This window comes from Brassica napus, chromosome C2 (genome assembly GCF_020379485.1).
Source record: "Brassica napus cultivar Da-Ae chromosome C2, Da-Ae, whole genome shotgun sequence".
In the NCBI taxonomy this organism is placed as follows: domain Eukaryota; kingdom Viridiplantae; phylum Streptophyta; class Magnoliopsida; order Brassicales; family Brassicaceae; genus Brassica; species Brassica napus.
This window is the reverse complement of record NC_063445.1, coordinates 34290667-34356332: the sequence shown is the minus strand read 5'-3', so window position 1 is coordinate 34356332 and position 65666 is coordinate 34290667. Positions and strand designations below refer to the sequence as shown.

General features: G+C 36.1%; 2 protein-coding genes and 1 long non-coding RNA gene across 5 annotated transcripts; 1 reads left to right on the top strand and 2 right to left on the bottom strand.

Moving 5' to 3' along the window:
• Window positions 1-9815: 9815 nt before the first annotated feature.
• LOC106394763 (protein cornichon homolog 5) lies at window positions 9816-11112 on the bottom strand. The gene is made up of 4 exons (XM_013835318.3): window positions 10773-11112; window positions 10400-10581; window positions 10161-10283; window positions 9816-10059 (listed from the first exon to the last, which is right to left on the bottom strand). The coding sequence occupies exons 1-4, from the start codon at window positions 10842-10844 to the stop codon at window positions 10029-10031; spliced, it is 408 nt and encodes a 135-aa protein (XP_013690772.1). The 5' UTR covers window positions 10845-11112; the 3' UTR covers window positions 9816-10028.
• Window positions 11113-15839: 4727 nt separating this feature from the next.
• On the bottom strand, window positions 15840-17736 carry LOC106394684. Of its 3 annotated transcripts, none has more exons than XR_007319920.1 (7): window positions 17263-17736; window positions 17104-17185; window positions 16905-17027; window positions 16670-16827; window positions 16483-16576; window positions 16232-16403; window positions 15840-16159 (listed from the first exon to the last, which is right to left on the bottom strand). It is a non-coding gene; the product is annotated as an uncharacterized LOC106394684 (long non-coding RNA). The 3 variants fall into 3 exon arrangements; XR_007319921.1 differs by having other exon boundaries at window positions 16670-16744; window positions 17263-17733; XR_001278950.3 differs by having other exon boundaries at window positions 16670-16805; window positions 17263-17731.
• A 10355-nt stretch (window positions 17737-28091) lies between these two features.
• On the top strand, window positions 28092-29219 carry LOC106392867. Its single transcript, XM_013833643.2, has 2 exons — window positions 28092-28283; window positions 28455-29219. The coding sequence occupies exons 1-2, from the start codon at window positions 28092-28094 to the stop codon at window positions 29217-29219; spliced, it is 957 nt and encodes a 318-aa protein (XP_013689097.2).
• Window positions 29220-65666: the final 36447 nt, after the last annotated feature.

The following is a 65666-nucleotide window of genomic DNA, read 5'->3' as shown; positions in this document are numbered from 1 at the left end:
TTGGGGAGGAATGTTTACCTGCAGACCTGCAATTCTGCAACATGTAGCCAATAGACCACCAGTGTGTAGCCTGTAGCCAACGCCAGGTGCGCTCTTCATAGAAAGCTGTGAATCTTTGGGATAGTGGGAACTTTCAAAATGAGGCTCTTTAATTCAGTACACCTGGAGAATTCTTTAAACTTTGTTGCCAAGGCATAGCCACTTTTCACCGTATAAGAGCCTTTTGGAGAGTATGCCCATATATCTCCATCAGGGACATTGCTAACCTGCATATGGAGAATCCGAGTGACTTCATTCTCGGGAAATGTTGTTGAAAGTTCAATCACATCCCATTGCCCGTTAGTCCCAACAACGATGACACACACAGGTTAACATCAAGCTCTCTCTCTTTATTGATCGGTCTTCTAGGGTAGTCGTCCATGATCGAGCTCTGAGACCAGATGTACGTTGAACTTCCATTACCAATAGACCTAACAAGACCTCGGCTTAACAATTCTCTCCCAAACGAGACTGCTTCTCCAAGCATAGGAGGGTATAAAACCCTTTCAGCAGTTCATGAACCCTGAAGATGCAAAGTATCTTCCTTTGTAATCCTGGCGAGTAGACTATTTGGATCATTTTAGTATTCTCCAAGCTTGTTTGGCAAGTAAGGCTTGATTGAAATCCTCGATGTCTCGAAACTACAGTCCTCCATTCTCCTTGGAGATACACATCTTTTTCCAAGAAATCCAATGGATCTTTTTCTTCTCATCATTATCATCCCACCAAAGCTTGCCATCGCACTCATAATCTTTTGACAATGGTGCTTTGTCAGTCTGAAACATGACATTGCATAGACCAGTAGCGCCATCGCTATAAACTTCAAAATGACTTCTTTGCCTCTGAAAGAGTGTTTCCTAGCAAACCATCCTTTGAGTCTCTTGCTCATCTTCTCTCCTATGAAAGCAAGTAATTGTTGCTTAGATCCACTGAAAAACTATGGGAGTCCAAGGTACTTGCCATCACCACCTTCCTTGTCAATATTAAGAAATTCAGCCAGGAGTCGTCTCATCACCGGGTCAATAATGGCTCCAAAAGAAATGGCTGACTTTTGAAAGTTGATCATCTGACCAGAGGAATCCTCATAGAGTTTCAAGCGACGACGGAACTCTGAACATTCGGACAACACTGTGCGACAAAAGAAGAAGCTGTCGTCTGCAAATAATAAATGTTGGACTACAGGGCAACCAGGTGCCAGCTTCATTCCTGAGATGGAACCATTCTGCTGCTGCCTAACTCATTGTATGCACCAAAGCCTCAGCACACAAGAAGAAGAGGAAAGGAGAGAGCGGGTCTCCCTGCCTGATACCACGTTTCGGGATGAAATGACCATAAGATTGGCCATTGAGCAGCACTGAATAGGAGACCAATCGTACACATAGCATGATCCAAGATACACATTTAGGATGAAAACGCAGCTTGATGAAAAGAGATTCCAAGAAGTCCCATTCCACTCTATCATATGCCTTGAACATATCTGTTTTGATAGCAATGAAATCTGATTTGCACGATGGATTCGTCCTCAGGGCGTGGACCATCTCATGTGCAATCAAAAGGTTATCGGATATCAACCTTCCTTCAACAAAAGCACCTTGTGTTGGGGAGACTATGTGTGAAAGAACAAATTTCAATCGCTCACATAAGACTTTGGAGACAATCTTGTATACAACTGAGAAAAGACTGATTGGCCTTAGATCTTTCATCTGATTCGGGTTCTGAACTTTGGGCAGCAGACATAACTCAGTGAAGTTCTAGTCAGGAGAGAGATGACCGCATTCAAAAAACATTCGCACTTCCTCAGTAACTTGATGACCAACTATGTTCCAAAAATTTTGGAAGAAAAGTCCTGTCATACCTTCAACACCCAGGGTGCTATCGCTCTTGATAGCCTTTACTGCCCGCTTGATCTCTGTATCTGAAATATGTTTAATCAAGTCTCTATTCATGCGCTCTGTAACTCTTGGAATCATGCCCTCAAGCAACTCAGACGCATCTGCTGCTCCATTTGAGTGAGAGAGATGCTTAAAATAAGCAACTGCCACCTCTCCCATCGCATCTTCTATAAAATTCTCAACGCCTGCATTATCAATGAGAGAGTGGTTCTTATTCTTCATTTTTCTCAACTCCACCCAGCCATGGAACACCTTTGTGTTCTTGTCACCAACTTTCAACCATGAATTCTTACATTTTTGTTTCCAGTAGGCCTCTTCCTCATCATAAGCCTTTTCTAACTCCAACCGTAGAGATGGGAGAATAGCAAGATTAGGAGATCATTTGCTTTCTTCCCCTTCAAGTTCTCGCCTCAGCCTCTTAATGTTGACACTGGAGTTCACATTAGCGTGTATTTTCCACTTACAAAGCTCCTGTCTGCAAGCTTTAATTCTCTCCGAGACCGAACCTTGGCCAAAGGCAAAACTACTGCACCAGCCTCGACATATAACCTCTACCACCTCTAAATTATAATATATTTAATTAAAATATTTTATTTTTATTTTGAATATTTGGGCATCCGTTCGGCTCTGGTTCAATTTTGGTTTTCCGGGTTAGAAAAATAGGAACCGTTTGAGTTTCTGTAGATTTTCTTCGGTTTTGGTTTTGATTTTTGGTATGTTTTTCGGGTTTCAGATAATTTTACAACACCAGTTATGCTTCTTCATAAATCACAATATCACATCCCTTGTAAATTAATCATGGAGCATTATAACATGTTTTTGTAGCCGTGTGTCATCACTAGGATGATTCTTTGAAAACTTAGAAAAGTAAGTTGTTTCATACGAATATATATTATACTTTTTATTAAACTTACTATCTAATTGATTATTAGTGTACCAAATAATATTCTTAATTCTTTCCACAATTAAAAACTACAGAATTATCTAATATGGTTAACATATATATATGACAATTAATGATTAGGGCTTTTTGCAAAATTGACCTAGAACTCAAAGTCAAACACAAAACTAACATCCCTTTTTTTTGGAAATTAGTTTTGCCATATTCACCTCACAAGTTCATATAATTCACGAAAATACCATCAAATTATTTTATTTATTTTTTTTCGAAAATGACATTTTTACTTTCGAAAATGACATTTTTACTCTCTCACCCTCCTCGTCATCTTCAAGTAATTACAAGATTGTCATTGTCATCAATACCCCAACCACCATGAACAACCAATTTGAAGCTCTTAATGCTCCCAAAATCGATTTACCCTTCTTCTTTCTCCATTCTTATGAACTAAACACAACATCTCTCTCACTTTCTCTCCACATTCAGCTAAAAAATCCAAGATTTTGATTCTACATTTTTTATGGTTCATAGAGTCATAGAAGCTAACGATTCTGGGTGTGTCACTTTCGTTTGAGATTCTGTGTGCTTGGAGAAGCCTTATGTGTGCTAAGGAAGTTATCTCACCAATTTAAGGTATGAAATAGAGTTTTTTTCCAAATCTGTTCGTCCAGACGACTTCCCAGGTAAGTCTTCTGGCTGTAGACGACTTACCTGGAAGTCGTCTGGTCAATGCAGAGGTTATTTTTGTAATTGACTTTGAAATCTGTTTTCTGAGACGACTGAAAGTTAAGTCGTCTGCTTTTGTTTGGTTACCAAAAAATCTCCAAAGAACCTAGACGACTTACATGTAAGTCGTCATAGGTTAGTTTTGCATTTAACTGGATTTTGTAGGAATTTTTACTTTCCTTGACGACTTATTTTTCACTCGTCTAGTGGAAAATTGAAATATCAATATTTTATTAAAGCCCGACGACTTACATGTAAGTCGTCGTAGGTTAGTTTTGCCATTGAAAAAAAAACTTCAATATTTAATTATACCCAGACAACTTACAATTAAGTCGTCTACCCGACGACTTACATGTAAGTCGTCCAGAATTTTATTCCGAGATTCTGGTCAAACCTCGTAAATCCTGGACGACTTACATGTAAGTTGTCGGACGGACGACTGAATTGTAAGTCGTCTATATATAATTAAATATTGGAGTTTTTTTTTCAATTGCAAAACTAACCTATGACGACTTAATTGTAAGTCGTCGAGTTTTAATAAAATAATGATATTTCAATTTTTCACCAGGCGACTGAAATGTAAGTCGTCCAGGAAAGTCAAACTTCTGAAATAATCCAGTCAAATGCAAAACTAACCTATGACGACTGAAATGTAAGTCGTCTAGCTTTTTTGGAGTTTTTTTTTAACCAAACAAAAGTAGACGACTTATTTTTCAGTCGTCTCAGATAACAGATTTGTTTGTTTCCATCTCTTAAGTATTATTGTTATAGACACCAATGATGATTATTGTTATGAGTTGGAAGAAGGGTTAAAATGCTTCTTAAAATGTTATATCAATATGAGGCTACCAACATTCTTGTTTATTAAGATGAGAAGAAGGCCATTGGAGTTTATTATTGCATATGGGAGATCCAAAGATAAGAAAAAGCCTATTGAAGTATATTATTTCATTGATTTGTAAATATGTAAACACATTGTTAGCACATATATTACATCTTGAGAAACATTATTACTGATTTTACAAAAAATTCACAAATAAAAGAGTAGACATGCAAATCACAAAACAGACCACAAACAAAACTATTATAGATCATTCCTCTACAAAGACAAGCTTGGACTCCACTTGATATGGAAGAAGACTTCCTGGAAGTCGTCTAGCGCATTGTATTTTAGACGACTAACAGGTAAGTCGTCCCAGAAGTCTTCCAAATCTGAAAAACCTGCAAATCAAATCCAGATCTGAAAAACCTGCATATAAAAAAATGTTCAAATGGCTTAAAAACAGAGAAAATGAGTGGAAGATTAGATAAATATACATTTATAGAACACACAAAAATACATATCTAAAATTAATAGATCTACCTTTAAATGAGTGGAAGATGAGAGCCATCTGATTAAAAACCTGCAAAAAAAGATAGATTATTGAGAAAGACATGAGACAAAACTAAAAAATTCATATAAAGTTTGGTGTTTTCAAGTCAAAAAGATTAGAGTGGGTTTGAAGAGTTTTAGTTTGGAAAAAAAAATAAGAACTTTATACAACAGAAAGTTACCAAATGAAAAAAAATCAGACATAAAAACTTACCAAAACGCTCAGATCTGTTATGAAAGGGAGAGACATGGGAGAAGACTCCGTCAGACGACTTTCAGGAAGTTCAGATGACCTCCTGGAAGTCGTCTGGCGTATTATATTTTAGACGACTAACAAGCAAGTCGTCTCAGACGTCTTCCAGATCTGAAAAACCTGCATATCCAAATCCAGATCTGAAAAACCTGCATATCCAAAAACGTTCAAATGGCTTAAAACAGAGAAAATTAGTGGAATATTAGATAAATCTACCATTATAGAACACACAAAAATACATATCTAAAATTGATTGATCTACCTTTAAATGAGTAGAAGATGAGAACCATCTGATTAAAAACATAGAAAAACAAGATAAATTATTGAGAAAGACATGAGACAAAAACAATAAATTGATATAAAGCTTAGTGTTTATAAGTTTAAAGAGATTAGAGAGAGGTTGAAGAGTTTTAGAATGATGAACATTACATTTTTGTTGCAGCCATTTGAGAGAATGAAAGAGAATGTGTAATTTTTTCTTTATATAGGGAGACAAAAAAATTAATTAGGTTAAATATTTTTGATTCATACGACTTCCTAGACGACTTACTTGTAAGTCACCCAGAAGAATTTAATATTTTTAGCGGGAAACTAAAATATTTTTAGCGGGAAACTAAAATAGAAGACTTCCTAGATGACTTACAAGTAAGTCGTCTGGTTTAAATTATTTAAGCGGGAAAATAATTTTTAAAAAAAATTTAGGCGGGAATATTTGGACGACTGAAATATAAGTCGTCTGGGTAAAATTATTCACCAGACGACTGAAATATAAGTCGTCCACACCCTAAACATAATCCCTAAACTTAATTATCTAATTAAACACTTCATAAAATCAAATCAAACTTGCAAAGTGTTTACTATACACAGAAATAAACACATGTAGGTGAAAATTAATTTTTGAAAAAAGCATTTCAGCTTTCCAAAATCTAACCCTAACAATATATACAATACTACAACATATGTTTGCCAAACCCCTAAACCAAAGAATATCATGATTCACTACTTCCACTCATCTATCTTGAAAACAAATCAATTTTGTTATATCTTAATTTATATCACTTAAAACTGTTTATAATTACATGATTTTTATTTTTCAATCATCAAAATATTTTTTACAAAATTTATAAATTATTTTTAAGATAAACTGGTACCAGACGACTTACAAGTAAGCAAGTCGTCCAGACTACTTACAAGTAAGTCGTCCAGACTACTTCCAACATCTCAGACGACTTAATGAGGCTATATTCATAAAAATGGCTTCTGTTTTTTTTTTTTGGTCACAAGGGGCTGGACTGTAATTTCACAAGGCTTTTAGGTTAGTTTTGCATTTGATTCAAGTTTGGGTATAAGTTTGGGGTTAAAATCAAGTTGTGGGTTTGTTTTGGCAAATTTCCCAAATGATTATGAATAATACATATTTGATAACAAGTTTTGTATCCTTATTTTTTTTGTTTAATTTTATATTATTAAAAGAAATTAAACAATCACATTAAGGATATAATAAAAAAAATTAGATTTTTTCTTATATGTTAAATTTTTAATTTTATAAAACGACTATAAATTACGTAAAATTGTAAAAGTCACCAACTAAAAATTTTGTGATCAATGGTTTAATTTTTTTTTGTTCAAGCAATAACCAAATGATCATAAATCGTATGAATATGAAGTCTTATTAATAGTTATTAATATATATATATATATATATTAATATCATTTAAATTAAATTATATACTATATAAAAATATATAAATATGTTGATTTCAAAATTTGCACTGAAAAATTATTGAGATCTTAATATTTTAATTTTGAAATTTCTATTGATAAATCTCACATTAAAAGCTTTGTGATTAACATTTTAAATTTTTATTACAGCAAATATTCAAATGTTAATAAAATCATATGTGTATGAAATGTCAATAATAAATATTTATATATATATATATATTAACGTCAATAATAAATATATGTCAATGTCACTAAAGTTTAATTATATACCATATAAAGTAAATAAAATTATTTTTTTATTTATTTACCAAAAAATGATTGTAAATAAACAAATGTATTGGTTTTAATTTATGTGTTTACTCTAATGTATATACTTTTATGTACATAACTTATTTTTTAATTAAGTTGTTTCTAATATGTTATTTGATCCTGAGAATCCTAGAAATACACTTCTTCAAATTGAAGTGATTTTTAATATTAGAAGTACTATATATATATATATATTATTTTATTCAGATTAAACATTTTAGTCTTGATCTTTATTCCTAATTTTTTTAATGAAATATCATGAGAGGATTCCAATCACTTCTTTTTGAGTTTGTTTGAAAAATGAGAGATTTGATCATTCGTATAATATTTGCTTCTCCCTAATACCCCATCTAGCTATTATAATTGTAAGTTTTCTGGTTTACCATTTAATATCAAACAGTTCTTACTTTATACATAGTTACATATACTAGAATGGTAAAGTATTATATATTTTTTTTATCGGTATACTCTTAAGTAATTAAACCTCAAAAGCGTAGGTTCATAAAACAAGTAATTTGTTTTGTTGTTCTACTATTAAATGATTTTTAGACCGAACTGGTGAATATATAGTAGATAGACATTTATATTTCGAGTCTGCACTTATATTCTATATCAACTTGGTATATTAAACATGAACACTAACCTTTGAATAGATTTTTCCGGTGATTTTCTTCAAAATTTTGATTCTTAGTTATGTATCTGTGGAACTAATTTTTACAGATGTTCATCTTTTTAAACTGACGCTTATGTAATTCACCAAATTCACAAAAGAAGTTAAACAAAAGAAACAAAACTCATATCATTGAAACATAAACTAGGAGGAAAGCACAATTTTATAGAAGTAGAAAATGAAATCACTTATGGAGAGTCAATTGTGAACAAATCGAGAGCAGAAAACTTAATTTTATTTCGTCATTTTACGATCAATGTTGCATATCTGGCTTTTGTGATTTGTGTCAGCCGCAAAACTTAATTTTCTTTTGTGTATATGAATTCTTAAAAATAATTAAAATGAGATGTAACATGTTAACTCTCCAACAACGATGATACATTTAAGAGACCACCATTTGTATTCATCATTTTACAGTAGATAAAGATCGTAGTATTGTAAAATGTTCAAACCATTTTAATGAACAAACATCAGTATAAAAAACTTACTGCATGCACGCGGTTATCTTCTAGTAGTAGATTTTGATCTGCGCGTCCGCGCATGTGTATTTAAAAAAAAAATGATGCTATTTGTTTTTATGTCACTATTTAGGGTTGGGCAAAAAACTCCAATTCGAAGAACCGAACCGATCCCAATCCGAATAAGTAGTACCAAATCCGAACCGAAATTGATTAAATATCCGAATTATTCAAAATTTTGGTATTTGAAGAACTGAAACCTAATCCGATCTGAACCGAAATATTTTGGGTATCCAAAATTGATTTATATACTTATATATAATATTAATTATTTTTAGATTTAATATATGTAAAACATCCAGAATATATATGATACTTTTAAGTTCGTTTAAATACTTGAAAATATATACAAATAATCAAACGTAAATATCTAAAATAGTTAAAATATACTCAAAACTCCAAAAATACTTAAATAGTTATTAATTCTCTATCCAAATATTTAAACCAAACCAATTTATATGTTAAGTTAGGTACTCTGACATATGTTATTCAAATTTATATTTAATATTTTCTATTGTTTATAGATTTTTAAAAAATTAAAGCATATAATAAATTTTAAATTTTTAAAAATAATTTAAATTGGTTATCCAAATCCTCAAAGATCTGAAACCGAACACGAAATCCCAAACAGACCCGAAAACGAACCCGAACGCCACCCCTAATCACTATTATATATCCTCTATGTGTGTCATCATAGGTTACAAAAATATGTGTTATCATATAATTAATTGTATTTTATACGTACCATCAAATAAGTAATCTTATAATTAATAATATTTTATACGTACAATCTTATAAATAATCACATATATCTATCTTATATTTTAATGTGAAATATAAAAACCATAATTTAAATTGGTGTTTGAAATTGAGCTTTGTATTGTATTTTTTTTGTATATACTGATAACATCTTTATAATGGTTATTGAAAAATATGTTAGTAAAAATCAATTTTTGAATATATGTATTTTTTTTGAATGAATTTTTGTTATAAATCAATTTTAAATTATTATTTTGATTTGAATATGTATATAAAGTAATATAAGCCCATTACTTTTTAATATAATGTAATGGACTTTCAATTTTTTTAATAGCACAAACTTATTACTTTTTTTTCTAACTTTTTGTTTTATCCATGTTTCCAAACAAAGTTATATTTATTTTTTACTACTATCCATGCTTCCAAACAAAAATTTAAAGTAGAAAGATAGATTTAAATAGGAAAAAAATTGCGCTAGTTAGGACTCTTGACATAATCTACAACATGCGAATTGGACTTGTTTCACTTTTTTCTAGCGGCACAAGGTCATACATGGATAATCTTAAATCTTTTTTTTCTGGGTCAAAAGATAATCTTAATCTAGAACCTTAAATTCCAAGAGTCAAAAGTTTCTTTCCAAAAACTGTTTCAACGTTAGTTTCAAAAGTTTAAGCAATTGATCAACGTCTTTACGAGTTGTGTAATGAACTAAAAAGAAAGCCAAAAAGATAATAAAACAACAAAAAAAAACATAAAAATCAAGAACTACATACAGATTTGTCGTGGTCAACAAAATCCATCAAGAATCGGTGATTAAAACGTAAGAAAAAAAAGTTGGTCAAGTACAGTGATTTGATTTCTCAAGCCTTAGATGTCTCCCAATGCCGAGTGGATCAACCTTAAAACCAAAACGAATACAAAAAATAATTAGAATAGGAATTTAGCTTCGAAACACATGAGGATAACATGAACGTATAGTGCTTTAAGATAGAATTTTACCAATAAGATGTGATAAAAGTGCAGAGGGTGATATGACCAATCTTGTAAAGTCGTTTCTTTTGCTCCCCTTTATTTGTATTGTGCATCTCTGTAACGTCTGCCAAATGTTCCTTTTTCATGTATCTTTAACCGGCACATAGAAAAAAGACATTATTCAGTTAAACCGGATTTGTTGAATCGATTACCCTGTTGACTTCGAAAAATTGACCAATATGATGATGAGTGAATGATTTACTTACAGTCTAATGTTGTAGAAAAGGTGGGGAAGAGACAAAATCGCCATGAACCAATGTCCAGTTAAGACATAATACACACATAGAAGTCCTTGCAAACAGAATTCCGGTAGAATCACCCGGTTTATTTTGGTAGATGAATCGTAAGGGTTTATGTGATCAGCCTCTAGATCCGCCAAACATGTCAGCTACATTACAAATAAAATGATTAATTAATGACAAATTTGATCGAATTACAAAAACTTATTATCTGATTCAAACTACACTCAGAAGATCGAGGCCAAATTCAATAAAAATGTCAATATTTTTTTAATTTGTGCTCTTTAAACTACGGTATAGTTTAATTTAACCTAACAATATACTTAGGAGAAGTAAAAACCTGGTAGATCACGATGATGAGAAGGGTAACGAGGAATAAGAAGGAGATAATCCAATCGAGTAAATCGCCCATCTTTAGCGGTGGCGGGAAATTCAATATCCGTCGTTGCTACCGCCTTGCTCTGACTCTGTATTGTCGAACACGGACGCTGTTTTGGTCAAAGCTTTGGGAATTGCAGGTATCAATCTGATTTATAAACGGAATATATAAGAATTGGTTTTTAAAAAAACTATTAAAATCCCACTGGATCCGGTTGGATTATCTACTTGTATATATATATGTGATGCAAACTGATTAATACAATATTCTGATTTAGAGCATATTTGGAAGTTTGACATTAGCCACAACTCCCAATATTCTCCATTTGTATGCAAGTAGCCAGAAAAAAATGATCGTTCCTATTACGTGCTTGAGTTGCATACTAGGCAAAGAATATTAATTTTCCATCTGTAAACTAATTTTCATATATTGTTTGAATACTTTATGTTATAAACTCGAAGAGATTAATGTGAATACAACGCTCAAAAACGAATTTTTTATATTTAGAAACACTTTTTCACATTCAAATTACATTATAATTCAAATTACATTATAAGACACTTATCACTTGAGACACAAGCTCTTAAAAAGATTCTTATGACCCTAAACTAAAAAGAATCTCTCTTCTCTTCTTATTTCATTTTATTATTTTTCTTATTCTACTTTGTGTTTTTATTTACTTTTATCTCAAGTTCTAAAATATATTAAACAAAAATAATTGTCATAATAAATTATCTATCTTTTAAGATCTATTTTCATATATATATATATATTATATTAATGTGTAAACAAAACTAAATATGGACGTGTACACCAAAGCGTGAATAGTAAAATTATAAATTAGTTGTGGATATGAACATCTTAACAGAATTATAAACTAGTTGTAGACATGGACAATATTCATTCGATTCTATTCATCATCTCGGGATCTAAATTCAACTCTAATCAAATTTACATCCATCCACATCATGACAAAGTGCAAATTTCTTAGATCGAAAATCTCTGACATGCAAGATCTATTACTCTCCGACATAAGGTAAACGCTTCTTCGATTTTTCTCTCCGCTTATACTCACAATATCATCTCTTTCTCATATTGATTGAAGTTTAATTGCAGATAATTTATCAATTAGACTGAAGAAGCCAAGTGCTTATGTTGGAGATAACAGAGTCTGTGTCCATGTTTTATGGTATAATTTTAGTAACATGAGTCTATTATGTACACGTGTTATTGTATAGTTTTATGGAATCAAAACAGAGAGTTTGTCCATGTTATCTACTATAAACACATTAACATCACATGTCCACACATTACTCATCACTCATCCACACATCACCCGTCCACAAATCATCCAACCACGCATCACTCGTCCACAAATCACTCATCCACAAGCGTCGTTTCCATTAAGGTCAAAATTGTCCACAATCTGTCGCTGGCCCACAATAAAGTGTGTCACATACAAGAAGTGTCTCTAGGTGTAATAGAAATTCAAAAAGTGTCCCTTAGTGTAATCAAAACACAAAACTAAAGTAATGTGAATGGGGAAAACGGCTTATTCATGCCCGCACTATGAAGCCAGGGAAAATACATACCCAAACAATATTAACGTGCCAAAACATTCCTAAACTAAATAAGAATTTGAATTGCATACCTAAACTCATAATAAATGGCTAAAACATGCCTATAGCCGGTTATATGATGATTTGGACTATTTATTAAAAACATTTTGTAGTTTAGTCTCTATAATTCTATTTTTTGTTAATATGCCTTAAATAACTTAAATAATCAAATTTATCGTATTTATAATTTTAATTTGAAAAGTACAATTTTATTTTTTTTACCAGATTTTAATTAAATTTAAATAATAAATTTAATTATTTATCAGAAATTTAGATAGTTATCATATGTAATATATTAATTAATTAGTTATCAAAGTATGTTATCTTCCTTATTAAAACATGAGAATTAATTATAAATAATCTTACTCATATGTAATATTTACAAGAAATACCACTGGATTTATATTTATATAAAATTTTCTTTACAAATATAGTCATTCAAATTTTAATCAACATAACTAAAAATACTCTTTAGAAATTTTATTTTACAGTACAGATCTTTAATAATATTACACTTACTTAATAAAAAGAAAAGAATGGCTAGTTAACCAAAAATAGTTTCGAACGCAGCATCTCAAGAAAACAAATATCGCACAAAACCACTAGACCATATTTCTTTATTTTTATTTTGCTACAAAACTAGTATGTAATATTAATAATACACAAAAAGTTTACAAAACTAGTTCCCGATTAATTATCGTATAATATTTTATTTATATTATATATATCACACAAGCACATAATAAGATTTGCAACTAAAATAACCTAAGAAAATATAAAAAATATTTTATAAAATTTAAGAACTAGTGATATTAAATCAGGTTTTAAATTATGATACTGTTTTTATGTTGTTTTCTATTTATTTAATTTTTTTTGTATCAAATATTACAATATGAAATAATAATAAAAATAATATATTTATATTATTAAATCTATTTTATTTGATAAAAAATATTTCTATTTTATATATCACCATATATTAAAATTTATTTCCAATTTTGAAATTATAAATAAGGCCAATTTGATGATTTTAATTATTTGTGGCACTTTACAAATAAATAAAATGATAAAAAATAAAAGATAATTATTTAAAAAATAAATCAATATATTTTAAAATGGACTGACACTTATCAGTTACGAGGCATGTTTTAGCTATTTATTATGAGTTTAGGTATACAATTTAAATTTTTATTTAGTTTAAAAATGTTTTGGCACGTTAATATTATTTGGATATGTATTTTCTCTGGCTTCATGGTGCGGACATGAATAAGCCGTTTTTCCTAATGTGAATGCTATACATACTTTTTTTTTTGAACAACGCTATATTCAAATTTAAAATAACTGCGATTGTTTGTTTTTTTGTCTGCGACACTGTCCAATGGTTTCATTTAAAAAAAAATTTATTTGACTATATATAATAAAACTTTATTTGGGCGGTGGCTCTACATTAACTGAGTCAACCGACCAACAACTGGCTTTTCGAATAGAAGTTTGATATAAGAATATCCTTTATCGAAAAGCATATTCTTCCCTTAGTGTAATGTGATTTTCTTAACGTTTTAAAAATAACTAAAACCATCTCTAAAACATCAAAAATGAGAAAAAAAACTTTTCTCAGTACTGCATCACCATGATTGAGTTATTATGTCATTCTCAGTTGAATAATTTGTATCTAGCAACTAATATATAAAGAGGTTCTAGCCAGCCGTAAAGTCTTTGCATAATTTTCCAAAAGAAAAAATTTCAACTTTGGTGGAAAACTGGCAATCAAAACATTAGCTATCCAGTTGGATTGAAAATGGTGTTCCTAGGTTGGAAATGTTGTTCCCGGTGTTCATCTGTCTCATTTCTAAGTTTATTGTTGGGTGATACTCGATTTTGGTAAAATAAACTCTATTGTTTGTTAGGAACAAATATGAGTATCTCTTGAACCATTTCTTACTTGGTTTTTAACTCTTAAGCATAGGATTTCAGAGGAAGAAATACATAATTGTTTCTATGTTCCATTCAAGATCAACTACCATGATGTTTTTGTTGTCAAGATTTGTAGGACCCATTGGTAGAAATTGGTACTATTTGTATTTTCATTACCGAAATACTAAAAAATTTACATGGTTTGCAGAAATTTTAAATCTATTTATAGCGTAAACTATGTACTTATTTTACACATTTCTGTATATATTTTATTAGTCAAATATTGTTGTAAAAATTTTTCATTTTTAGTTATTTTAATTTTTAAAATTTTATTTATATAGCTTAAGAAAATATTTACAACAAAATAAATTGAAATATAATCTCTTATATGATTTCAATAACATGACAAATAATCTCTATGTTTTATGTTTTGACACATCAACACTTATCATCAATTGTCATCAAAATACTTGATTTATTTTGTTTTATATAAAATTTGATTCTCGTAATAATATATGAGAAAGTATGGGTTAGTAAGATGCATCTACGAGATAATAGTATTTATTTAGAAATATATGGTTATAACAGAATGCTGCAGGTGCGAGGTATGGATAAACACAAACACGTGTGTATTTGATTGGCGATGTGTATTTATTCGACAGTTACAGATTGAATGGCCGGGGAGCGCGAGATGTTAATCTATTTATTTTTACGTATAATACATGTATTTTGTAGTATATTATGATCTGACCGGGAAATTAAAAGAACTTGCGTGTGAATACCAAATTATGATCTGATGTATAACTATGCGACTCACATATATTACGGGTCTAGGTGGCTAAGGATTGCAGACGCTGCAGCACATGAAGAATAATCAAAAGGGAATCTATCAGGCTTGTATATTCTAACGATAATTACCTGTAACATACGGTATCCCGACATTTGTATATACTTTTTTTTTTTTTTTTTTTTGATGACCGTGGGGTTCCCAGGCGGTAAGCCCAGACCAATCCCCACGAGGCCTTCCATCCGGGCACGCACGGTTATAGGCGGGAAGGTGGCCAAGGCGGGAAGGTGGCCAAGACATTTGTATATACTTGTTCAGTACGAAATAAACTATAACACCAATCTATGTGTAATAATATAAATTACGTTTGAACTATACTCAAAAGATTAATCAATAATATTATTAAGAGGTTGAAGCTAAGAGTTGTGGTCTTGATATATATATATATATATATATATATTTATATTTATATAACACCATAACGATTTGGTATAGAAAATATGATATAACTGTACTGGAAGATTAATTCAATAATACTAAAAGATGTTATTTTGTAAGTCTATATATATTAATTGGTATATATCCCTATTCACGTTTCAAAAGTAAATGGTAGATTTGTTCAACAACAAAAAAACAAATAGTAGTTATAAAGTCTGTTGTTCATAAACTTAAAATGGAACGCTAAATAATAGATGGAAACACATATTATGAGGATTCAAAAAAGAAAGAAACTCATATCACGAAGATGGTCTGAAACATAATTAGAGTGCCCATAAAACTGGGGAAAGACAAAACAGAGAAAACCAAATACATGAAAGGTAATAACGATGCATAAGTATTATTAAAATTCGGAGTCTGATCATAAAAATTATTGTTACTCCATATCAAGCAACACCCGCCTTCTTGAACACATTCGAAGTTGAGTCGACAGTCTTCTTATGTGCATTACGACTGCCCCCTCCAGACTGAACCTCAACAGGAAGTGGCTTGGCAGCTGGCTTGTCATCATCATCATCGCCATCATCCCACTGATACATTGGGTCTGTTATACATACATGTCTATCTAAATTTCGAAACATCATAACACACAATATACTTACATCGTCAGCGACGTCAAATAATCTCATCAACGATGTGTGTTATGGTGAACGTCTTATGGTGCTCTGTGAAGTTATATGCAGTGACTCTGACCTGGAAAGTGTAGGTTTTCCCTTCCATGTCTGCAATGAACGGAGGCAAACTGGTGTCTTCAGGGTTCACTCCTTCTTCAGCCTATTTGGCAGGAAAATTTTCAAAGTGAGCTACTAATTGGTAGGTGACAAACACACAAGTAGTCAGAAGTTTATCTTACCAGCCTCACTTTCCCTGAGGTTATAATGGAGCTTAGTCATTACACCATCAAACCAAACAAATGTTCCCTCAGCAGTATCATCAGCAATAGCCATCTCAACACACCAGCAAAGTGAAGGACAACTTATTGAGATGCAGTTGTATACGTATAGATATATACATAGTTTAATAGTGAATACGTTACTTACCGAAGAGCCTCAACGGCATGAGGATTAGCGCATCAAACACATGTAAAAGCAGAGACGGTGCGCTGCAATTTCCTACTGCATTTAGAGTAAGCAACATAACACCATCACCTATCTGCGTCAACGCGAGAAACTCTCCCTGTGCATAAGAAGTCAATTTCCTACATTTTGTATACTAAGCTTATACGGAGAATTACATCATCCAGAAATCTAGAAAGGACACCGCTAGATATTTTACCTGTGTTGGAGCAGTGACGATGAAATTGTTGAGCTCAGCCATCTTCAGAGGCTCAGCTCAACCTTTGCATATCCTCTAAGCAGTGGTGCGGCAGATGGAAGACCGGTGTCTCTAGCGACCAACCTATACAGGAATTCAATGGTCAAATAATTTAAAAATGCCAATGCACACGTACACATATAATAAACGATGAACTTACTGGTAGAAGAGAACTTCCCCTGCATTCGTCTCCTTATCAAAATACATGTGCGTCCCTGACGTTGCGTTCAAGAACAAACGACCTACACAGCGCATCGAGGCTATAAGAACGTGATTGCGACAACATCATACTGTCGTAAGAATTGAAACAACTCAATACCTCCAATCAGCTTTGGGTTTATGTTTGTAGCAACAATAACCTTTGGATCACCACATAATTCTCCAAATTGTTTGTGGAAAAAAAATAGCTTGCGAGTCAAATAAGCTTAACGTGACAGTTTCATCACTGCAAGTATATAGCAGATACTTTTGCATAAAAAAATTTATACAGATTGAAAGGACTACTCACACATAATTATGAGATATAAGCGTTACGAAGATAAGATGAGATCAAAGAGAGGACTAGTCACACATATTTATACAGAAAGCACCGCTTATTAGATCAAAAGGAAGCATTGATGACGACGTAGTGGGCGAGCGAATCAATGTGATTAATCACGAAGCCTTTACCCAGGCCTTTGAAATGGTGAGAAGAATCGTAAATAGCATCAGTCGCCGTCGCAGGAAGAGGAGAGGTCACCGTCACAGGAAGAGGAGAGACGACCATCTTCGTTTCTCAACTGCGATGTATTAGGGTTAGGGTCACATCTCTTTCATCGGGCCAGAAATCTGTCGAAGTCCAAAAGCCCAATACCCGCCAACGAACAAAGCCCATTACGCTGAGAATTAATGAAACGCAGAACTTAAGTTATTGGACACGTGGCGCCGTCTCTTTCATCGACTTTTCTAGCTAGCAGGTGACGTGGATAGGCTAAGAAGGAATGAAACACTGTTTTATAATAATAGATAGATAGGTGTAGTTTTTGTAAATTTTAATTATCGTATATTACAGAGTTAATCTACATACCACATGTGATACTCACTAAATACATCCATCAAAAAGAAAAATACAAATGCTAAATACATCATAATGTGAAACTGAGTAATTAAAATATACAGAGTAGTATAACCGGATATTACATAGTTATTTCAGATTAAACTTGTAATAACCAACAGTATCATTCCGTTAACAGAGATTTTACATGTTGGTTAGCTCCAAACAAAAATCGAAATGTTTGGAGTATTTTAGATAAGGAATATACTGACATGGATATGAAGTTTTAACCCATTATTACATAGTTAATCCAGATAGCATGTGTAATAGTACACATCTTTCCAAAAGTAAAGTATAATGTTCAAATATATCATGAGATTAATTTGAGGAATTAAAGTATATGGAGTAATATTTATATGTATCTTATAACCGGATATTGCATTTTTATTTTGGACAAAACTCGTTATTACCATCACTAGAATTCAGATGCCAAAGGCCCATCGCCTTTAATCTTGAGAGGACCAAACATTCAGACGGTCATCATTCTTTCTTATCACTGGAATTTGTGTAGCTTCCAATATAACCGAAATTGAAAAGAAAAAAAGAAGAGATATATAAAAGTGAACAACTATTGATAATTGATAATCCAACAACATTACTTGAGCGGGAACTTTCATGAACACGATAGTGGAGGTGGAAGATTGAATCGCTATGCTCCAAATTTCTCTGGTCTGTAAACATTGACAAGAGAAGCATTTCCAAGATAGTTTGGTCTACTGTCTGCTTATCAAAATGCGAATGGAGTCTTAGATTGAGAAGCATCTCGGTCTAGAAATCCCTAAATCTAACAAGTGATCTACTCAGACATGAAAGCAGAAACACAAATCATCTTCGGAATAAATATCATATATATATAAAAACAGGAGTTCCAATTGATCTCTGAATGAGTTCTGATCTTCTCTCCATAACTAAAATAAAGCTTAGCTTAAACAATGACTGACAATAGTAACTATAGGATAAAACACGAGTTGAACACTTTTATATATACTAGAAACTTTTGGGAAAAGTTGCAAATCTTGAAATTTCATTCAATCACGAGTCAGTTGCTGGGATGATATATGTCGTTTAGAATCCTCCATGGTGTCGTTCAACACCAGGTAGATCAAACTGAGTTCTCGGCAGCTTCTTTCTCGCACGCCAAATGGACCACCCTTCAGCAAAATGCGCATAACATTTGCTCTAACTGATGGATTGACCTCAAAAAGGCGACACAAGAAATTTAACTCAATTCTATATATTGTATGAAAATATGAACTTCATTCATCGGTGGGAAGTACTCCATCCGTTGCTAAAATTTTTACATATCTACACAATTCTGAATCTCAAATTACCCATTTTGCATCAAAAGCGATCTAAACCATGTACAACACAAAATAACACCAAAAAGACTCCAAATATATAATATATACTCTTAAAAAAGACTTATATCATAGTTAAAACCCATAGAAACCATGATATATCAATCCTCAATTCACTGCTGAAAGTCGTAATATTTATTTAGGCTTATCAAAAGATGGATTTAAACCTCTTGGTATTATTGGTGAAGCACATTCGATTTGTGCTGTTATCGTAACTTCATATAACTTACTTTCTGGCATGTGTATGAAGAGGAATATTTCTATCAGTCGATATTAGTGACTAGACCAAAAGAACCAAAGAATTCTAGATAATTATCTTCAGCCACTGTTTGAATAATTATAAAGTGTATGAAGTGAGAGGTGGAAGCATATGATCTTCTTGTTCCGTTCATGACTCCTTCTGTAATGACCCTTACGAGCCAATAAATTTTGGTCGGGATTTTCTCGACCAGTTTGGAGTTGGTTCGATCAGAATTAATAATAAAAATCGACCCGGTAAATTAATGTCTCGACGAGTCTGTCTTGTGGTCAAAAGACCTTCCCTTGATAGTTTGGTCGAGTCTTATATTTTTTGGTCAAATTTTTATTAAGCTGAACGAGATTTTCCGAGAGCCGAAGGACAAGGAATATTTGGTCAAAATATTATTTTGCATTATCGACCAGCTTCTTTAATAATCTTGACCGTCTAATGCCATCACATCCTAAGCCAGCCTGCTTGTTCACTTATCAAGTCACATGCCATGCACCTTTTTGCCTGGTTGCTTATGTAGTAATTGGCACATGCAACTCACAAGCTGCTTGATGTGCTTTCTGTGCTTTCTGTGCTTGCTCATTAATTCAGTCACATGATTTTCACCAGCTGCTTGCAGCTTTCTTCTTGGGAGGGAAAGGACAGCAGCTTGCTGTTGGAAGTGCTGAAGCTACTCTCCACATGTCCTTTCTCAGCCTTGCTTTGTGCTGAGTGAAACCCTCACCTGAAGCAACTTCTTATGTTATAAAACACCATCTTCTCTCTTCTGGTCGTCCATAACCTGGAGCAAAACAAGAAAAAAATTCAGAGAAAATCTGAGAGAGAAAATGAGAGGAAAAATATGAGAAAAATTCTCAGGACACTGAGCCTGGACGACCGTTTCTAACCTTCTTGTGCCTTGAATCAGTGGTTGTGGTGTGTGGAAAATTTTGAGATGGTTCAAGAGATTCATGAGATCAGTCCACAACTTATCAGTCTTGAGTTTGAATCGGTAAGAATATAATTAGTTTATTTGGATCAGTTTTTAAGGAAGCTTCATGTCTGATTAAAACCTAAGCCATGTTATGTTTCTGATCTTAAACCTACCATGGAACCTTTATTCTGATCAGGTCAGTGTCAGTAAAGATTGAAGGAGAGGATCAGCTGTGTTCACCAATCAGTTTAGTATAGCCGGTAAGCCTTAGCTTCTTGCTGTTAGATCAGTTCTGAATGAAGCCGGTTATTGGTTGATGAATGACCTATCTGGATCAGTTTGATTAAGGCTTATGTGGATTGATATTAGTCCAGTTCATGGTCCGCTAGCACCTAAATCATTTAGCTGACGACTTGTCTCTGAACCGGACTGAACTGATGGACGGATCAGATTATTGTTCTGAAACTTCTCAGCTACTGATATAGTTTGAACCAAACTTAGTCTAAACTGAACCTGTTCTGAATTTCCCTTAGTAGCTGTACTAAATCATGAACTGCATAGTTGAATCAGTTATATAAAACCGGTCGATTGAAGTGTTTAGTCTTGCCCGGTTGATATCACTCAAATTACCCTAAAGAGTGAATTTACTCTCTCAAATAAGAGGTTCAATTGCAGTACTTAGGGATCGAATCCACAAGGAGCTAGGGAACCTAATAAATCTAATGGGATTTGTTAAGTTGGATGGTTTAATGATTAAAATGTAAATTTGCAGTTTTGTTGAACAAGTAATTGCTCGATTGATTGGTTGAGGTTTTGGTGCTTAAAAGGAAATAGCTAGACTTAGGGTTTTTATTCAGGAAACTTGGAATTATAATCCTACAGATGCCTAATGAGTTGCATGCATGATAATGTAGAGCTCAACTACTAAGCAATAAGTCAATCAGCTCTCGCGTTTCTGGACTTGTCTATTAACTAGATCTAATGACCCAAACAAATGTGTTCGATCAATAGCAAGTGTCGATCGATTATCCTATAGGGATATCGATCGATACACCTTTCACTCCGTCGATCGATTATCTAATATGTATATCGATCGACGCGCTTCTAGTTAAGCTTTATGCGCGGGTTGAATGATGCTCACTAGATCACCTCTCGCCTTACTCTTAGCAAGAATCTTAGCTCAATTAGAATGGTTTCAGAATGAGAATGAAGCTATCGCTTTTATCAAACAATCCTAGGGCAAGTTCTAGGTAGCTAATCTAGAATCAGGCATTAATGACAATCCTAATGATTATTATCACAACTCAGCAATCTATAGTTGGGGCTAATCCCTCATAACCTATTTAAACCCTAAAATCTAACAATGGAACTACTCAGACATGGCCAAGCAATTCCTAACAACAATTAGGTAAGAAAACTTCATTAGAATAGTAAATAGATATCAATGGAGTTCCAATCACAAATATAACTTTGGATCTTCTCTCCAATCTATCAAAATCCTAAAAACCTTTTGCTGATAATAGTAAAACTAGAAACACAAGAAAGCACACTTTGCCTCTAACATGGTGGCAAAGCTTATATAATTAGGTTAAAACTAGTCAGGGGTAATATTGTAAATTGGTGAAGACTTGGGCTTCAAGTCGACTGTGAGCAAACGGGCTTTCTGCGCGTTTCGCTGTCGATCGATGTTCTGATGTGAACATCGATCGATATTTGTTCCTCAATATCGACCGATGGTCGAGCTCGATGGTGATCTCGGGTGCTTGCTCCAAATATACCCAAAATGCTCCAAAATCATCACTTATCTCCAAATCACTTCTGATCTTATAAATATAATAAATAGACTCTATAATATAATAATTAGTAGTAAAAACACCTATAAACCATGGGTGAAAGTGGGTCAAATCCATGGTCTATCAGTTGTAAGCTTTGCTCAGATCAGTGTCTTTGCTTAGTGGTCATGATCAGTTCTGTTCAACCGTTCAAGTTAACCTAACCTTAGATTAGACTGATTAAGACTTGTGTTCCAACCGTTTGTTTTTAATTCAGATGGTCAAGGAGAGTGGTTGGATCAGCCGGACCTGTCCTTGTGATCGTTCTGAATCTGAAGTGTACTGGAAGTGGAATGTGATTAGCTTGAGCTCGTGTCTAGTCTTCGTTAGCCAATCTCATGGATTAAAAGGTGAGTCTAGATAAATGGTTGATGAGTAGTGAATGAATATTTCTGGATTTAACATACTGAATGTAGATGATTGATAGGCTTTGTCTCTTAATCAATATTGAATTTGTGAGGTGTTTACTTAGTGTAAACACTTAATAAATATTTATGAATGTTCGTAGAGGTTTATTCCGAACCTTAGTACTTGTTCTCAAGTAGTAATATATATGTATATTATTAAATATATGAGTATAAATCATGTGAAGTCTTATTGTATACTCACTCTCCTGAAATTTCCCGCATTACAGTGAATTGTTCTTGCGATACGGAACAAGATCACGAAGACACGATATTGGGGTCGCACCCTAGAGGCCGTGTAACTGCATGCAGTGTTAGATGTTCGATCTTGGAATATTTAATGGAGATTATGGTTATATTTATTTCCCCGCTAGGCTCGGTTAGTCTTGGTGGTTTTCTGGGTTTAGTATATATATATATATATATTATAAGTATGAGTGAATGGCGGGTGTCGTGGAGGTGATGTTTAAGATACGATTCACATCGATGAAATGATAGGCCTTATATATGTACTTTTATTAGCTATGGAATATATTTCCACTGCATAAAATTGGAGTTGTTGCTCAAGATATTACTAATATACATTGGGGTGTGGGACTAGGCTCACTGAGTAAACTAGTTACTCATGACTCATTTGTTATGCAAGTAACCAGTAGACGGGAGACCTTACTCTAGGACTGGAAGGAACATCATTAGCCAGCGGTAGTTTTATTATCCCTGCAAAGTCGTTTTGATATTTCTTGTGTATAAGATTTATTGACCGAAAACCTTGAGGTTAATTTATAACAAATTTTGTAAGATGCTTTTTAATAATATATAAAGAATGTTTTTAAAGTACAGGTTCCATATGATATTAGTCCTTGTCCAGACGAACTAACTATCGGATATTTCTTTTTTTTCGGGTTGAAAAGCCTAGAGTGATATTCGATAGGAGTGTTGGTGTTCTTTGGTGGTTGGTCTAAGGCGATCGGAAGTATTCTGAAAACCTCGAATCGACCATCGAGGAACATCGACCGTGTCATTTCCGGTCATCTACGATCGGGGGTGTCACACCTTCAGCATCAGCGATTATTATCAGTGGATTAACCATCTTTGCAGATTTCTTTATCTTCCGGTTAGTTCGCTCTAACTCTCTAAAATCCTGATTTGAAAGGTTCAAAATAAAATTTCCCTTGTTGCTTTTAGTAATGTGATGCATACACCTGAAACACACAAGAAGAAGAGAAAGAACTGTAACTAAACAAGAAATAAAAAGTTAGTCTAAATTCTAAACCTAATCTAATGGTGAATCAAAGAGTCTTCGGCAACGGCGCCAAAATTTTATATGCTAAAATTAGTCCCTAATGAGCTACTCTTAAAATTCAAAGATGCAGTCGGAATATTTAGGGGTCGAATCCACATAGACTCAAAATCACTCAATAGATAACAAGCTAAAACGTGAATGTAATGAAAGCAAAGAGAAACTAAACAATGTAGTTAAATTAGGAAAAGGCGCTAGACTTAGTGATGTTCTCACGTAAATCAGAATTACAAATCAAATGAATTGGTTAGGGTTTAGTTAAGAACAATTCTTGAACTCAAAGCACAATATTCAAATCATTCAACTTTCATTGAAGAGATTATCTATGTCTAGATCCTAGAGTTCTAAATTTCTTTGAAAATTCAATAATATTAAACACAAGTTTGGTACGTTCACAAAATCTATAAACCAAATATCTTTGCAGATAGATATTTTGCTCATCTAAGATTAATTTCAGACATCAATAACACTTTCATGTCTATCAATATCTAAATTCTAGGTTGTCAATTTAAAACTAGCATTAAGTTAAATCTCGATAAAGAATTATAAGATTACCCTACAAATTCTATTAATATTCAAATCATCTTTAAGCCATGAAGAATCTTAAATCTAACATGAAAATAGCCTAGATATTATCAAACTAACATAAACTATAGACTGAGTAAACTGCATTAAGAAAAGAATAAAAAATAAAGGAGTGTGAAATCTTTCTCTTTACCGGTTCTGATTTATCTCTCCCAATAGCTCTAAAACCGCCAAGTCTTATGTAAAAATAAAATATACCTAAACAATAGTTCAAAATAGTAAATGTAGATCTAAAACACGTTAGGTACTAAAATGCAAATAATTGAAATCTTTGGGCCAAACTCTAATTTGTTGAAACTTCTTTGAACTGTGTAGAAATATTTTTCGCGATGGGTGTCCACCGACAACAACGGGTGGTGTCGATATAATCCAAGACCAAATATGTAAAATCTGATTTGATATGTTCAGCTGAAATTCTCTTCATGTTCCAAAGTGCTCTAGAATATTCAATCTTGTCCAAAATTTACTTGAACATACAATGACTCATAAAGACTTTAAACATACTTAAAAGACTCTAAAACTGGACTTCTATCATGATCAAAAACCCATAAAACCAAGATATATTAGTGGATTTCCCTAGGATAAGTATAAGACAAATTCTACATTTAAACATAGATGGAACTATACTTGTACTAATATTTAGGTTGCCTATTGAAGAAAAAAATAAATTTCCCATATGGCTAAAGAATGATATAAATTTTCTATATAGATACACTTCAAAATGTAGTCACCGGATTGATGAAACCAATCTGACTTCTGAAGCTGTCAGGGTTGAAAAATCATGACTGTCACGCCATTATACAACGACTATACCAATTTGCATTTCGTGATCTCCTTTTAAAAATGGTTCATACTGCAATTGCAGGTGAAGATATTTTATAACGACAATATTGCCCCTTTGAAAGAAAATATTCTGGTGAAGCTTTGTAATTTGGAGAAGATATTTGATTGGAGAAAATATTTCCTCAATTGTTCTTTAATGTTATGGAACATATTCCCATGCACATGCCAGATGAAGCTGCTTGAGGTGGTCATGTCCAATATATATGGATATATTCCTTTGAAAGGTACATGTATTATCTGAAAAAGAAAGTATAAAACAAGGCACATATTGCGGAATCCAGTATTGTACAATGTTTGAATGAAGAGTTTTAAATGCATCAACAACTTACTATGGTCATCCATAAGTTACAGAAGAAGTTTTCCTTCTAGGAGAAATTTGATCTACTTATACTTATCAAGATGTGCCAACTTTGTTTTACGATTGTTGGGGTCAAAATCGGTTACGACGAAATCAACTTCAGAAAACTTCCCGAGCAAATCTTATCTTCCATAAAAATAGAAAGAAGTCAAAAAACGAAAAAAACTACCAAAGGTCTAATGGTCAGCTCGTCAAAACGGACGAGCTGGATCGACCGCTGGATTCAGCTAGGCCGTTTGGCGAGCTGGACCAGTCCAGCTCAGCCGTTCGCCAAGCTGGATCAACCACGGATCCAGCTCGGCCGTTCGCCAAGCTGGATCAACCACAGATTCAGCTCGGCCGTTCGCCGAGCTGGACCAGTCCAGTTCGGGAACGGCCGAGCTGAATTGACCAGAATCCATCTTCACCTCGTCCTTGTAACTCCTCTCCCGAGATTGTATCAAACTCGCTCTTGTTTCGTCCCGATCGGAGGTATCATTGGAACTTTACGGTTTAAAAACCGCAAGAACTCTTTTTCTCGAATAACATTCAGATTGATCGTATAAAAAGGCAACGGTTAGCTGAACACCTACGATTGCCTACGCTATACGAGAAATTTGATTGTTCTTCGGAATCGACGTCGTTTCGAAAGCGCTCTTTTTAAAAATCGTAAAAACGCTTAAGTCGGAAAAACGGCCCGAAAAGGCCCAGAGCGCGGCAAAGAGCCCACTTACGATTTTACGAAATCAAGCCCAGTCGCTACGACGGTTTATCATTTGTTGCCCAGAAGAAGATAAATGTCAAGTTCAAAGGATAAATGTCAAGTTTCCGAAGATAAAGATAGAGATCGAAGAAAAATGGAATATTTCAGCGGAGCGATAAATTCGACCGAGGGCAGAAAGGGAAAAGGTAAACCGCCTTAGAAGGAGTATATAAGAGGATCGAAGTTGAAGGGGCAGGGGGCGCGAATTTTCTACTCAGAGCAATACTTATCACTTAGAGCAATTTAGGCATACTTTCTGTTTTTGTTGTCGAGCTGCGACTCAACTAAGTTTTCAAGTCTTAGGTTGCTAGAACTAGGGATCTCGCTGACAGCTCTTGTGGCCGAAGGCTCTTACCTTGTTGTAACGCTCAAACGCATATTCGGAATATTAAGCTTCTTGCTCTCTTTTCGATTCATATATTTACTTTTCGTTCATACTCTCGTGTTCTGATTACCTGGCGTGTGGTTTAGCAGATATCCGAGACCTCTGGGAAATTTAGGGTTTCCTAACTTTCTTAATTTAAACGAAAATCGACAGTGCGAATCACAATTTGGCGCTAGAAGGAGGGGGGGGGGGGGAGGGGACAGATCAATCTAACTCTCAGCCACCAACGCTCAATCAGACATGTCAGCCGACGATCTCAACAACCAACAAACTCGCGACGGAGATGCCGTCGACGACAACGTTGAAAACACTCCAGCAACGAACGTCACTGCGGTTAACTTCAACACCGAAGTGTTCGAGGAGGTCTAAAAGATGTTCTTGACTTTCCAAAAGAAGTCGGAAGAACGGGACAAGGTCATGAGTTCTTTCGCTAAACAGGTCGAAAACCTAACAGAAAGAACCAGGGCCGTCCTTCCGCATGGAACAACCCGAGTCCGCGGAAGAAGACTCAATTTCACAATTCCTTCAAACCGGTCCGGTAATGCGCATGGAAAAACCTCCGGGCAAAACCCCAACGAAAACACTCCCGCGCCAACGCGGGACCCCTATCGTGGAAGACAAGGAGGAAGGAGAAATCGAACGCGTCGATGTGGATTCTAGCAGTCAGTCCGAACCTATGGACGAGGACGCAGACGTGCATCCACGTCGTACAAGGAGCCGCGCGGCCCAAGATGATTCTCAGTTCGATAATCCTATGACCGAAGAAGAAGAAGCTATCTTCTGGGACGAACATGAAGAACTGGCCGAAGAGCTGACTCGGAACACTCGCGGTAAATGCCGACAAAGTCGGAAACCTGCTAGCGAGAAATTCCAGATTCGCGATCTCCGCGATCACCTCATGAAAACAGCGGTAGAAGTCAGAGCGGTGAAATCTCAGATTCACCATGCCACTAGCACCGCGCCCGAGATTGATCTGCTGCTCGAGGAATCTCAAAACTAGGGTTTCAGATCCTGGAAAGATCAGGGTAACGCCTTACGACGGCATGACCGATTCATGGGCACACCTGCAAGCTTTCCAGATCGCAATGGGGAGAGTCAAATTTAGAGAAAGCGAAAGAGATGCCGGCGAATGCCGCCTCTTCGTCGCAAACCTCCAAGGAGCAGCACTCGAATGGTTCTCTCGCTTGAAGCGAAATTCCATCGGAAGCTTTCGCCAACTCGCCTCGGAGTTTCTCAGGCAGTACTCTACGTTCAAAGCGAAATTCCATCTGGAGCATGTCCGAGGGAGATGATGAACCTCTCTGTGACTTCATAAGATTATTTAAGATTGTCATGGCTAGAGTTAGCGGAATAAGCGGCAAGGTAGCAGTAGACGCACTCAGTAAGACACCTGGTACAAGTCGAAATTCAGGAAGTTGATAACCTTGGATAAGCTGCGTATGATTCAGGACACGCTCTATAAGGCCACATACTACATAATCATCGAAGAAGAGACGAAAGTCTTGTCGCAAAAACATAGGCTGACAAAAACATCGTCTAAGGATCCCGGGTCGGATCAGAAACCTAAAAGGAGAAACCCTCGTGACGATAAAAACGTCCATCACGGGGAGGAAGAGACCCAGGGAGAGCATAACTACGCCACCAGTTCCGGACCAGAGCAAGGCTGGACGACGGGTAATACATGGACCCGAAATCCGAATTACGACGAAAATGCCTTCTGTGACTTTCACCAGGCCCGCGGCCACTCGACCGTAAACTGCAAGGTTCTCGGTGCCAGGTTGGCCGCAAAGCTACTCGCGGGAGAACTCGCCGAAGTATCTAGCGTAAAAGACCTCGTCCGCGATTCAGACCGCCCTTCGAGAAATGATAAGGCCCCTCAAACGGATAACTCTCTCCAAGGGAACCAATCAGGAGAAAAGCGCGGGAGAAGACTGGATGAGAAGGGCAACGACAATAGTCGCCACAAGGTCAACATGATCATTGGAGGATCGCAGTACTGCAGCGACACCATCTCCGACACCTTCGATGAAGAAGAGGCCAGCAGGATCGATCAGCCCCACTGCGATCCGCTCGTGATTGACCTCGTGATAAGGGATCTCGAGGTTGCAAGATTTCTCATCGACACGGGTAGCACGGTCAATGTCATCTTCCGCGATACCCTTAAAAGGATGGACGTCGAGCTAGGAGAAATCGTTCCGCCCCCAAGCCACTAACCGGTTTCGAGGGCATGACATCTATGACTCTCGGATCGATCAAACTGCCCGTCGCGGCAAAAGAAGTCACGAAGATCGTCGATTTTGCAGTCATTGACCACCCGGCCATCTACAACGTCATCATGGGCACGCCTTGGCTAAACGCTATGAAAGCAGTCCCGTCGACTTATCACCTAGGCATCAAATTCCCGACTCATAACGAAATCGCCGCATTCTGGGGATCCCAGATACAGTCGAGACGCTGCTTCCTGGCCAAACAAAGCTACGAAAAATCACAACCATCGCGATGGTAAAGCCCAAACGGGCAAAGCTAGCCCATGCATCAACTGAAAACGATTAGGAAAAAGACGATCTGGAGTCGTCAACTTAAGCAACAGACAAGGAGCAACCAGTTTCAAAGCCTAACGCTTCTACCCAGCCGGCTGAAACAAACCCGGTAAAAGACGTCCGTCCTGCGACTAACGCGACCGATGCAGTAGTCGAGTAAACACACTCTCACAACAAACAGAACTACGAGATGGCTTGATCCCCGAAAGGGGTACGTAGGCAGCTCGTCCAAGGATGGGTTCATCTATCCCCCTCTCCAAAAAGGGGGGGGGGGAGTGGGTGCATATACGAATACTCATATATTCCCGCATTCTAAAGATACTTGCCTTGTACTCAAATTTTTTGAAACTCTTTCGGCATTAAAAAACTTCGTTAGCATCTCTCTTATTTCGGAAGAACATCTTGTTATACTTTCGGAAAACATCTGTATACGAGCAAAACGATTATTGAACGAAACCAAAAAACACAAACTCGCGAAAAATCGTCATACCTAAAAACGGATCGACTCCACACTAACTTACCCAACAAAGAACAAAATCGTCACAACGACCAAAAGCATCGCCGGAATCAACAGATTCCACCGACCACTAAAAAAAATCCTTCGAGACCATATCTCGGTCGTACCGTCAATTCCGACTCTCGACCAGAACGCGATACCCTGATCTCAGATACTTTACTAACATAAAGTGTGTTTTCAAAAAAAAAAAAATATAAGCAAGACGTCGCCTATATCTTCGAGAACACGCTCCCAATCCGTTTGAGACTAAAAATTGCAAATGCTTGTCGATTAGCCCCGCCAAGCACTTTAGCCGTCCAAAACAAACACATTTAGGCTTACGCTAAGGATAGGTCCTCTTACATCCGACCAGGATAAAATAGCGCGGCCTCTTTCCTCCTCCCTTTTCTGCTCACTCGTAAGGGTCCGGACCCCCACAAAGGGGGAGGGAGTCGACTGAAGCTAAAAATGAAATCCGAAATTTTGGTCAGCACTTTCAGGAGACTTAAAAATTTTCCTCGAAGAGATGCTCGATTCCTACCATACAAGTCAAATAAGACGAGAACATATCATGGACTTTAAAGCGGAATGGAGTCAGGTTAAAATCGAAACAGGCAAAACGAAAGCCGATTAGTCATCGCAAAAGCCTATAACCGAAAGTAAACCTAGGTCTTACCTTAAACCCAACATACTGGTCTCTAACGTCTGAAGGCATGATATCGAAAAGATACGAGATCCTGAAAGTATGTCTCTTCGTCTATACCAAAAACTCTCTCATAGCTTCAATGAGCAACGAGTTTGACGATCCACAAAAAGAGGCGAAAGACGAGATGACAACTTGGATCCTTCCCCTTACACTTAGCAAGATTCTAAACATTCTTAAAAACCTCTTTTTTATAAAAGCATGGTCAAAACACGAAAGCTAGGGATTCAAAGTCACATACGGCCAGTTCCATTACATAAAAAAAACAACAACACGACCATATTGGGCCAGCAAGCAAACAAATAACAAAAACAAATTACAAAGTCATGGGAACACTCTCCCGAACGACTCACAGCAAACCTAACAATCAATCGCCAAGGTCAAAGTTCCCACTCATCGACCTTCCGATCGAGTAGTCGTTGACATCGAGCGAAGCAACCAGCTGGTTTACCTCACCCGTCTCACCAAGGTCTCCCGTCTCGGCCTCCACCGTATCTGGAGAAACGGGAACCAGATCCCATTGCTCCCAGATTTTTTCCTCGACCTCAGGTATTGCAAAGTTTTTATCTTTCTCGGGCAAACGCACGGTCTGCCTCGCATACTCGCCATCATACGAGTAGTCAGGAAGCTGCGTAAGTTAAAAACCACCCACGGTTCCACGACACTCACGATAATCCGCGAGTGCCTTGTAACGTTCCTTGATCTCCCCAAAATTTTGCGAGAACTTATCACGGCGTTTCTTTATAACCTCGACCACCTCTCTCTTCCCTCGCCTATAGGCATGGTTGACCTCCTTCTCAAATGACTCTCCCTCACGACGACGAGAACTTTCCAACTCATCTTTCAGACGGGCGATCTCTTTATCAGCCACCTCAGCCTTGAATCGAGCCATATCAGCCTCTTGCTTGCTGGTGTTGAGGGATCGGTTTATCATAAGAAGGCCCTGTGAAAATTCTCAAAGTCAAGGAAGGTTCGGCCAAAACAAAAATCCGAGAATGTTTAAAAATGAGAACCTACCCCATTGACCATTCTTGCCGCCTTGGCAAACTCTAGCACTTCGCTGGGTCCACCTTCGGTCAGAGGAAAGTCAAATTAGAACAAACCTTCGAGATTAAACTGCTCGCTACCGCTTCCACCGGCTTGACTGTCGAGATAGTCCTTGAGTATGTTGTCAGGAGAAAGCTGCCCGTCTACCACGTCTTCGTCCACCATAGGTTGCTTATCCTTGCAAGGTTTCGAACTAGCTTTCTTCGTCCGAGGCACGTATGGAATAAACCCATCTGTGTCTGACTCCGACCCTTCTTCGGTCGGCAGGTCCGGCTGAATCGGGAACGATGGAGCACAACAGCACGGCGAACCCGCCTCGGGGTGAAGTTTGCCCAAAAGTATGGATGTCCGCGTAATAACTCTCGGACGGTGAGCAAACCTTCGGGAACCCGATAAAGAGTGGTGGACACTGTTTAAAAGAAAAAAAAAAACCTAACGAGTAAAGATCAAACGTCTTTAAAACCAAAGATAGCGAACATTCGGAATCAAGAATACCTCTTTCCCCCCCCCCCATCTAGTCCTAAAGACGGCGATGGCGCTCGCTTCCACAGAGGCATCACTAACACGAACAAAAAAGAACTGCTCTTTCCAATAATGGTATTTTGATGCGAACCCCGAGATGATCGCCATGCTTGAACGAGGCCTCACTTGGACTATGAGCGAAGAAGACCATCTCGGCTCAACCCAAGCTTCGAGATGATTAGCATCAAGGGTGATTTTCAGTTCATAACTCAACACCAAGATTCCAACAAGGTGCTGGAAACCGCATGGATTAACTTGGCTGATCGACAAGTTAAAACGGTCGAGAAGCTGTACGATGAGCTCCGGGATAGGGAACCATAGATAACACTGCATAAAGTACGCCTCGTAGCACGTAAAATAGCCTTCGGGCGGATCACATGCAACTTCCCCAGCTTCTGGGAGGCAAAACTCGATTGACTCGGGAACTCTGCAGGAACGTCTAATGGCCGCGAGCCCATTTGGACAACTCTTACTCGGACAGCCGGCCACAAGGTTGGTCTTAAAAGGAGAAGGAACCCACAGACCAGGAACAGGAGGTTTCACTTCACCCCTAGCCGCCCATTACGCATCGATCTCCTCAGGATCGATCGAGTCCGCCGAGAACTCCACCTTGGGCAAGACATCGACATGCTGCGAGCTGGAACCATCGGGAACAGAATGGTCATGATGAGACTTGGTGGATGATTTTCTCTTTGAAGACATGATCTTTCTTTCTCGAAAAGAAAAGAGGAAAAGATAGAAAATGTTTCTTTACCAAAGGGAGAGAAGAGAGCAAAGGATTTTCTTTGAAGAAAATTTGTGGAATTGAGCAAGTAAAGAATCTGAAAACTTACTCCACATACTTATAGGCGAAAGGATTCACTATTCAACTTCGGATTTTGAGACACTGGATTCCGTCTAACTTACTCGACATGTCTAAACCACTCGCGAGAACCTGAAGATTTTAAGGAGCTGGGGGGCTAACTGTTGGGGTCAAAATCGGTTACGGCAAAATCAACGTCAGAAAACTTCCCGAGCAAATCTTCTCTTCCATAAAAATAGAAATAAGTCGAAAAACGAAAAACGAAAAAAGCTACCAAAGGTCTAATGGCCAGCTCGTTAAAACGGACGAGCTGGATCGACCGTGGGATTCAGCTCGGCCGTTCGCGAAGCTGGATCAACCACGGATTCAGCTCGACCGTTCGCCCAGCTGGACTAGTCCAGTTCGGCGAACGGCCAAGCTGGATCAACCACGGATTCAGCTCGGCCGTTCGCCGAGCTGGACCAGTCCAGTTCGGCGAACGGCCGAGCTGAATTGACCAGAATCCATCTTCACCTCGTTCTTGTAACTCCTCTCCTGAGATTGTATCAAACTCACTCTTGTTTCGTCTCGATCGGAGGTATCGTTGGAACTATACATTTTAAAAACCGCAAGAACTTGTTTTCTCGAATAACATTTCAGATTGATCGTATAAAACGACAACGGTTAGCTGAACACCTAGGATTGCCTACGCTATACGAGAAATTTGAACGTTCTTCGGAATCGATGTCGTTTCGAAAGCGCTCTTTTTATAAAATCGTAAAAACGCTTAAGTCGGAAAAACGGCCCGAAAGGGCCCAGAGCTCGGCAAAAAGCCCACTTACGATTTTACAAAATCAAGCCCAGTCGCTACGACGGTTTATCATTTGTTACCCAGAAGAAGATAAATGTCAAGTTCGAAGGATAAATGTCAAGTTTCCGAAGATAAACATAGAGATCAAAGAAAAATGGAATATTTCCGCGGAGAGATAAACTCGACCGAGGGCAGAAAGGGAAAAGGTAAACCGCCTTAGAAGGAGCATATAAGAGGATCGAAGTTGGAAGGGCAGGAGGACGCGAATTTTCTACTCAAAGCAATACTTAGCACTTAGAGCAATTTAGGCATACTTTCTGTTTTTGTTATCGAGCTGCGACTCAACTAGGTTTTCAAGTCTTAGGTTGCTAGAACTAGGGATCTCGCCGACAGTCCTTGTGGCCGAAGGCTCTTGTGGCCGAAGGCTCTTACCTTGTTGTAACGCTCAAATGCAGATTTGGAATAATAAGCTTGTTGCTCTCTTTTCGATTCATATATTTACTTTTCGTTCATACTTTCGTGTTCTGATTGCTTAGCGTGTGGTTTAGCAGATATCTGGGACCTTTGGGAAATTTAGGGTTTCCTAACTTTCCTAATTTAAACGGAAATCGACAGTATGAATTTCGCTTCCCACAACGATGAAAGCGATGCCAGTGGAGAAACCCACAAAGAGATGGTTAACGGATGGTGACTTCATTGTGTTTCAGACGTTTAGGTTGCTCAACTGCGATGCGTTTGAACCCTATGAAAGGTAATATTTTAAATTTATATTTATACCAGATATTATATAATGAGAGTTGGAGTCAATATTATCTAAACATTATCGCACATGATGTTTGAAAAGTTTATGCTGGAGAGAAACCCAAATAATACCCGTAGTGATCTACATACATCCAAAGATCAACATGTTGCAAAATGAGTCAAAGACTTTGTAAGGTTAGCTGATTTTTTTTATAATTATTAAATATTTGAAAGAAATTAGCTATATTTTATAATCCATTATACTTACATTGCAGATTACATATGCTACTAAAGCATATGACTTTCTTTTATGGATGTTGGATTTCTTTCAAGGGCTGTACCACAAGTACACATCTTGGATGATATATTTTTTGCGAGGATACTGCTTCCATACACATAAAATAGTCAAGATAAAAATACCTAACACAATGGTGCGTATATATGTGGAACCACCGAGACAGAGTATTATGGGCTGAGAGAAGAAATCATGATGATCGAGTATAGTGGTGATGTTGGCTTGAAAGCTATGACTTTCATTTGGTTTGTTGTTTGAACCGAAAACGGTGTGTTTGTCGGATTCATACAATGAAGAATTTAAGAAATAAATTTATTAGATTTTTGAGGCTTAAGAGAAATCAACATAGAAATCAAATGGAAAATGAACATCAAAAAGAATTTATTGATCAAAGATTGTATTACATGTATGATTACAAGTGTAAAGTAAATCTAAGAATCCATAAACTCTTTGTAAGAAGTGTTCTAGGTCTAAAATGGAGAAGAGAAGATCCCATGCTAAAGAGAGATGTCTCTTTATTTATACAAAGAAGAAGCGAGGGCTCTATAGTAAAATGAGCCTAATTTATTGCCTAATGGGCCTTGAGGGAGGATGTAAATCCACCCCCAAGAGTAAGCCCCCCATGTTCATAGAGAGAGATAAAATCGATCTCTGTGAATTTTATGAATAGGGTTTATTAGAAAATGAATTATACACATCCATATCTATGACGATTTAGGCGAGTTTACTTTGAACTTGTGCCTAGTAAAAGGCGAGTTTGCTTTGAACTCGTGCTTAGTTAAAGACGAGTTTACTAGACTCATGCTGAGACAAAGGCGAGTTTACTGAGAACTCGTGCCTAGTAAAAGGAGAGTTTCTGTAAACTCATGCCTAGCCAAAGGTGAGTTTTTGTAAACTCATGTCTAACAATAAGCGAGTCGACCGCAAACTCGTGCCTAATAAAAAGCAAGTTCAATTTAAACTTGTGCCTAAAATACACGTTTACCGAACTATTGCAGACTCGAAGTCTCGTGTTGAGATCGTGTGTGCCGAGCAAGTTGTTGGCTTGTGTGTCTGTCAGGCTATGATGATGTGAGAAAGCGCCGGCTTGTGCTGCTTCCGACAAGCTCGTAGCTGAGAGCCATCTTTCGTAGCATGAGGACATATGGTGGTGACAACCGCTTGTTGGCTCTGTTTTTCTCTTTGGCTCTGGTTCACAAAAAGCATGATCATGATTAGACCAATATAAACCAAAAGAAACAACCAACTGTTGCATAATTAATAAGCAAGCGATCAGACTTGTTTTGCTTAATGCTCGTGAGTTGCACATGATGATATGATAATTGTCAACTTATTAATATAATAGGCCATCAACAGCAAAGCAATTATAAGAGTCATTTCATAAAAGTTATATGAGAGTGAACAGCTCACAGCTATAATGTCTATCTTGACACGTGTAATTTAAATATGAATAAAGCATGTGATGATTTAATAAGGCTTATCTTTGTCGTGAAGAAGAATTAAGAGTCCGAGGTTGCCGAGAGCTTTGTTTGTATCTTGGCAAAGGAGTTACCGCAGACGTCGTTTCGAGACCTCGTTAGATCATAACAACTCCTTTCCATCTTAAAGCTTGTAGTGAAGACGTCCCCGTTCGCAGAAAGCTCCGTGGGGGTAACAATCTTTACGTCGTCGGCAGGCTAATGTGCTCTGGGAAGTCAGGTGAACTAGCAGCTAAGAGACAAGCTCATTATGATCAACACAGGAAAATCCTTCTCAGGCTGTAGCCGAGAACAACTCCAAGCAAGTTGGATGACGAGATAGACAAACGATATCAAGTCTTGAGGCTTTTCTAGAATCGTTTCAATAATGTGTAAACTCAGCTTCTTGTGATGGGACTTGAAGACGCGGAGCCTTCTTTGCGTCTTGGTGTAGAAGTTGAAGATGCTCTGCTTATCGGAGTGTTAACAGAGCCGAGAACGAGACGTCGAGAGAGAACCAATTGAGGTTCCCTTTTGATGGTGTTTGGCATGAACGACTTGTTTCAATTCAAGCTTGTCATTAGACCCACGCCTTGTGCTTTCTTCCAGACCAAAGCCTCTCGGATTTCTCAAGCCCAAACAGATATGGACACAGCATTTTCTTCCTCGAGCTCGAAGCCAAGATGGAGACCGCAATGGAGGTATACACCGACCCTGAGATGGACCAGTGCCACGTCTCTGGGACTAGTCTCCGGGACTAGCCACGCTTGTTCACAGGAGAAGACTCGCCGTGGAGTTTGACAACGTCGTTGAGATGAACACACCACCGATCAAGCGACGCAAGAAGAAGTCAAAAGGTGTAGGAACACTTCACCATCGGCGTTATGGAGCCTGGTTGCGGAAGGGATTTTTGCAAAGCCTGTATGTAACCAGAGCTTTGCTTACAGCAGTGGCACCAAAGTGGCTGGGACTAGCCATCTCAAGCATCACATCGACAAAGGGACATGTCCTGCGCTTCTTCAACATACCCATGACAATAATGACAACGAAAATGGTGTGGAAGCAAGGGCTCTCAACGAGAGGTCCGTCGGTCTCAACACTTCCTGTTCCAAAGATCTACTCTCCCTCGAACGGGTCGTGAAGATTCTGGGCTGGTTGCTTTCGTGTCAAGAGGAGATCATGAACTTCACTGGTCGAACCCTCGTGAAGAGGTAAAGTCGTGATAAGATGATTGATTGTTCCTCACGGTCACAACCAGAAGTCTTCGAAGTTGACGAGTTCGTGATCTTTGTCGGAAAGGTCGAGGTTGAAGTCGGCAAAGAGAGGAATGGCCATTGTTGCTTCATCTTGTTACTAACTCACCAAGTGTTCGATTCAAGTCCCACAAGAGAGGTCTCCTTTCAGATAGAAAGCTTGTACCTTTGAAGTTCTGATCTGGAGATGAGGAGCTCTGGATCGGGACTTTTGCGCAGAAGCGGGTGAGACGCCGTCAACTTCAACGGCGGATCGAGACATCGTCTTCACCGGCGGATCAAGACAGAAGCTTCACCGGCGGATCGAGACGGGAGCTTCACCGGCGCGTCTATGAGGATCGAGACGACAAGCTCTACGAGGATCTTTGGTTCTTTGGTGGGTACATCCAAAGCAAAGCTTTGTCGTTGGTTGAAGAAAGCTTCGAACTTTGACCCGTTATCGTTCGTATCTCTCGCTCTCTCGAACCAAAATCATGTATGAAGAAACAAGACGACATTGTTGCTATTTTTTTTTTTTTTTAGATCTCGATTCTCCCAAGTTTGATATGCTATGAAGATTGTTCTCTTTGGCCCCCCCTCCTTCTAGCGCCAACTGTTTGAACCGAAAACGGTGTGTTTGTCGGATTCATACAATGAAGAATTTAAGAAATAAATTTCTTAGATTCTTGAGGCTTAAGAGAAATAAACATAGAAATCAAATGGAAAATGAACATAAAAAAGAATTTATTGATCAAAGATTGTATTACATGTATGATTACAAGTGTAAAATAAATCTAAGAATCCATAAACTCTTTGTCAGAAGTGTTCTAGGTCTAAAATGGAGAAGAGAAAATCTCATGCTAAAGAGAGGTGTCTCTTTATTTATACAAAGAAGAAGTTAGGGCTCCATAGTAAAATTGGTTTATTGTCTAATGAGTTTTGAGGGAGGATGTAAATCCACCCCCAACAGTTTGATACAGTAGTGGGTCGTGGAATGGGTAAACAAAATTCAGGAATTATTCATGTGCACCCCCGTGGAGAATACGAGAAATACGATCCTTTTATACTATCAAGTAATTTTGTTCGCGTATGTTTCATTTTCTTATCTGCGTGTGCGCTGTACAAATGCAATATACTGGTGTGCATGTACGCAACTTGTGCCCCGAGGTGTAAATGAAACATCTAAAGTTGCTCTAATTGCATTGCAAGGTGATACATAACGATGTTGTTTCACTGAGCGAGATGATAAAAATTGATTCATATATCGCAAAAGATGATTTTGATTCATAATACATGTGTCTCCTCCCAACGATGAATATGTATCAGAAGACGAGTTAGCAGATTCGTGTTTCGACTTTGATACAGACTCCGATTTGAATTAATGTAATATGTGTTGGTGATATGTATGTGAAATTGATAATATTATTAATAAAAATAATGGTTTAGAGTTAATTATTAATAATTAAGTTAATATGGTTATTTCAAACATTAAAGTTTTGGTGTTAGAGTTAATTATTAGCATATAGGGGTTAGAGTTTATTATTAGCATATAAAGTTTAGATTATAAGGTATAGAGTTTATTACAAACATATAAAACTTAGAGTATAGGGTTAAGATTATACTGTTTATAATTGGTTACAAGCATATAAATGTTAGTCGTTAATTTTGGGAATATGGTTTAGGGGTTATAGTTTTAAGTTTACAATTTATAGTATATGATTTATAGTTTTAGGGTTACTAATTTCAATTTAGGGTTACTATTTAGATTTAATTAATACAAATGTAAAAATCGGTTAAAAATAGTGTTAATGTTAATGGCTCATAACCAAGAGATTATGATTTGTAATCTTTCTATTTATCTATGACGGTGTAATCTCCTATATAAAGAACCTCTATGTTATGAATAAAGAGAGACTTTTCCATTACTTTTATAACACGTTATCAGCACGAAACTCTAAAATCTCTAAGCTAATACCCAAATAAAAAAACTCTAAAACCCTAACCCTAGCCGGTGATCCGACGAACCCTAAACCCCGATCGCGTCTCTTGTTCCCGCATCTGTTCCAGCTCGCGTCCCCGATCAGCTTCAGCCCAAGGCGTTCCTGATCCTAGCTCAGACGTTCGCGACCCAAGAGCAGCTCCAGCACGCGACCTCTTCCTCGTTCGCGACAGCATCAGACAGCTCGCGTCCGACGATCAAGGCGTTCCCGATCAAGCAACAAAGGACGTCCGCGACCCGATAGAAGCGACTCGATCCATTCCAACTCGCGTCTCGTTCGTGTCCAGCTTGCGGCTCAACTCCTTTGGTGGTCCGATTCACCAATCATCTAAGGTGAAAAGGTAATTCAAAACCTAAGAATCCATAATCGAACATGGATTGATTGATAAAGAATGAAACCCTAAAACCCTAATCTTTATGAATCAAAACTATAGAGTAATAGATCAAAAATTCTAATTGAGTAATTTGAAGCTCTAAAAGTTCGATACCCCAAACCCTAAATCATGTTCCTACATGATTAAAACCCCAAATCGGTTTTTACAAGTTAAAATCCGAGATACCCTAACCCTATATCTATAAACCCTAAATAATATAAGTATCAGAATTAATTATACTATAATTATCAAATCACATATTAAAACCCTAATCGAATATTTTGAAATCAAAACTGTTTTCGGTTTTGATCATTGAGGTTTTAAATCTGATTGAATCTGATGCTATGTTGCTAGAATTGTTTGACCGTTAAATTGATAGATTTATTTTCTCATCCTGCTTGGTTAATTGTTCATCTGATTTAAAATTATCTAAACCGACCAGCCTGTTAAAACATTGATTGAATCCGATAGGTTGATAGATTGATTGAGATTTACTTGTTTAAAATCCGAATGATCTGATTGCATGATTCTTGAGGTTTAATATCATATGCTAGGATTGATAGTTTTGTAATCTGATCTGTTTTAAATAGAAACCCTAAATAATCCGTATGATAGGTTATATTGATCTGATTTGGATGTTTTTGAGAATTGAGAATCCGTATGCTAGGTTGATAGATTCATGATAAAATCTAATGTCTTGAGGTTTAAGATTGTATGCTAAGTTCGATTAAATTGATTGATCTGATTATATGTTTTTGAGGTTTGATAAATTCGGATACTAGATAAATTATTTACACATGGTTTATGCTAAATACCAATCAGCCTTGAAACTGATTCATTGAAATTCATGCTTGAAATCTATATTCTAGTATTGCTAAAATCAGCCTTGAAACAGATTCATTGAAATTCATGCTTGAAATATATATTCTAGTATTGCTAAAATCAGCCTTGAAACTGATTGAGTGATTAATAAATCCTTTTACTAGTCTTGCTAAAATCCATTGATCGTTAAACCCTAATTGCATGATTAATTGAATCCGTTTTTGCTAGTCTTGATAAACCATAATATTATGAGCACATAGAAATAGTATTACTAAGACTAGATAGAAATTGACTGATTGATTAAATGCCTTTAAGATTGATAGTCTCATTGTCCTCACAAGATTAAAATCCAAATTGATTGTTTTTAAGAGTAATGCCGCATGAAAATTATACCTAAATATTGAGTGATATATGATTTGAGATGTCGAAAATCAACAAGGATTTTGCTGCCCTAAATCTCTCTGGAGATAATTATTTACGGTGGGCATTGGATACAAAGATTATCCTAAAGTCAAAAAGACTTGGTGAATGTATCATAGAAGGCAATAATGCCAATGAGAAAGATTGATACATGGCAATATTAATTATTAGCCATCATCTTATTAAGAGTCTCAAAGATCAGTATCTGACTATAGAGAATCCTCTAGACCTTTGGACAGAGTTAAAAATCGAGATATGATCACCAAAGAACGGTGTTATTACCAAAGACCATATTTGATTGGAGGAATCCCATAATCTAGGACTATAAGTCCGTGGATGAGTCTATTGCTAGCTAGGCAAAAATAATGGATTACTGATGAGAAACAGTGAATTGAGATCTCCTAGATTAACCCCATTACCTGATACCAATAAGGCCGCAGAAGAAAAAAAAAGAGGTAACCACGTCCAAAATGATAGACCACACGGTCATGGCCGTGGAGGGTGGAAAGGACGTGGCCATGGCCACTATAACAATTTGGCCGTGGGAATCACTATGGCAGAGGCCGTGGGTATCAACCCAATTTGAGCCATGGTCAAGGCAGTGGCCGTGGTATATCCTTTAAACCACAAAGCTCGACCAAATCAGTGTGCCATAGATGTGGAATGAGGAACCATTGGGCTAAGATATGAAGGACTCCCAAACATTTTGGTGACCTCTATCAAAGAGAGTTTGAAAGGGAAGAATCCTGAAACCCACTTGGTCTATAAAAATGGTGAAAATAATTCGAACATGATCAAGATGATCTTATGGAATATGAGACTTATGATTGCCTAAAAGAATCAAGTTGATAATATGATTTCGACATCAAACTTGTGTGATTGCTTTGCTTGCATGCTTTCTCTAATTTTTATCTCCTTGAATTTATTTTTATTACATTGACTGCTTAGATTAAATGAATGAATGATTTTTCTATATGAGTACACTGAAAAACGCCAATATAAGTACTAAAGCAGGTATCGCCAGTCTGAAAGAAGACTATGGCTAGGCTAATATGTTATTGCCTAAGGGTATGCATCTAGAAATCAGTGATTCCTTATATTCACCCAGCTCTAAGAGCAAGAGCAGCCTATATTTGAGTTTTAAAGATATAAGAATGAATGGTTTCCATATTGAAACAATGGGCAAAGGAAACAAAGAGTTCCTTCAGATATATGTATAAAATCGCCCAAGGCCATAATAAGTCCTAAAGTCTATACGCATCAGGCCATTTAGTGAGCATAGATATTCTCTATCACAATTATTAACAGGTCAAGAGCCAGGCATACCCCATCATAAGACATTTGGATGTGCTGTCTATGTACTAATTGCTCCACCACAGAGAACTAAGAAGGGACCTCAAAAGGAGGATGAGGATATATGTTGGATATGATTCTCCCACAATAATAAAGTACCTTGAGCCAACTATGGTGATTATATTTGAGGTCAGGTACACGGATTATTTTAAAACCAGGAAAAAAAAAATAATAAAGCTGGTAAAAGAATGGTAAAAGAAATAGAATGGAATCAACCATCAATGTCTTGGCAAGATCCTTGGACTAAAGAATGTGAAATAGACGTCCAAAGATTATACATTTACAAAGCTAGCTAATCAAATGCCAGACATATTTGTTGACCCGGAAAAGAATGACTAAGTCATATATAAACCAGCTTGTAAAGCACCAACGAATTTGATGTCCAAGAAGAGACACAGTCAAGTTGCTACAGAGTCTAGACAATGTATGAAACGTGGTAGACCAAATAGGTTCCAAAAGATAAGAATCCTCGGAAACAAAAGAAAGGTGCAGAGAATGAAAATCAAAATCTATATCTGAGGTTACTAAGGAAACCATCCCAAACATGGAGATAAGGCCGGCCGGCTCTAAGGTACAGGTACCAAACAATGTAGCTTGGGACGCCAAGCTGCAAAGTATTAAAGGTCCTGATAATAATGAATCTCAATCGATTATATCATGTCTAAAACATAATGGAACCAATAAGGAATGTCGACATATGATGATTTATTTGCATACAAGGTAGCACTTGAATTTATGAATATAAGCGAGGATCATGAACCCACGTCAATATAAGAGTGCGCACTCGTAGAACAGATTGGATTGAATGGAAACGTGGGGTTAAATAGTTCAAGAAAGAAAGGCGTATTTGGCCATATGATTAAGACACCATATGATGTTAAAACCAGTGGATATAAATGGGTCTTGTGAGGAATAGAAATCATGAGATATAATGCTGATGTTGCACAAGGATTCTCACAAAGACCAGTAATAGATTCTGAGGAGACATACTCCCATGTGGTGGATGCAACTACTTTTAGATTTCTCATAAGTCTGGCTATATAAGAGAGAAAATTAGACTTGCAGCAAGTTGATGTAGTGACTGCATATTTATATGGTCCACTGGATAATGAAAGTACTAGAGGGTATTGAGAAAGTACATCAAGTTTTCGAGAACAATATTGATAATCATCAAAGTATATGATCTGAATATCCTAGGAACCTCTGGATACAATTTCTCAAACAGTTTAATATCTCAAGAAAGAGTTTGAGATGAAAGATTTGGAAAACAAAGTTTTGTTTGGGATTACAGCTTGAGTACATTAACAATGAAATCCTTGTGCATCAAATAGTATATACAGAAAAGGGTACTCAAGAGATTTAATATGGACCAGTCTCACCCATTATCTAGTACATGAGCGTGAGATCACTTGTTTTGGACACTGATCCATTCAGTCCAAAGGTGGACGATAAAGAAGTCCATTTAGTCCTGAGATGGACGATGCAGAAGTCTTGTTTTAGACACTGATCTGATTGGTCCATAAGAAGGACGATGAAAAAGCCTTTGATTTTGGTTTATTTTATACTAACCAGCCCAAAGAGGGGTTATTAGGTTTTGTTGATTTGTTTTCAGACAGGTTATGTTTTACACATGGTGGTACACGCATATCACAACAACATCATCCAAGATTTCGTGTGTGTGTATTTGAGGTCGATGACTCAATATGTTCGATCAGATTGTGGCATGGCCGATGGTAAAGAAGAACCAACTATCATGTTCGAGGACGAAGCATATTCTGCACAAGATCTTCATCACCCACAGATTGCAGAAAATTGGAGAGGTCCAAGGGACCTTCAGTAATGTCCAAATCAGGGGGAGTAATGTGTGTTGTACTGTTTTTCCTTCACCATGGTTTTGTCCCAATTAGGTTTTCCTGATAAGGTTTTAATGAGGCAACATTAAAGCATATTACAAGCTCTAAATGGTTATGACATCCAAGGGGGAGTGTTATGAACCAGATTGTGGATGGCTCATAACCAAGAGATTATGATTTGTAATCTTTCCATTTATCTATGACGGTGTAATCTCCTATATAAGGAAATTCTATGTTATGAATAAATAGAGACTTTTACATTACTTTTCTAACAGTTAAAAATAAATGAGTAAAGTTTGCCAAAATTCATTTCCCTCGTAATTGTGTGGTTCCAATAATATCATGTCTAGAACATAATGGAACCAATAAGGAATGTCGACATAAGATGATTTATTTGCATACAAGGTAGCACTTGAATTTATGAATATAAGCGAGGATCATGAACCCACGTCAATAAAAGAGTGCGCACTCGTAGAACAGATTGGATTGAATGGAAACGTGGGGTTAAATAGTTCAAGAAAGAAAGGCGTATTTGGCCATATGATTAAGACACCATATGATGTTAAAACCAGTGGATATAAATGGGTCTTGTGAGGAATAGAAATCATGAGATATAAAGCTGATGTTGCACAAGGATTCTCACAAAGACCAGTAATAGATTCTAAGGAGACATACTCCCATGTGGTGGATGCAACTACTTTTAGATTTCTCATAAGTCTGGCTATATAAGAGAGAAAATTAGACTTGCAGCAAGTTGATGTAGTGACTGCATATTTATATGGTCCACTGGATAATGAAAGTACTAGAGGGTATTGAGCTGAAAGTACAGCAAGTTCTCGAGAACAATATTGATAATCATCAAAGTATATGATCTGAATATCCTAGGAACCTCTGGATACAATTTCTCAAACAGTTTAATATCTCAAGAAAGAGTTTGAGATGAAAGATTTGGAAAACAAAGTTTTGTTTGGGATTACAACTTGAGTACATTAACAATGAAATCCTTGTGCATCAAATAGTATATACAGAAAAGGGTACTCAAGAGATTTAATATGGACCAGTCTCACCCATTATCTAGTACATGAGAGTGAGATCACTTGTTTTGGACACTGATCCATTCAGTCCAAAGGTGGACGATAAAGAAGTCCATTTAGTCCTGAGATGGACGATGCAGAAGTCTTGTTTTAGACACTGATCTGATTGGTCCATAAGAAGGACGATGAAAAAGCCTTTGATTTTGGTTTATTTTATACTAACCAGCCCAAAGAGGGGTTATTAGGTTTTGTTGATTTGTTTTCAGACAGGTTATGTTTTACACATGGTGGTACACGCATATCACAACAACATCATCCAAGATTTCGTGTGTGTGTATTTGAGGTCGATGACTCAATATGTTCGATCAGATTGTGGCATGGCCGATGGTAAAGAAGAACCAACTATCATGTTCGAGGACGAAGCATATTCTGCACAAGATCTTCATCACCCACAGATTGCAGAAAATTGGAGAGGTCCAAGGGACCTTCAGTAATGTCCAAATCAGGGGGAGTAATGTGTGTTGTACTGTTTTTCCTTCACCATGGTTTTGTCCCAATTGGGTTTTCCTGATTAGGTTTTAATGAGGCAACATTAAAGCACATTACAAGCTCTAAATGGTTATGACATCCAAGGGGGAGTGTTATGAACCAGATTGTGGATGGCTCATAACCAAGAGATTATGATTTGTAATCTTTTCATTTATCTATGACGGTGTAATCTCCTATATAAGGAAATTCTATGTTATAAATAAATAAAGACTTTTACATTACTTTTCTAACAGTTAAAAATAAATGAGTAAAATTTGCCAAAATTCATTTCCCTCGTAATTGTGTGGTTCCAATATATGCCTCTATAAGTGTTTTCTTCCAAGATTTTCTTCTATTATTTTGTGTTTTGGCTCCATTACATTTTTTGTCCAAATTTTTAATTACAACACAAACACACTAAGCGTTACACGAATACCAACACCTAAACAAAAAATAAAATCAAAACCGAGTCGCTCGCTTGTGCTACACTCCAGGTCCTCCTTCTCAAACTCTCCTCTGGCCATAATTTTTATGGCTTCCACCGTTACTCTTTGTCGCCCAACCCAGACAAGTTAAACTTCTCATGATAGTTCTTCTTCTTCTGTTTTATGTTTGGATATGGGTTTCGATTCAGGGATTTTTAGATTTGGGTTTCGATTTGTCCCATTCTGTATGTTGTTATCCTCGATTAAGGTTAGATTCTGTTTTATTCCTAGATTATGGTTTCAATTTGGTTTCAATATTAGGTATTGCAAAAACTCCTAGCCAATTAACAGGTTTATCTCACTTGACTAATTAACCTTCGCACACTTCTTGTTGTTGTTTGAGTTTGCTAAAGACACAAAGATTTGTTTACCCGCTTCCTTTTCGGTACATCTAATGAGAGGACGACACTCTCAATGATTCACTAGAATCAAGTGGTTACCAAAGGTTCATACACAAGTTTCTCAATGTTTCTCTATTCACCTAGAGAAATCTTCCACAATAAGCTAAAGACTTAAGCTTATTGTACTTGTGTAAATAGGAGATGAAACCCACCACTCAATTAAGAATAAGCAGCTTTAGACTCTTGGCCAAATCTTCTTTCTTCTGCTCTTCAATCTTGGTGTAGATTCTTCTTCAATCTCCTCTTTTTCCCTACTTGCCTCTCTTGTTTCAATAGTGCTATGAGTGTTAGGAGGCAAGAAATTAGGTTTAGGAGTATATATAGCGACTTCCCAAACCATTGGGTTTCACCCAAACTACTTTAATTTCATTTCTGACTGATATCGCTCAAATTACCGTAGAACAACCTTCTCTCTCAAATAAGAGATCAGATTGTAGTATTTAGGGATCAGATTGGGGCTTCAATATTAATTAAGGTTTTGGTTTGGGGATTTCTTTATTGGGGTTTCGGTTTGTCCCGAGTCTGTATATATGTTTATATGTATCTTGGGCTTTTATGTGTTGTAGTTTCTTAAGCCCTGTTTCTTTGAGTTATGGTTGATGATGTGTTATGGTATCTTAGTCTCCGTCTCTATGTCTTATGTTTGTTGTGTTACAATGTATAGTATATTTCTCTTTGTGTTACGGTTTATCTTGTCTCTAACTTATCTTGTTCTGGTTGATGTGTTATGGTTCTATGTGTTACAGCTTACAGTCTCTGGTTTATCTTCTCTGTAACCACATTATATGTTTCATGTTTGCAGAGATGCAACATATAAGACCACCAAAATCTGTTGCATCTACATGGCATATCATGCCTCTAACGACTGGGTTTACCAGTCATCCCATGCCAATAGGAGCTGTAGGATCTTCAACTGAAGCTTATTTAGCTGTTAAATACTACAGCGTCTAATAGAACAAACACTGACATACATCCAAAGAAATCCAATGGTGCTTTGTGCTAAGTGTCTTATCTATCTCTCTACTTGATGCTTTTCATGTATTGCTTTATATATGCATACATTCTTCATCATTTCTATTGTTGTTTTTCCTTTCAAGTTTGGAGTTGACCCGAGCGTTCATGCCTTCATCTGAACAACTTAAAAATGGTACTTTTGCGGGCCATGATCTAGTTTAAAATTTGTTTTAGAGTAGAGGAGAACTAAGTGGTGGCACATTTTCATTGTATGTAAACTTCTACTCTTAATTTTATTTTCAACTGCTTTACACACTACAAGAAAACACAAGTTTAGCGAGGAAACTTAACGAGGAAAACTAATCCTCGTAAATTTACGTCGACTTTACGAGGAACTTACGAGGAAATATAAAATCAACGTTATTTCCTCGTAAAATAACGAAGAAATCATTTCGTCGTAAAGTCGATGTAATGTCACGTGGCTTTTACGAGGAAATTCGCTTTCCTCGTAAACTCGACGTAAATGTAGTTGTAACACGTTTTTTTTCCGTCTACTTAGCGAGGAAATTTTGAATCCACCAACTTTGTAGTTGTAACACGTTTTTTTTTCGGCAACCTAACTAAATTTCGTCGTAAATTCCTAGCAAAACTAAAACTACCAGATTCGAAAATTTCCTATAAATATGGACGTTTGAACATCATTTTAAACACACCAACAAGAAAAAAAAATGTCGGCCTCCGGGAATATTTTCGAGTTGCGGAGGTGGATGTATATGCATAGAGATGCTAACGGGAGAGTGACGAAAGAATACCTTGCGGGGCTGGAGACATTTATGCATCAAGCAGATTCCACACCGCTCGCCTAAGAAAGCGGTAAGATGTTTTGTCCTTGTCGGAAATGCAACAATTCGAAATTGGCAAATCGTGAAAATGTTTGGAAGCATTTAATAAATAGAGGTTTCACGCCAAATTACTATATCTGGTTTCAACATGGAGAAGGTTATAATTATGATCAGAATGAAGCTAGTAGTAGTAATAGCAATTTTCAGGAAGAACCGGTTGATCATCATTTGCATAATGAACATAGTTACCATCAGGAGGAGCAGATGGTAGATTATGATAAGGTTCATGATATGGTAGCTGATGCATTTGTAGCTCATGATGAAGATGAAAAACCTAACATAGATGCAAAAAAGTTTTATGAAATGTTAAATGCGGCGAATCAGCCACTTTACAGTGGTTGTAGAGAAGGTCTCTCTAAATTGTCGTTGGCTGCTAGAATGATGAATATTAAAACTGATCACAATCTACCTGAAAGTTGCATGAATGAATGGGCAGACTTGTTTAAAGAGTATTTGCCGGAAGACAATGTGTTTGCTGATTCTTATTATGAGATTCAGAAACTGGTTTATAGTCTTGGGTTGCCTTCGGAGATGATAATTGTTTGCATCGACAACTGCATGATCTACTGGGGAGATGATGAGAAGTTAGAAGAATGTCGATTCCGCAAGAAGCCACGATTTAAGCCGCAAGGACGGGGACGTAATAGGGTACCGTACCAAAGGATGTGGTACCTACAATTACAGACAGATTGAAAAGATTGTATCAATCTGAGCAGACAGCCGGAGGGATGAGATGGCATGTCGAGCATACTCAGACGGATGGTGAGATGACTCATCCATCATATGCAAGAGCCTGGAAACATTTTAACAAAGTACATCCGGAATTCGCTAGCAATAGCCGGAATGTGTATCTTGGATTATGCACAGATGGATTTAGTCCATTCGGAATGTCAGGGAGACAATATTCATTGTGGCCAGTCTTTCTTACGCCATACAATCTGCCACCGGAGATGTGCATGCAACGGTAGTTGTTATTCTTGACCATATTAATACCTGGTCCGAACCATCCAAAAAGGTCTCTGGATGTTTTCCTACAACCACTGATAAAAGAGTTGAAGGATTTGTGGTCAACAGGGGTGAGGACGTATGACTGCTCAACGAAGACGAATTTTACGATGCGAGCGATGCTTTTGTGGACCATAAGTGACTTTCCTGCCTATGGGATGTTGTCTGGATGGACTACACATGGGAGATTAGCTTGTCCATATTGTAATGGAACGACAGATGCGTTTCAACTGAAGAATGGTAGGAAGACAAGTTGGTTCGATTGTCACCGTCGATTTCTTCCCATTGGCCATCCGTACCGAAAAAACAAGAAATTGTTTAGGCATAAAAGGTTTGTGAGAGACAATCCTCCTCCATATCTAACTAGAGAACAAATTGAAGTGTAAATCGACTACTACGGAGCTAACGAAACAGTTCGTTGTGGTGGTAATTGGCATGTCCCCGGTAATAAGCCTGATTCTTACGGTGTTCATCACAACTGGCACAAGAAGAGTATATTTTGGGGGTTGCCATATTGGAAGGATCTTATTCTGCACCACAACCTCGATGTGATGCATATAGAGAAGAATTTCTCTGAGAACATCATGAATACAATATTGAGATTATAAGTTAAGGAGTTGTGGTTTTAGAATTTGGGGTTTGGAATGGATAGAATAGATTGAGGTTAAAGGGAAGATGGGTTTGGGGTTTAGAATATATGAAGTAGAAGATAAGGAAGATGGGGTTTGGGGTTTCGGATTTTAGGGATTTAAACATAATCCTCGTAATTTCCTCGTAAAATAACGACGTAATTAAAAAATAAAGAACGCGGAACTCGTTAATTCCACGTAATCTGAAATCGTCGTAAAGACCTCATAACCGGAAAACGCGGGCCTTGCTATTTCCTCGTAAAATAAAAACAAGGGCCTTGCTATTTCTTTGTAAATGAACGACCAATTAGGGACTACCGTTGTAATATTTGAAAAAAGAAGAGAAGAAAGATACTGGAATCACAGGTGGGAAGAAACAAGGCGAGACCTACGTAAGTCTAGCCTTGTCTCCGCCCACATGTGTTCCAGTATCTTCTTCTCCTTCTTTTTTTTCAAATCTTTCTAATTTGAAAAGCAAACTGGTGAGTAATTATCTCTGATTTGAGAAGCAAATTGGTGATTTTATCTTTGATTTGAGAAGCAAGCTGGTGAGTATTTATAGGAAATTTCGAAAGGTTTTACGACCAATTAGCTTCGTCTCATTCCTCGTAAATAAAAAAGCGTGTCTCGCTAATTCCTCGTAAATGAACGAGGACGTTACGAGGAAACCAAACACGGGCTTCGCGAGTTCCTCGTTAAAGGGAAGATGGGTTTGGGGTTTGGAATATATGAAGTAGAAGATAAGGAAGATGGTGTTTGGGGGTTTGGGGATTTAAACATAATCCTCGGAAGATGGGGTTTGGGGTTTCGAATTTTAGGGATTTAAACATAATCCTCGTAATTTTCTCGTAAAATAACGAGAAAATAATGACGAAATTAAAAAATAAAAAACGCGGAACTCGTTAATTCCACGTAATCCGAAATCATCGTAAAGACCTCGTAACCGGAAAACGCGGGCCTTGCTATTTCCTCGTAAAATAAAAACACGGGACTTGCTATTTCGTCGTAAAATAAAAACACGGGCCTTGCTATTTCCTCGTAATTTAACGTTGGCTTTACGAGGAAACAAAACGCGGGCCTTTGTAAATCCTCGTAAATTTACGAGGACATTACGAGGATACCTAATCTCTTATATATATTCGCGAGCGCTCACACTTTCATTTTGTCTCAACTTCCTCTCTATTTCATAGCAATGGTAACTCTCTCTAATTCCTCTCTAATTTGATTAGTTTAGGATAGATTAGGTGGTTAGTGTAGGGAATTTAGACAGGTTTACGGATCTTATGTTAATTAGTGTTGATTAGGTGGTTAATGTAGATAATTTAGCTAGATTTATAGAAATTGTTAATTATAGAATTTGTTAATACTGTTGATGTTAACTTCAAAGATTAAATTGTTTTTGCAGGGCATTCGAAAGAACATGCTTACTCCCCATTACAGAGAGTTGTTCGGTGAGCCTGGTAGTCGTTTAGACCCGCCTTCTTTGGCTCCCGGTTCTTCTTCAGCTCCCGGTTCTTCGGGTCCGGAGACTGTCCCCGAGACTCAGTCTTCTCAGAGAGTCTCTCGGTCGCCTTCTTCTAGTGCACCATTGGTTCCTATTGTGCCTCCTCCGACGAAGCCTCCTACTGTGCCTCCTCCGACGATGGCTCCTCCGATGCCCGCCGAGATTCATCCCGATTTGGTGGTGCCTCCGAGTGCTCCTTACTCGCAGTACACTGTCGAGGACCTTCTCGGTCAGCCAGGCAAAGAAGGTTTACCAGTCATAGACCCCGACCGACCGGACGGAACTTTGTGGTATGTTACATTAATTATTATTTTTAATTCTTTTAAAATTCTTTTATAACATTAATAAATAATTTATACTTTAAATTTTTTTTCAGGTTTGGGGTTGACGGATGTCTTGCATCGGACGTAACCGACACGATCAAAGGTTACTTCTCCATGCCACATCCGAACTGGAAAAAGACGCCGATCTACTTCAGAAAGACGTGGTTCAACATTTACGCTTTAAGTTACTGTTAATTAATTATATATACTTTAATTTTTTCATGATTTATATATTTTTTTATTTAAACTAATTATTAATTTATTTATTTTTTACAGGAAAAATATCATTGGTCTATGGGGGTTAATGAGAGGGTATGGAAAGCGTTTTACGCGAAGGCGAAAGTTCGCTTGTTGGACACGGTCTCCAACTGGAAGGGTGACTGGATCGTGAAGGGATATGAGCGTGGCAAACCCGCTGAGCTCACCACGGATGTGTGGGATGGCCTCATCCGTTATTGGCGGGATCTTGACGCCATTAGAATCGTCCAGTCTTGCTCTGCCTCCCGTAACACGGTAGATGAGCACGGCCACGGGCCGATGCTTCACTCTACGGGCCAAAAACCCCACGCCGGTGTCCGTTTGGAAATGGTAATTAAATATTTTATTTAATTATTTTTTTAATAAATATATATATTCTAACTTTCTTAAATGTTTTTTAGGCCAAAGAGACGGGACAACTCCTGTCTCTTTTGCAACTTTACGAGAGGACCCACAGGAACAAGGCGGACCAATTTCTAGATGGCAAGTCCGAGCAAATCTTCAACGATTTAGTTGCTCGGGTTGACGACCGCCAGACCCAGATGACCCAGCAGTCCACCGACGGACTACCCGTCACCTTATCCACACTTGAAGTGGATAGGATTTACGAGGAGGTAAATTTTTATAAATTTTATTTTTTTTATTATTCATTTAATTTAACTTTAAATTTTTACTAACAATATTTATTTTTTTTGTTTTTAAGGTTGTCCCTAAGAAAAAGGGACGTACACTGGGGATTGGTTCCGTCAACGGTGTTCCAAGAGTGACATCGTCTTATGGTCAGAGACGGGAGGAGGAAGTCACTAAGCTGCGTAACGAGTTGGCCTCGACAAAAGCTCGTATGGGTGGAGTCGAGGGCTTCTTGGACGTTATAGCGGCCACAAATACGGAATGAGAGTCCATGTTGAGGAACATGCGAGAACAACATCCCATTTCAGGTGAGTCATCCGACACACATAACGAGGCGGATGTTGCGAGGAGGAGTGAGGAATTCTACCAGGCGATGAATGACCCTTAGTTCTTTTTTTTTCGGTTGTTGTATTATAAATTCAAAACTTATTTATATTTTCGTATTGATTTTTATTTTAAATTATAATTTTATTAATAAATTAAATAATTTTAATTATTTTTTTAAATTATTTTTTAAAATTCTGTAAAATAAAAAAATGAAGTAAATTCGTAGCAAAATTACGACTTATTTACGTGGAAAGTTTATGAGGAAATGACGAGGAAGGTTAAACGAGTATTTTACGAGGAAATACTTTCGAGGTATTTACGTGTATTTTACGAGGAAATACTTTAGAGATATTTACGTGTAATTTACGAGTAACACCTTTCGAGGTATTTACGAGGAAATACAGCGACCTCTTTACGTGGATTGATTACGTGGTCTTTACGACGAAATGATGTACTTCGTCTTTACGACGAAATTTTTTATTCGCTAAGTTACGACGAATTGGCGAGGAAATATGCGTTACGACGAACGAGTAACAACGAAACGTGTTTCCTCCCTAATTCTTCGTAAAGCCTCTTTTACGACGAACTCACGAGGAATACTGCCGTCGTTAATCTCATATTTTCTTGTAGTGACATCTAATGCCATCTTTGATTTTTATTTGTAGCAAAACTATTACTGGTAAGGCATGTACCGTGATGAAGATTACAGCCGCTGGAAGCTACATACACAACATATTGTATGTCACAGGATCTGCAAGAAGAAGAAGAGGGAATGTAAGAATCCAAAATACATTAGAGAAGAAGATTGATATACCTTGGATTTTACCCACTTTTAGCCATGGTATATAGGTGTTTTTAAATACATTATAATTGTTTTAGAGTCTTTTTAGTATGTTTTCAGACTTTGGAGTGATTTGGAGGAAAGTGGTGATTTGGAGGAAAGTGGTGATTTTGGTGCATTTTGGAGATAAAATGATAAATACCCGTAGCTGCCCATCGAACCGCCCAACGGTCGATGATTGAAGACGGTAATCGATCGACGCACAGTTTGTGTTGTCGATCGACAGCGAAGCGCGCAAAGGCCAAATTTGGTTCCAGCCGACTTCAAGCCCAAGCCCCACAAGAATTACCAGATTACCCCTGGCGAGTTTTAACCTAATACAGCAAAATACTTTAGAGTTCTAGGCAACACACGCTTTCTACACTTTCATACTTTCATACTTTCATACAGCAAAATACTTAGAGTTCTAGGTTTGGAGAGAAGATCCAATAACTCCTTCAGAGATTTGTGATTGGAACTCCAAGTTTTTCTACACTTTATATTTTTGCAGTTTTCATATTTATTTGTCATGAATTGCTTAGCTATGTCGGAGTAGTTCTCTTTGTTAGATTTAGGGTTCAGATATTCATGAGGAATTAGACTCAAATATAGAATTGCTAAGTGTTAGGATATCCATCAATTAAACTGTTCTTAATGTCTTTGTTCTGGAATAGCTAACTAAGACCTTGCCTATAGATATTAGGGCTCAAGCGGAAGCTTCGTTCTCTGTCTGAATTAGTTAACATTGTGCTAGGATTGCTAGAAACAAGCAGAAGATTATTTAGTTTAGCCTAGTGAACAAGTCAAACCCGTACGTAAAGCTTCCTGGAAGGTACGTCGATCGACAACTCAGTAGTTGCATCGATCGACGGGCTGAAAGGTGTATCTATCAATAATCCATAATTGGTATCGATCGACACTTTCTCAAGACCAACAAACGACAGCTGAAGTCTTAGATCCGACAATAGATAGTCTAAAAATACGGAAGTTGATCTACTATTTATTAAGTTTGAGTTCTAGAATATCCAACACACATTTAGTCTCTATATCTCTATAATCCTTATTGTCTGAATAGAAACCCTAAGTCTAATGCCTTTCATATCTGTTTCAAAACCCCAATCAATCAACCGAGCAATTACTTTTCTCACTCTTGCTATATTAATTTAAACTATTCGACCTAGCTTAACCACATAACTTCTAGATCTTTTGTGCGCCTTAACTCCTTGTGAATTTGATCCCTAAGTGCTACAACACGACCTCTTATTTGAGAGAGTACAAATCACTTCTTAGGGTAATTTGAGTGATATCAAAGATTGAGAAGGTAAGAATCCAAAGTACATCAGTGAAGAAGATTGGTCTATCCTACTAGCCAGTTGGTCAACTAGAAAAGCAACTGATAAGAGAAAATCTGCTGCTCTTCATGGCAAGAAGATTTCCAAGCCATGTGTCGAACCAAGGAACTTTGCCAAGTATGATAGGGTAAAGTTCCTACTATCTCTTGTATATTATTTTTTACTTGATCAAAATTCATAATGACACAATGTATTTTTTTGTAGATGGTTGATGGTAGTTTGGATGAACGACCACCTTTCACTGAGCTATTTCGGAAGACATACTCACAAGGATGGTTGATTCATTGACGAACATGCTGAGAAACATTTAATTAAGACACTCAATGAAGAGTCTCCCAAAGGTGTCAGCCAAACCGCAACTCCAAGACGCTTCTTACTTGATCAAGAATATATCAAGGTACTTCTTTTTGATTGGTTGTTATATCTTTTTGTCTCATTACTTGTCTTCTTAAAATATCTGCTTAATCACTGTCGTCTAAACTCTACTTGTCTTATTTTCCCAACTTATTTATGTCTTGGTACTTGTCTCCTATTTGTCTGCTATATGTCTTTGTCCATGTGCTTTATATTCATTTTTTCAATTTTTTAGTGTACATGGGATTGAGAGCATCCAGTTCAGAGATTATGAACTACCTGAGACAGTCAGAACATCTCTTAAATGCAGCATGTAAATGGATTTGTGCATCTATTATATGGAGTCAAATTCTGAACTTGTTCACACCAATGTGGAATTTAAGACTGATATAGAAAAAGTTTAGCCTGGAAGACTAAGTTCAAGCAGAAGATGGCTGCAATAAGAACCTCCCTCAACATGATTCTAGAGGCTCTTGGTGTGATCTAACTACTCATGATGCTGCTGCTGCTTCTGTTGCTACTTCTTCTCATGCTTCTCCTCCTCACCTGAACTAACCTGAATATGCCTCAATTCCTTTGATTGTTCAATTTTAAGTCTTTGATCATGTCATGTGAAACGTCCATCAACACCAAGCCAGGCGGCCAAACCTCATAAAACCTCAAGTTGAGGTCCTCAACCCTATGTAATGTAAAATTATAAGATGTGCTTTTGTAAGATAATATTAACTTTTGATTTTTGGCTTTATTATTTTGTTAAGAATTCAGATTGTAATATATTTATTATTATATTTAAAATGTCTGGTTTTAGGTGTTTAAAAAAAATGAATTTAGTCATGATTAAAACCATAAACAAGCTAATTTGTGTCTTTATAGAATACATGAAATGCTACATAAATTTTGTACATAAATCCCCTATATATTATTTGAGAATCTTTTAAAAAGATGTAACATCAATTTTGTATTAATTACAAAATGAACTTGCTGAGGTGTCAACTTCTTACCACACCATTTTGCTTATGTGACATCACTAAAATGAGTTTGGAAAAATGTTAGTCCAATCTTATATTCACTAGGAAAAATTATTATAACCATATGTTTAATCTCCTAACATCTTTTCATATGTCCTCTCCAATCTTATATTCACTAAGAAATGTTAATTCACTATATTGCTTCTTAATTATACCTACATAAAATAGTTCTTATAATTAATCGTTAAAATTATACATTACACATATACATAAGACGAATGATACACATAAATAAGCCGAGGAATTCAATTCAATCAATTTCAATGTTCCTCGATGAAAATTTGAGTTTACAGCAATCACATATATACTGAAAATCATGGCATTATATAATCATAGCAAATTATGATATACAGTTCAATATAACATAATAAAATTCGTATATAGTGGATCCAAGTCATATATATATGGCTATGGTTATTCATGCTGACTGAGAACTGTTAAAACTATTTATATTTATTCAAATATAATCTATTAATACATTTCACGATCTTATCGTGCTCTAATGGATATATATTGGTGGTACAATCATTATTCATGGATGATTCCCCTTCTTATTATTTGAGGAGCATTTTTAACAATAAACCTTACCTTCTTATGTGATTAGCAAAAATGTCATTGTTTAGGTGTCATCACCATAATCATTTTCACACTCTTTATTAAAAAGTCTTTTCTTGCCTAGATTAATTACATGCAATGCCATTGTCTATGTTTCATAGAGTATAATCACGAATTGATTGTCACTTGCGGTCATTACCTATACCGAAATAACCATTTACGGTTGACTTTTCCAATTATTAAACCACAACTAACCAGAATATTATTTCAATGTGTATGACATTTAGGTTGATACATTAAAATGATCAGTCAAAATAATATGATCTAACTAATATTTGTTTTACATATTATATCATGTCAACATATAGTGGGGGTGGACTTGCCATTTATTCTCGCACAAACATATTTTCTAACGTGGAATATCCATAGTATTAACAATTAGTCTTTTGTATCTCTGTTAATATGGTTTGTCTATTTGATCCAATAATTTTTCGATAAAATATTTAACCTAAATGTAAGAGGGCTTTTTTATTTTGCAAAGTTATATGAAATTTACTTTAAGGTAAAACCATAATATATCATCTCATATTCATGTTCTTTTCTAAAACTATGATACATGACATTTTTACTCGGGACTGGACAATACAAACGGTTCATATATTCACGTTATTTTCTAAAACTTTGATACACGACATTTATTTTGATTAAGATGTTCTTGATTTTATGACACGTTATTCATGTGATAATATAGTGGCTTTATATCACGTAAATCATATATCATTTGTGACTTCTTACCTTTTTATATTATGTAAATCAGATATAAGGTATATATCATACTTCATTTTATCGACATATTGATCAATATGTCGTATGAACATATATCATTTGTGACCGTCAGATTTTTATAAACATTTAAATCGGAGGTAAGAATTTATTGTAAAATGCAATCTTGACTGATTGTACAGTACATTCAAAAAATAAGTCTATATTAAGTTCATGCTATCCCATAACTTAAGCACCAAGACTTTTATTTTAAAAATAATCATAAATGGTGAAATACACAATAGTGTTCTCACTTGGTGAATTTGCGAATGTATTGGGCTAACGCCATTCATGTCTTTGATTAAGCTATATTTTCTTTCAAACTGATATTTCCATAAATTTAGAGTTGTTTTGATTACGGGAAATCTAATGCTTTCTTTCCAAACGTACTATATTCATTCAAATCACAATATTATACGGAAGATATGGAGAGATTCTAGCCTGTCGACGTTAAATTCCTCAAATCACAATATTTCATTAAAACACGTCAGATGGACTTGAGTTTATTGAGTTACGTTTGGGCTTCAAGTGCATAAGTTTTCCGACTGGGCTTAGAAACCCTATACGGAAGTCTCGAGGATCTACGGCTCTACCTCTTCGTCTTCTTCGCTTGATACCACAGCGATTCAGTTCGATTGATCCACTTCTGCATAATCAATACTCCACTACATCTCGATCAATCAATTTCTTCTTTATGATTTCGTTTCGGTTTTCTCTTTTCCTCCTTCTTTATATACTCATTTTCTTCCTGTGTACAAATCAAACCCTAGAACTTCTCTAACCTCAATCTATGGCGATGAAACCAAATGGGAAATCCCCTATCACCTCCGAGGATCTCAGCCGCCGATACTTCCACCAGCTCATCTCCGCCGTCGGTTACTGCCACTCACGCGGCGTCTTCCACCGGGATCATAACGTAGGCCCCAACACCTCTCACGGACACAAAGCTCTGCCTCATCATGCAAGACCCTTAGGTGTATCCAAAAAATAATAAATAGAGGTGTTCCTACGATGATGACGTATAACACGCCTATGTCTTTGCTCTCTCTGACAGAAGATGTCACTAGAACGTTTGTTCCTGGTGAACAACTTAGAGTCAACATTGAGAGAGACAGAAGATTGGAGGAAGGTACGGCTTCTCAGGTCTTGGTGGGATGTCGAATTATCAGTCCAAAGTCACTTTTCCCACCGAAAAAGTAATAGCTTTTCATCCACATTTTAGGGTTTTAAATTAGAGTTTCAGTTCTTTGATCCATGTTGTTTCTGTATATCAGCTGGTGGAGAAGTTGGAGCAGCACAGATCCTGCGAGGAGGAAAGGAACATGTGATGATGTTCAGCTAGGCTCCTGGAATACAAGAAGAACGAAGTGAGTGCTTTTTTTTTAGGTGAGTGGTATTTATGTTCAAGATAAAAACGTTTTATCCATCTGATAGTAATCATGGCAAGCTCAAGCTCGGCTCTTACGAGGGTACTATGTTTATTGGTGCTGGTTTATATTGGTTCTTTTTCTTCATCATCAATTGTGGGTTTCAAATAAAGATGAGTGTTGCCTAAAATTTCTGTTTTGCACTTTTGTTGTGCAGTACTTAGACGGACTTAGCTGAAGGTATTGGTGCTTCCCTCCATCAGTCAATAGGTGGTTACATGTCTATGGACATGTTTATTAAAAGTGTGTACGCTGTGATATCTTTGGGATCGGTACGCCTGCTATAAATTACATACTTTCTCTTTATGTTTACATACCGATGAAACCATCTTTCTTCTACATGGTTGATTGGGCAAGTAGATGTAGAATAATGCAGAAATAATAAGAAAATATGAATAATATTTTTGTGATTGTAAATCTTCTTCTTTCTTTTTTATCTCTATTTGCTTTTCAGCTTATGACCGAGAGATTAAAGCCGGTGCATGTCTAAGGATTACCAAGCGTAGGGGTTGGAGTATTGCTCAACTCCAATGGAAAATGCATAGTAGTACATGGTAGTTTCACCTTGAAGTATTTTCTCTTAACTCTCAGTTTCCTCAGCCAGTTAGTACAAATGACTAGCATCATGGTCATAGACATGTGTGGTGAAGCTAAGCCAGCGTAAGTGTGATCAATAAAAATCAGATATTTTTTCCCCATCTATTTGTTATCATTTTTTTCATTATTTGGTTGATTTTACCTCTGATCACATCTGTTTTGGGCTCTAGATGTATTGCCAGTGTGTTGACAATCTATTACGCACACTTAATATTTTCCATGTATTACTCTCATTCGTCAAGTCATTATTATTTGGACTGCATAGTTTTTATTGATGCCCCACTCTTATCAACGCTGACAAACCTTCACCAGCAATGGCTTCCAAGAATTCGAAAGCGAAGGCGTCTCTCTCCCCACACGTGTTATTTGATGATGTGGTTCCTGAAATTTGCATTGACACTTTGTGTCCGCTGTGGTGTATGACCACGGCGATATTTCTGGAGGGGTTTCCTCGAGTCCAAAATCCGAATCAAAGGTATTTGCTTTACTTTCTTTCTTTTTTTGCTTTTGATTTTTACCAGACTATTGTGGTTAGTTTTCTGATACTTCGTTTTCAAACCTTTTGCTTTATGGGTTTCTGGAATTTAGATCGGAGGCAATGAATTGGATGAATGACATGAGTTGAAGAACACAATTCTTAGCTCAGGTAATTTACTGTTACTATCCCTTTTTGAACCTTCACAGGTTTGTCCCTCTTTTTAACCCTCGACTTGAAGTTAATGAGTGATATATAACACCCAATTGTTATTGTTATCATAGATATATTTTGGTGAGGATTCTTGTTTTTGTTTACATGTTTGTACCGGAACTAATTTGAAGATGAATCAAAGCGGCTAAAGGAGCTAAGCTATTGAATAATCGGGTGTATGGTGTTGTCTATGAAGGTTATGAGATACCTCAAGTCACGAGGCAAGCTACAAAGAGCTTCTCTTTTTAACTTCCAAACTAACCCAATAATTTTGTCTAACCTTTTATTTTTGGCAGCATATTAACTGGTTGGGGAAAGTAAGCAAAGTGGTTAGAGACTGGAGCGCTATGGCGAGGGGTTGAAGCTCTTTAAAGGGGGATGCAATTTGTATTAAATTTTACACTCAGAGAAAATTATATTAGTCAGGGGTTAACTTTCTCCAGAGATATTTATTATCCTCAAGACATGAAGAGTACCATACAATTCTCAGGTTTGTTTGTCATTCTTTACTAGCTATGCTGATATTTGGTGGAGTAAATATTATCTTATTCCTTTTTCATTTGCTTTGAACCAACGTGATGAACCAGAAGCAAAGTTTAGCAGAGAGGGCAGCTCTAGAAGCCAAACATCAGAACTCAGAAGTCATATCACCCTTTGTATACCAAGGTATGAAAATGATCTTTGATTCTGTGATCTTTTGAAGTCCCAACTAAGAAAAGTTTTATTAATTACACTTTTCTCTGTTGCTTCTTACTTATATATCAACAGTGTTGTGTGTTCTCTTATTTTCATATCCTACATGCTTATAATAGATATTGACGGTTGTCTGTGTTTGGATGTTCAAAACTAGGATGGAGCATGAGGAAGCAAGCTGTCCATAAAGAGTGTTTGAGAAACAAGTTGGACATAGCGAGAAGTTATAGGGATGTGTTAAAAACTGGGAAGTCCTAAGCTAAGAAAAGACAAATCAGAAATTAAGTACTCGATGTTGAAAAGCCAGGGTAGAAGATAGATAGAGATGCCATTTTATGAGCTCTACTATACTTGCGTGTGTAAAAAAAACGAGTTACCCATAAGAAAGAGATAAATGATGAAAAAAGTGGCAGAAGATCCATATGGTAATGATAATTTGACTATATGCAAACCTATATATTAATAATGTTTTCACTTTTAAAGACAGAAAAGAAAAAAGAGAAATTTTCTTAGATAGTTTTTTTAGTTTATTTTCACAAAAATAGATTTTTGAAGAGAAAAAATGACCAAAAAAGTTTTATTGAATGGTAAATATGCATTTACGCCCTTAGGATTAACTAATTTAAGACTTAGTTAAGGTGTTGGGTTTTGGGGATGGATTCAAATTTTTAAAAATAAAAAATAAATATTAAAATTTTCAAAATAAAAAAAAAATTATTTTAGTCATTTTATTTTTTGAAAACTATTTTTGTGACAAAAACTGGCTATTTGACATAATTGCCCAAAGAAAAACTCTTAGTATGAAAAGAGAGTAAACAAGAGTAAGTGGAGCGAGAGGAAGATTGTTGCTACCCATATACCTCCTCATAACCAATCACAATCACCGAAAACATCCACAATAACAAAGTTTACAACTAATACTTTTAATAGGCAAATGACTCACTTGTTATGACTAATTATCTACAAACATACATGATACATCTATAATAAGTCCATTCATTTAAAAAAATCCACTTGCTAAACCAATTTAATTTCGTGATATGCCACAAAATTGCTTTCTAAACCAATTTTAATTTGTTGAATTGATCAGCGAAACTACTTATGCTATTTCTCTTTGACCTAAACAACTTCAAAAAAAAATAATACATTACTGTCACCAATCTGTATCGAATGGATAAAAATTAAACATACGAATCCGGCGCGTAGCGCCGGAATACAACTAGTCATCATAAATGGGACTGCTATATATTAATGTCTTGATTAGCAATATACTTTAATTAAATACACTGATATTTCTATTTCTTCAATGTTATTTTGATTATGGGAAGTTGATTGTTTTGTTTCCAAATTAGATAACTATATTCGCTGTTTATTTTGTGGATGTATGTGTTTTGTGCCGAATTATAATGATTGATTTATAAGAGTAACCATCGTTTTAAATGTGTATGGTCAAAATTATGGTGATTATTGTTTCATATATTTTATTCTTTTGCATATAATACTTCCTAAAATTTTAATCTGAAACGATCAATTAAGGATTTTTAGGATTGATTGTGGCGTTGGAATATTCATTTCACTCAAATCTCATGGACCCAAATCCTATCAGTTATGACTATATATATACCATACTAAACTAATATCGTAGGCATTACAAACCCACTATTTGAAATCATTCGAGATTATAAATCAATATATTGAAAGCTTACCGTTATAGCGATGCATTAAAAAAATAAAAAGATTCTAGGTGATTTGTACACATGAGCTTTGTCGTCTTACAGTCCTTCGGTTTGAATTCTCGGATACTTGAGCCATGCGATTCAGCTTCCAACATTCTTAAGATATTGGGATTGCGCTTAATTAACGAAATCTACAAATCTCAGGTGATGTGAAGAGAGATCAGTCGACAGGACCATCATGAATCTCATTTCTCCCGTCTCTCAGATTTTGTTTGTTAAAACACAATATTTTGTATAAAAATATAAATTACAAGAGGTCCATATGCAATCATAACCATTTTTTCATTTTCTGTCCCGAATGATCCACTTAATGTTTTGGAAAATATTAATATTTTTCAGATTACTTTAGTTCGTCTATAATTTTTAGGACAAGATGACAAAACATTTTTACTGTGCAAAAATATAACATATCAGTTTATTAAATAGACTATTACTGTTAGTTTAATTATTTTTGTTTAGCCTGAATAAAAAGTACATCTTACAGCCCAAATTGTTTGTTTTCATTGACCTACATATCAAACGTTACAATATTGTGTTATATAACATGCATTATTTGTCATTATACCTTATTACCTTGCTAATACCTACTAATTGGAAGTTATATTACTTTTGTTTGTTAGACAGACTATGACTGTTAGTTTAATTATTTTTGTTTAACCCGAATAAAAAATACATCATACAGCCCAAATTGTTTGTTTTCATTGATCTATATATCAAACTTTACAATAATGTATTATATAACATGCATTATTTGTCATTATACATTTTACCTTGCTAATACCTACTAATCAATACTATTAAAAGGGAAGGAGTTTAAATAAATCTACTTAAAAATGTTGTTTGGATCCTTTCATTAACTAAAAATATTTTGGTCTTACTTTGATTTGGACAAACAATATGTTACCTTAAATTTTTCTAACATTCATTTAGTCAAAGCTTTTATTTATTGGATTCATATCTTTTTGTAAACGAAAAGATTATACCATATATATACGACCACATAAATTTGGTTCTTGAAAATATAATATCACGTACACTTTATTATACTCTTCTCTAAATATGTCTCATTAACTTCATAATTAAGATAAGTTTAAAAATTATGTATTATGTTAATTTTATTTTATTGATAAATAAAAATTTAGTATTTAAGATAAGTTTAAAATTATCAAAACTCCAACAAATCTGTTTTTTACTGCTCAACAAAAAACCTACAAATCTATACTATTAAATTAGCCAAAAACCTCTCAAATATATCTTAAGTTTCACCAACTGAACAAATGTAACTCTTATAAAATGCACAAAAATATAATGAAAGGTTAGAATTGGGCATTCACGGTCAAATATAAATTGGTTTCTTTCAGGTCCAAGTTCTTTGGGTCTTGGGCATTTATATCCAACTAGGTATTTGAATTTTTTTTTTGTTCAGATCGGTTCTTTTTAGTTTCATGTCAGTTTGAGTCAATAATTCAAGTATCTGTAAAATTTACTATGTAATTTGGCTACGTAATGAGTCTAGCTCGGTTCGAGTATTTAGGACAAAAATATCTAAAGAATTCGAAAAGCCAAAAAAATCAAAACACGAAAATACCCAAAATCAAACAAATACCAGAAATAACTAAATATCTAAAAGACCAAAATCTTACCCGAGAACCAAAAATATCCAATATTTTAAATATATTTTTAAAATTTGAAATTTTACCCAAAACCTGAAACTATAACAGAAAACGCGAATCCAAAATTTACAATAATATTTTTATACTCAGAACATATATGAATTACTCAAATATACATAATATGAACAAAACATTCTAGGTACTTTGGGTACCCGGAATCCAACAGAGACCCACATGTCCAAACCTGTATCCCGAACCTCAACCTGTATTTTGTATTGGTTTGGTTCGTTTATCAAATTTATGTAAAATTATTATACTTAAGAAAGAGTTACATAAGAGTGTATATAAAAAATATCGAATAAACTTATTCATAAGTATATAATTTTAAACAAATTTTTTTATTCGATATAATACGACTTTCTAACATAATAATACACAATATACTCAAAATACTATCTCATATCCAACTTCGTATATAACCCATAAAATCCGCACTTCGAAGCGCGGGTCAAAATCTAGTTGAAAATTATAAACTAATTTAGAGGTTGA

Excerpts from the sequence above, each read along its gene's own strand:
- LOC106394763 (XM_013835318.3), bottom strand. The coding sequence starts at position 10,844 with ATGGGCGATTTACTCGATTGGATTATCTCCTTCTTATTCCTCGTTACC. Across the intron at positions 10,582-10,772 it reads TCATCATCGTGATCTACCAG|CTGACATGTTTGGCGGATCT; the intron begins GTTTTTACTTCT and ends TTTGTAATGTAG. Across the intron at positions 10,060-10,160 it reads ACTTTTATCACATCTTATTG|GTTGATCCACTCGGCATTGG; the intron begins GTAAAATTCTAT and ends TTTGGTTTTAAG.
- LOC106392867 (XM_013833643.2), top strand. The coding sequence starts at position 28,092 with ATGGGGAGAGTCAAATTTAGAGAAAGCGAAAGAGATGCCGGCGAATGC. Across the intron at positions 28,284-28,454 it reads CGAAATTCCATCTGGAGCAT|GACACGCTCTATAAGGCCAC; the intron begins GTCCGAGGGAGA and ends CGTATGATTCAG.